This window comes from the organism of the source record quoted next, unplaced genomic scaffold (assembly GCF_019419815.1).
Source record: "Pyrus x bretschneideri cultivar Hongxiangsu unplaced genomic scaffold, Pyrus_bretschneideri_v1 Contig8, whole genome shotgun sequence".
NCBI lineage: Eukaryota > Viridiplantae > Streptophyta > Magnoliopsida > Rosales > Rosaceae > Pyrus > Pyrus x bretschneideri.
In genome coordinates, this window is record NW_025999820.1 from 4785117 (window position 1) to 4856067 (window position 70951).

General features: G+C 37.1%; 5 protein-coding genes across 7 annotated transcripts; 3 read left to right on the plus strand and 2 right to left on the minus strand.

The window, feature by feature from the left end:
- The first annotated feature begins 23048 nt into the window (after positions 1–23048).
- Positions 23049–26419, plus strand: LOC103956929 (transcription factor SPATULA-like). Its single transcript, XM_018649806.2, has 8 exons — positions 23049–23712; positions 24054–24149; positions 24279–24344; positions 24441–24506; positions 25166–25480; positions 25561–25630; positions 25758–25887; positions 25977–26419. The coding sequence occupies exons 1-8, from the start codon at positions 23371–23373 to the stop codon at positions 26008–26010; spliced, it is 1119 nt and encodes a 372-aa protein (XP_018505322.2). The 5' UTR covers positions 23049–23370; the 3' UTR covers positions 26011–26419.
- Positions 26420–27753: 1334 nt separating this feature from the next.
- Positions 27754–33274, plus strand: LOC103935248 (nicotinate phosphoribosyltransferase 2). Its single transcript, XM_009345014.3, has 15 exons — positions 27754–28065; positions 28201–28348; positions 28460–28579; positions 28704–28838; positions 28951–29012; positions 29254–29329; positions 29830–29931; positions 30177–30293; positions 30406–30464; positions 31136–31310; positions 31543–31677; positions 31752–31850; positions 32547–32655; positions 32794–32906; positions 33008–33274. The coding sequence occupies exons 1-15, from the start codon at positions 27917–27919 to the stop codon at positions 33083–33085; spliced, it is 1677 nt and encodes a 558-aa protein (XP_009343289.2). The 5' UTR covers positions 27754–27916; the 3' UTR covers positions 33086–33274.
- Positions 33275–33569: 295 nt separating this feature from the next.
- LOC103956910 (DNA polymerase alpha catalytic subunit-like) lies at positions 33570–43238 on the minus strand. 2 transcript variants are annotated; one of them, XM_048575486.1, is made up of 31 exons: positions 41979–43236; positions 41682–41852; positions 41486–41569; positions 41267–41341; positions 40982–41046; positions 40712–40802; positions 40427–40600; positions 40007–40170; positions 39763–39877; positions 38983–39162; positions 38778–38891; positions 38364–38483; positions 37956–38261; positions 37734–37826; positions 37427–37545; positions 37256–37328; positions 37066–37122; positions 36859–36951; positions 36325–36447; positions 36149–36246; positions 36016–36061; positions 35729–35842; positions 35525–35608; positions 35308–35421; positions 35115–35204; positions 34959–35029; positions 34605–34824; positions 34382–34435; positions 34157–34276; positions 33982–34056; positions 33570–33881 (listed from the first exon to the last, which is right to left on the minus strand). In XM_048575486.1, the coding sequence occupies exons 1-31, from the start codon at positions 43122–43124 to the stop codon at positions 33735–33737; spliced, it is 4596 nt and encodes a 1531-aa protein (XP_048431443.1). In that variant the 5' UTR covers positions 43125–43236; the 3' UTR covers positions 33570–33734. The 2 variants fall into 2 exon arrangements, 1 of the variants encoding a protein (XP_048431443.1); XR_007255023.1 differs by having other exon boundaries at positions 33814–33881; positions 34428–34435; positions 41979–43238.
- A 5564-nt stretch (positions 43239–48802) lies between these two features.
- Positions 48803–51788, plus strand: LOC103956896 (probable serine/threonine-protein kinase At1g01540). The gene is made up of 7 exons (XM_009368952.3): positions 48803–49636; positions 49972–50076; positions 50213–50335; positions 50442–50612; positions 50705–50834; positions 50932–51141; positions 51336–51788. Exons 1-7 carry the CDS (start codon positions 49014–49016, stop codon positions 51492–51494), a joined length of 1521 nt encoding a protein of 506 aa, XP_009367227.2. The 5' UTR covers positions 48803–49013; the 3' UTR covers positions 51495–51788.
- Positions 51789–63700: 11912 nt separating this feature from the next.
- LOC103956887 (PI-PLC X domain-containing protein At5g67130) lies at positions 63701–68080 on the minus strand. 2 transcript variants are annotated; one of them, XM_018649800.2, is made up of 9 exons: positions 67920–68080; positions 67711–67812; positions 67476–67598; positions 67229–67366; positions 65485–65583; positions 64796–65099; positions 64407–64630; positions 64066–64152; positions 63701–63974 (listed from the first exon to the last, which is right to left on the minus strand). In XM_018649800.2, the coding sequence occupies exons 2-9, from the start codon at positions 67789–67791 to the stop codon at positions 63789–63791; spliced, it is 1242 nt and encodes a 413-aa protein (XP_018505316.2). In that variant the 5' UTR covers positions 67792–67812; positions 67920–68080; the 3' UTR covers positions 63701–63788. The 2 variants fall into 2 exon arrangements, with proteins under 2 accessions (XP_018505316.2, XP_018505315.2); XM_018649799.2 differs by having other exon boundaries at positions 67900–68063.
- Between the last annotated feature and the right edge of the window lie 2871 nt (positions 68081–70951).

Consider the following 70951-nt stretch of genomic DNA (forward strand, 5'->3'; position numbering starts at 1 on the left):
GCCTTTTGGGAGCTCACTAGCTTTGGGTTCCATCGAAACTCCGAAGTTAAGCGAGTAGCGCGCGAGAGCAATCCTATGATGGGTGACCCATTGGGAAGTTCTCGTGTGAATTCTCATAAACAAAACCGTGAAGGTGTGGTCGGGGCCTAAAGCGGACAATATCGTGCTATGGTGGAGTTAAGCCTCGGATGTGATGGGGTCAAGCCAGGATGTGACATACCAGCCCAGCAAAATGGAATTGCTGAGAGGAAACACATACATATAATTGAAACTTCAATTACATTATTCACTAATGTTGATTTACCATTAGAGTTTTGGTATTTTGCTTGTGCACACTCCATATTTCTTATCAATCGAATGCCATGCAAGTCTTTATCTATGATATCTCCTTATACTCTGCCGTACAAGAAACTTCCTGACTTAAAATCCTTGAAGACATTTGGAACTGCTGTGTTTCCTTGGCTTAGGCCTTACAATTCTAATAAACTTCAAACAAGGTCAGTTTTATGTACTTTTCTTGGATACTCTCCAGGCTACAAAGGTGTTATATGTTATGATTTAGTGTCCAAGAAATGCATTATTTCTAGACATGTCATACATGATGAGATGATGTTCCTTAGTAAACAAAGTTCACATAAACAAGTGAATGGACCAGATACTAATCAATATGTTGCACATTCCCCAATTTTGGTTTCTATACCTGCTACTCAGACTTTAGCACTCATGAAGTTACATAGATACACAGTGTTAAGATACTGGAAGATTAAGTCTTCAAATTATCTTGCAAAATAAAAGACATTGTCTAACTACATGCAGGTTGTGACTAGGCAGAATTTTCAACCTCATAGAAAGTGTACACACACTTGCATGCCGGCCATAGGAAGTGCATTCAAATTTGTCAACCAATGAGTTTGTTATATCATGGTTGGTCATGGCAAGAAAGATTTTGTGACAAGAAAAAAAATACTTAGACCGTTGAGCTTGAAATCATTATGGATGAGTTGCTTTCATCTTAGAAAAATGACAGTTACATTGATAAGTAGAGGAGACTGAGGTCTAAAGAGGTGATTATCTTAAAAGACTAATGAGGCTTTAAGGCCTAAGAAGATAGAATAGCTTCCTATGTTTCTACTAATCTCATGCATTTCAACAATCACAATTATTAGAGAATTGTGGGGGTGACTTAAATACCATTATATCTTAATGATATTTAACAAGAAGTATTTGCTACCAAAACGTGATAATATGTAATTTTAAGGTATGGAAAGCTTTAGAGACCTTTCTTTAAACACCTTAAATGTGGGGGAAGTCTACTTCTTAGCAAATTATTGAATAAGTCCTAACTATGTTTCGAGGACTTAACTTTGGAAACCAACTACTCTCATATAAAATATAGTTTCATAAGATGGATTGTGCACCCCATTAATTAAAAATTGTCAACCTAGTAGTGAATCCAATTATTAAAGGTTAAACCAGAGAGTAAATAGATCATCGAGGGGAATGAGGCTAAAACCAACATAACTAATAAATCAGCCAGACGGAAACCTAACTTAGTTGATTGGAGATCTCATGGTCTAAGTTTAATAGGCAAACTGGTTGGGCATGATTCAAAGAAGTTAACACACTATATACCTCATTTATATGGTGGAAGAAGTGTGTTGTCTGTGGATGTTTTAGGGTGTATATTTATACTTAATGACACTAATACCTTATAAATAAGAAGAATGGAGCAGACTATTCTTAATCAGTGGTCACCTATGTGAGAGTAGAAGTAGGTCGCTTTTATGAGTATGAGATGGCTGAGTTCTCTAAAGCTCTTATGAATCCGGGAATTGTTCAAGACCAAAATGGAAACTCTAAAGCTCTCATGAATCCAGGAATTATTCAAGACCAAACTGGACACAACCGTATAAACTGTAATATATTAGGATTAGTGATGTGTGTTTCTTATTGTTTCAGTTTACTGTTGTGGTGAATAGTTCATGATTCCATATCCACTGCGTCACCAAGTAAATCCGATAAGTATTCACTAGGGTAGGTTCAAGTTCAAAAGACACATCTCCCAATTCATCTCTTGTTCGCCTATACTCTCAAATTCTTCATATTTTTTCATTCATGTGGGGAATTGTAGAAAATTATATTATTATACAATATTATAATTTCTAATATTGAATGAAAAGTTGTTGTTATTAGATGTCAATTAGTGAAAATGATTTGGTTGTTTTGCTTAGGTGCCAGATGTCATATGTTTTAAGGCCAATAGACACATAAGTTCCGAGAAGGGACATTGAGTTTTATATAAACTGAAGCACTCCGGTTGTAGAAAAACAACTAAAAATACAATTAGGGAGTCAGAATCTTACTCTTGAGAGATAAGGTTTCTCCATTTTATTTATCTCATTCTTTGTTTGTCAAATTCCAAGTCGTATCTTGAGAGTACAAAATATTAATATCATACATAATTAATATTATGAATCTCTTTATAATAATAATAATAATAATAATAATTATTATTATTATTATTATTTATATTTTCTAATATTGCTCCAACAGCTTATAATTAGGCAGGAGTCGTTAGGCCCTTGAGAAGCCTGATTTAGAATTTTTGTATGTAAGGCTTCCAGTATTTTTCAAAAATGAAAAATAGAGGATATGTCTATTAATTGAGCTACGCAGAGTGAAGATATAGGACGCAAAGTGTCTGCTCTCAAACCCCAAAAGTGAAGAGTCATACACTCACGAGGATCCCACCGCCCATCCATTTCAAATTTTATTGAATAAAATAAAAATACAACTAGTCAATGACATAAACCTTACTCTTCGTAAACATTAGTATATAACATTTTCATGGGACTCTTAAACTCAAAGTTTGCTTAAAACCCCGTTTGAGCGTGTCTATGTCAGGAACACTTATATTTGAAGCATTTTTAGCAGAAACACAACACCATAGGTAATACAAGTGTTCTCGGGCCAAAGAAGCAATGTCACTCGATCATTATCAAACTGACTGCAATCTTTTTCTGTCCGTGAGGATCCCACCGGAGCGCCTTCTGCTTCTAATAGGCCATGAACTAGATCAGAATCATTCTCAAAGAGTCCATAAGAAGTGATCCCATTTTTTTCATTGGGTCGGGGTAGAGACCAAAGGTCTTGAGTGACCGATCCGGCAGAACAACTCAAAAGATAAAGAAGTATCGTTAATTTCTTCATGCTCGTTCCAAGTTCGAAGTACCATTTGTACAAATAAGAATCCCCTTCGTTACATAATTTCTTCTTCATATAGATAGATATAGGATCTATGGAGCAATTACTTAGAAGTACATTTTGTGCAACAGCTCTTCCTATCTGATAGAAAAGGATCCCATGATCCTAAACCGATCTTACTTGGGATTGCAAATCCCATTGAAGCATTTTTAGCAGAAACACAACACCATAGGTAATACAAGCAAATGCCAAAACGGCTTTTAGCTAGCCATTCTAAAGAGTCAAAAATGCACGCCCTTATGTCCTTATCCTAACATCTAAAACTTGAGTAGTTCGACTCCCATAACCCCTCCCTTATTATGCATTCAAGAAATCATTATTTGAATTACACAGTAGCCACTGCAGTTCAGGTTTTCCCTATTTAGTGAGAGGCATGCACTTAGACTTAGGTTTGGCATTCAGATGATGCGGCGGCATAGCGTAAGACCATCACCTACAGGAAGCTGGCAAATTTTGATCCTTGGATCAACAACTAGGGACTTATTCAGCTCCAATACGAAGTCCTTGAACAACTTGATCGTCGGTTCCAATGGTGCATCAGGTGGGCCGGTCACAGACCTTTTCCAGAGGGTGTTGTCGTAAGCGATTAGTTCATTAACCTTCACAAGTTCAATGGTCCTCTTGTTGTAGTTCAATTAGCTAGTTATCCTTGTCAGCATCCACAAAAACAAAATCCAATGTTCCATGATATTTTACCTGCCATTAGTAAGGTGGGTTAACTTTGATGAGTTCACTTTACTCAGCAGCTAATTAAGCGCGTGGTAGTACTACATAAAAAATTGAAGTTTTCTTCATATATATGAGCAATTATATAAATAGAAAACTAGATTTTAATCCCTAAATAAGATGAAGTTTAGAAAAATGTCTTATACAAGATTAAAAATTAATTTTAGTCCCTAGACTCTATTTAATGCCAACAAATGTATTCAATGTTTCTTTTTTTTATTTATAATTTTATGAATTCAAATTTTATGAAAATATTATAAATTTTAATTCTCATTATGGTAGGCATCTTATATAAGAAAATATTTTCATAGAGATTTTTCAGTACATTTATGTTTTTGCATATTTTCTTATCTGCCACTAATTTATAAAAATATATTTCGGTACAAACATTTCGGTACAATGAGTTAGTATAATATGTTTAGGTACGGACATTTCGGTACACTAGTTTAATATAATATATTTAGTTACCGACATTTCGGTACACTAGTTTAGTATCATGTAGTTAGGTATGGAATTTTGGTACACTTATGTTTTTTCATATTTTCTTATCTGTTACTAATTCACTATAATATATTTAGATATGGGTATTTCGGTACACTAATTTAGTAAAATATATTATGATATGGATGTTTAGGTACACTAATTGGAGAAAGTTAAATAAAATTGTATAATAATAAATTTAAAATTTAATGTAATAACATTAAATAAGTTATGTATTAAATATAAAAACTTTGACAAAAAAAATTCTATTAAATATAAGAACAAAAATATAATATGAATTTGAATTACACATTAAGGGTCTAAAATCAATAATCAATCTAACACCAGGTTTTTTTTTAATTTTAATCTTCTTGAAGGATTAAAATTAAAAAACCCCTGATATAAAATATATAATGGACTTGCGTTTTTAATCATATGATATCAACAACAGGCAGGGCTGGACCTTCTCTGAGGTTAATCTTGTGGGCAACTCTCGTCTTTTGAACAATAGACCCTTTTATAAAGTTGTTCAGGACATCTCAAGCTTTAAAACAAGACCTCTTGGGCCAGTTTTGGAGTTGTTTGGCCCATGAATGTGGCAAATTTGTAAACTAGCAGATTCTTCATGTTTGATTGGGAGTTTGTTCCCTAAGTTATCTTAATTTAATTTAGTTTACTAGTTTTATTTAAAGATCTTTTCTAGGAAGGATTTTGGTTGTAGTAGTATAAATTGGCTTTGCCGAGCTTTACGGTTTTCTACACACTACTTTGGAGACTCAGCTAGGCTTTTGAAGATTGCTACTTTGCTACAAGGTGTTTTCATAACTTAAAAAAATAAATAAAAACTGTTTTTGCCAATTTCTTTTATAACTTTCAATTAAATTTTGTCTTTGTTTTCTTTGCTTTAAAATTTCGTGATTCAATTCTTTTCCAAAAATTTGTGTTGAAAAGTTAATTAAGAATTGATTTTAAACATTAATTATATTAATATTTTAATATTTCTTTTATAACTTTCAATTAGATTACTTGAGCTGTTTATAGTACAATTACCTTGTTCTCTTAATAGAATTTTAATAAATTTATATGTATTGAGAGTTACTTATATGTTTTTGTGTCAAATTGGCGGAGCTCCTTCAAGGGATGCGGCTCTCTTGGACAATGGCCGAGCCACCCACATGGCTTAGGTGGTCTATAGCTCATAGAGATTTTTGTAAATTCATACTTTAATTGCTTATGTTAATGTATGTAGTCTATATAGCCCATCAATATTAATACATGTTAATATTTAACGTATACTTAGTGGATGATATGTAACAAATAATACTTTTTATGGTAAAAATAAAATGAGTTCTCTCTTTATTCCACATCCTTTTACAATGGTGGAAAGGAGTGTCGTCATTGCATCATGGCGTGAGTTCGAACCCCGTCGGCTCCCTAATTTAACAAATCTATCGTTTGACCATAAAAAAAATTTAAAAAAAAAAAGACTTTTTACTCTATGCAATCCAACCATTGTGCTTCTTACTCAAGAAAAGAAAAAGATTTTTTTAATCAACCATTAAATCCCTAGCTCCGCAATTTCCTTACTTTCCGTTGAGATTTTCGAATAAATGTCACATTTGGTATGTTCCTAATCTCTTTATTTACTATTTTTATTTAATTAGTAGGTTAATTATTTAATTTGTATTATGGTCTAATGGTATTTCTCTTCACTTGTAAGTGAGTGATTTTAAGTTTGATTCTCGCCAAAAGCAAATTTGAACCACATTCACATTATTATGACTAGCTCAGTGTGATGCTTCGTCCACTCCTTTATCCCTTAGTGTAAATAATATCATTTGTTAAATATATATATATATATATATATTTGTATGGTCCTTAAATTTGTCGATTAGATTACGATTTTGACAAAAGTTTATATTTCATCGTTGTTATTTCATGTTAATTATTATATAATTTTATATAGGCAAAAAAAATTGAACATGTATAATTTTGTGGTACTAATTTTAACTAGCCCACTGAATAAAAAATTCTAACTCTGCCCTTGCTCTTGGATATATATACATTTGTTTTATGTATCTACTGCTTGCATACCAATCAAAAGCAGATTTATTAGTACAAATTAACTATAACATATTGAAATTACAAAACGAAGGACAAGAATCAAACTAAACCTGGTAAAGAACATCGCTAACCAAGAGATGATTGTGGCTAAGTTCAAAATTAGAAGCCATGCATTCCGGTAACAGCACCTACTTTTGTAGTTTAACTATTTCTCGTTGAATCCCACATCAACTGTAGTAAAAGATAAGTAATAGTTTAAATATCACAATTTCATTCTAACTAACATCGAAACATTTTGTGATAAAATCTTACACCTAATGGATTGTGCATGTGGTAATTACCAAGTTGGGAACAACATTGGTGTTGTTGGAAGTAGAGCCACTAGCCCGTCTCTCTAATAATTCTATATGGTATCACCGTATCAGAGTCAGTGAGTGGGCCCATATTGCCACGTGATGTGTGGGTTCCCTTGGCCGAGCCCAATGATTGTGGGTCTCATGCCCCCTGCGTGTAGGATGAGTCCCTTTGACTCCATATGGTTGCTGACGTGTGGATATCGCACATGTGACCAACTAATTGGGTCCCACGCGAGGGGCATGTTGAATCCCACGTCAACTGTAGTAAAAAATAAATAATATATTTTGTGATAAAACCCCACAGTTAACAGATTGTGTATATAGTAATTACCAAATTAAGAACATCATTAGTTTTGTTGAAAATAGTGCCCCTAGCCAATCTCTCTGATATTTCGATATTTCTGAAGAGGTAAGTTTAACAGTTTAGGTTGCTTGAATTGAGATTGAGAGATGCCCTTGGCTGATTTATACATATATATGAACATTATGCTTCGTAGCAGGCCTCATTCCATGGACCATCCTCTCCACTTTATAACTTTGAAATAACATTCGTTGACTTTTTTATGGAGAGTGTGTTACGAGAAGTTTTTTTTTTTAAGACAAGACGTGTTGCAAGCGCCTTAACTGACTTATACAGAAGCGATTCATCCATTCCATATTAGAAAAAGTAAGTCTAAGCTGTAAAAGTGAGGACAATATATAGCACACAAAGTGAAATAGAGGATGTTTATAGGCGCCCATCTGAATCAGTGAAGGAGGGCTTTTATTTCTTTGAAACTACTAGAGGTGGTATGAGTGCTAAAAGTTATTGTGTTCGTTAAGTTTGAGGGAGGAATTTTCGTCGGATTCCTTTTACGAGGATTTCAAAAATCTTCTAATCATATTCGTTTATCGTACATCGTACGATTAATTTTCGTCAGGTACTGTTTATATTCAATTTTAAATAAAAAAATTACAATGACTTCTAATCATATGATATACGATGAACGGATGTGATTTGAAAATCTTCAAAATCCTCACAAAGAATATCCGATGAAGATCCTCACTCATTAAGTTTTACCCTGGACTCTAGCTAGGCTAGAGTACTCTTAAAAGTCCACCGCCCACAGCATTTGACCTTTTCATCCTTCTGTCCCATATTACCAAGGCAATGAGTGAACATTTGTTCAGATCATATTTGAAACCCAACACAGATGTATTCTCCTCGGTCGACTTGCTTTTTACTGGTTTGAGAAAGTTCTGAAAAAACAAACCAAAAAGAAAGGAATACAACAATATAATTGGGCTTTGCAAAAGTGTAAAGATGAAGAAGTTCCAAAGTCTAATCAATCAGATCGGTGAACAGAATTCTTTGTGAGAGAATATTTAATCATACATCAACATGTCTAGCATGCATGAAAGACATATTCAATAAACTGACCAACATGGAAGATTACCCAAATCACAAACATTTACGCAACCCGTTTACCAAAAAAAAAACTTTCACGCAACCCCAAATTAAGCTAACAAGCACATAAACTCCACACTATCCAAAACCCTAGTGTAATTCATGACCCTAAATCTTGACTGTCGTTGCTATGAATCAAAGCCGCGCCGCCATCTTGTGGTACGATAGACAAATTTGTGGATTCAATATGGTCTCCAACAATCTTGTTGTGCGTAAAAAGCGAGCATAAGTCTTGATTAGACTTAGAAAAACATATGAGCATACCACAATAAGTCCTGTAAATCGTTGATGGATCAAAATTTAGAGATAATAAGTGATATTGGAGACAAGATATTAGTAGTTAACTTGGCACAAAGGAAGAGCCAAAAATCAGTGATGGGGAACTTAGATTTGAGTATGGCTCAAATCAAATCACCGCGAGGAAAAATTATCCACTTCAATCAAGAAATGAAAAGACGAGAGACAAGGGAGACAAAGGGTTCTTTTTACCGGAGACAGAGAGATGAGAATTTGGTTCTTTTATAGTTTAGATGAATGAAAATTTTGGAAATATCATATGAGCTCACTTTTTTTTAATTTGTTATACGAACTAAAAATTTTAAGCGATTTTTTATATCAATTGTTCGAAAACTTTTGGTTGGTAAAAAGAACATGCTAGGTTCGTTCAAAAACTTATAGTCAACTAAAAAAAAAGACATTAGGCTCACTAACATGAATTTTAACTAACTGCAAACTTTGAGAATTCAACGTGGTCATTCATATCAATAAAAGAGAGTAAAATGTCATAAAAAACTTTGAAATTTCTAAAATTATTTTGAAAGAGAGTGGAGATTTGAAATGTCCAAAATAACCTTGAAAAAAAGTCATGTGCAAGCCACATGGCTTATTTTGAATGAAAAACTTAACGAAGTTAATGAGATGACAAGTTAATGACTTTGAAAAATTGATATGACAAATTGCTTAAAATTTTAGTTCATATGGAAAATTGAAAAAAGTGTATAAAATCTTGTTTTTGTTGTAACCTTATGGTTCACATAGGGGTGGAGGTTTTATGCTATATTTTGTCCTAATTTTATTAAACCTCTTGATCAAAGAAAAGCATTTTGGAGTATTCTACTGAATGGGTCAAAGCTAATGTTAGCATCTTTAGTAAACACAATCTTGTGCAGGTTCTCTTGGCTTGGGTTCCTCCTCCGTCTAGGAAATTACAATTAAATGTGGATGGTGCTAAGCTTAGTTCTAATCGGGTGATTGAAAGTGGAAGATTTATTAGAGATTGGCATGGTAATTTGATCATTGGTTTTATTGCTAAAAAATGAGTTGGGGAAGTTCTCCATGTTGAGCTTTGGGCTTTCTTTTATGGGTTGAAGATAGTTATAACTACAAATTTCTCTCATCTTATTGTAGAGATTGATTCTACTTTGGTAGTCTCTCTCATTCATGGTTCGCCTAGCATTAATTATCATCTCTATGCTCTTGTCTAGGAGTGCAAAAGTTTGATCATAGAGAATTGAAGTTGTAATTTGCAGCATGTTATTATTGCCTTAATGAGTAGTCTCCATCCCGTAAAATGAATTGCTCGACCAATTAGTATTAAAATATTATTTTAGGGAATTGTTATTGACACTCCAAATTCCTCATTCTACACTCTAAACTTTCTATATTTAGAAAGAAAATACACTTGTGAGGAGTGTAGAATGAGATTTTTGGAGGGTCAATAACACTTCCCCCTTATATTAAAACAATTAATATAAAATAGAAATATTTATTATTATCATTATTATGGGAAGTGTTATTGGCACTCCAAAAATCTCATTCTACACTCCTCACAAGTGTATTTTTCTTTCCCAATATAGAAAGTTTGGAGTGTAAAATGAGATTTTTGGAGTGCTAATAACAATTCTCATTATTATTACTAGCATTTGGCTACATACTGTAGGAACACAATTTTTTAGAAAACGAGAGAGAGAGAGCAAGAAAGAAAGAGAGTGTGGGGGTAGTGGAAGGTTTTTGTTTTTTCTTTTAATTTTAAATATTAGAGATATTTTAACATCACCTGTAAATGAGGCTTAAAAAAGAAACTGTAAAATTTGGACCTATGAAATTACATTATTGCCCATCATTTTTTTGTGTGATAGAAGACTAAGTTGTTTTTTCACCCTCTTTTAGTTGACAAAGATGGTTTCATTAATTAATAGAGATTATTACATTTTTTTTTCTAGAAACCTCTTTCTTCTCCCCTTTCCTTTTTCTCCGTTCTCTCTCCCTCTCCTCCTCTCTATCTCCTCTTTTCCTCTGTGCCCTCTCCCTCTCCCTCTTCCTCGAAACCTCCCACTCACTCCCTCTTTTTCTCTATCCCTATTTTTCTTTGTCCTATTTTTCTCTCTCAGCGTAGAAAGCAGAGGCAGTAGCATAGACAATGCCGAGGTCGAGGCTGTTTATAAGGAACACAATTGAGCAGAAGGCGATGACGTGGAAGAATTGAAGGGTTTTCTTCACATCAAACTCGACGATTTAGGGTTTCAATTTGTCATTAACTTACTCTCTCTCTCCGTTTGTGATTTGTGATACTATCGTACTATTGCTGGCTCATCTCTTTCTTTGTGATTTTTTATGGTCGCTAACGTCAAATGGCACGGGCGCGAGGATGGATTTTTCAGTGTGACCAGCACACAAGATGGTACATCACGTGTCACTATACAAATGGTGGGATAAGTGCATTAAAAAGTTAATAACTTAAAAAATAAAATTTTTCACCATTTACATAAAAACACATGATATACCACTCGTGTTCCGATCACAATAAAAAATTTCTCGGGCGTAAGGTAAAGCCAGAATTGCTTGATTGGGTAGTACGGCAATGTAGGGCCTACAGATTGGATGACTCCTTTTATTGGGCTATAGCAACTTTTTCATTTTTTGGGCAATAATTGCCCAAGTGACCGTCCGATGGTAATACAAATCTCAAGGGGGTCAATCATATCTTATCCTCTTGACACGTCTAGATCAAAGACCCCGGGCCCACCTGAGGATAGAAAGAGCCAATTACTTGGCGTGTTTGGCCGATGATCGTACGTGTATGACGTCTGTTGATGGTGACACGGATGCTCTGGTAGACCCGCCCGTAGGTGGCGGAAGAGGGAAGGGCATGATATCATTTTATCCAATCTGAGGGCGCCACATATGTCACGAAAATAAGGCAACGGGAAAGAATGAAAGATATTGATATATATTTTTGCTACATAATTTTGTGTGTGGTTAAGGTGACGTTGGCTCGGACATGACAGCGACAAGGATGTGAGTGGTCTGTTCCTAAAAACTACAAAACAATACCAACAAAGGTTAATGTTATGCTAGTTACTATAAAATTACAGCTATAATTAAGTTAAAACAAATCATCATTTTCCCTTGTGTTGTCATTTTTATGCCGCCTGATTCTTATTGACTGCGAATTTACAATGTCAGTATGCAGAATCTTGTGCTTGTTTTTAAGTAGCAAGGGATTGGTGAATGGGGATTTGAATCTATGTGTTAGTGTGTTTGTATATATTTGCAGGGATTGGTGAATGAGATTTGGATTCAGTGATTATCCATCATTTTTACATTTTCAGTGATGAAATTTGGATTTGGTATGTTTTCGGTTGCGGATTTGTTACTTTTGTGCTACAAAGTGTTGGTCGAATTGACCATCCAGTCGTTTTCTTCAGTGTTGCTGCCTTAATGGTTACTGGCAAGACTTTCATGGCGATTATGACGGCGAGCTCTGCTTTCTACAGTTGGAGATTAGGGATTAGAGTTTTTGTTTTTGTTTATTTGATTAGGCTAGGCTTTTTGTGTATTTTTCCTCCCCCAACATATTTTGGGTTATTTTGCTTCCTTTGGATTGGGCTGTAATTGTTTTTACTTAATGAATGTTACTTTTCAACAAAAAAAGAAAAAGTTTATTTTTGTAAATAACTAGTTTGAAATTTAATTACAGCTTGCTCAATGGGTGGTGCTATTGCATGAATATTTCACATTTTGTGCCTATATTGTGGAGCCTAAAATAATCACAAAAATTATAGAGACGACATGTGGACTTTTATTTAAGAAAAACAATATTGTCCTCAATAAATAGGCAGGCTTCTCATATGCTCCCATGTGCAGCTCAATCCCTGAAGGTCCCAGCAACTGAATACAATTGCTCACGGCTTACCTGCCCTTGGCAAGGAATTAAAGATAAGGATTAATTACCCAAATCCTATCTTTAATACATTCCCATTTGAAGATTGACTCCAATCAAGTAAGTAATTCTAATTTAAATAAATTAGGGATAATTACACCATTATCTCAAGATATTATTTCATATTTAATATCTTAAGAATATTTAGAGAATATCTCTCAATAAACACCATGGCCGACCCTATCCCTATAAATACCTCATATTCTACCAAATTTTCAGAGCTTTTGCAACCCTAAAAAAGCCCTAAACAACTTTACTCTCTCAGAGAAACTAACTTAGGCATCGGAGATCCGTTGACCTAACCCCCCCCCCCCCCCCACACCTCGTGGGCGCGTGAGACTTAGGTCTTTGATCAAAGGTGTTGATTGTTTTCTAGGTGCATTTTCGTTAATACTGAAAACAGAAGAAATTTGCATCGACAAATTGGTGTTTTCATTGAGAGCTTATTCAAGATACTTGAATAAGCCTTTCACATTTGTTTCTTGAATTTTCTATTACATTGAATTTCTCACATGTCGTATCAATTAATTTTTCCGAGAAAAGTTTCTTGATCAATCCCTGGAGAAAGGATACAATGGTAGGAAATTCAGAAACTAAGACGAATGGAACGTCGTACATGCAAGGATTTAGACCAGAGAGTGGAGACGATGACATAGCCCCACGACGAAGATCTTCAAGGCTCAATCCAACAGCGGGAGGAGCCCCACCGTCGTGGAGCCGTGACACCACCAACACCACCGTGACCCAGCAACCACGGTAAGGCCACCAGGCCACGGCATCACTTCCATCACCGCTGCCCTTGCAACGCCGCACCCAACCAAACCCTATACAGGAGGCCTAGGTTCATATCCAAGCTTATAGGCAGGAGGCCCAAAACTTGGCAGTTGCCACAGCAGGCCCAGGCAGGAGGCCCAGCCCACTGCGACAGCAGGCCCAAACTCGAGCCCATAACACGACAGCTCAATGGGCCCAAGCCCAAGCTACCCAGCCAGCAGGCTATGATGTAGCAACCCAACGGCCAGGAGGGCCCACAGCCATACAGGCCCAATGCGAGCAGGCGTTAGTTCTATGGCCACCTTCAGCGATCCAGATTCCTACCACCGGACCTGCGATCGATTATGGATTATTTTCACCCCACTTTTCTATAAGAATGCCCGTTTTGGGCAAAAGTTTTATACCTGCAATCCACTATACTTCCACCACACATGGAGATGCCGATTTTCCAGGCTCTTCTAATCCCAATGGCGAGCACCACCTGCCTCAACAGGTCACTAATTTGACGAATGCCTTCGCGTAGTAGACCACCTTGGTGAACCAATTCCTTGGGCTCATCGAGATGTAGTGCGCCTTAAACGAGGTGTCTCGAAGCAAGACAATGACAAAAGAACGTGACTCATTCCAGCGACGTCCCAGCAAAGAGCCGCTCAGCCTGTCACGAACCAAGCGTTCGGGTAGTGTGCACTCTCGTTTGGGCCCTCAGGGAAACGTCTTCTCCAGCCTAGATGGGCAAAAAAGCGTTTATTCCCGACTCAGCTCACAAGTCAGTATGCATTCGAGGTTGTTTCCACACTCCAATGAGCACTTAGGACATTCCAGGAGAAATGTCCACATGAGGCTAAGCCCACAAAGAGATATTCCTACGAGGCAACGGAGTAGGCAGCTGCATGACGCTCAAATGAGAGCACGAGAACAGTCCAGTTCAAGTTCCACTAGCAGCCCCTACCAATAGTGACGTCGAGTAGCACAAGGTGAACCATGTGCACCGTAACCGTGGCATGGACGAGCAGGACATGCCAAATAGCAACATGGACAGGTAGGTTAACACCAGGGACAACTGGAGGCTTTGCTGCCCCACCAGGGGTAAATCCAAGAAGAAGTACAAAGGCTCGTAGCAGAGCAGCTGCACAAATTCCAGTTCATTGACACTACCGACGATGCCCTTCGGAGAGACGTGGCCAACTTGAGCATGTCACCTTTTACAGACGAGATCGAGCAGATAGAGCCACTATAGAAGTTCAGCTTGCCACATTTCACCTTGTTCAAATGAGATGAAGATTCGGATAGGCACCTGATGCACTATCGAAGTGTCATGACCCTCTATGCCAACAATGACACTCATATGCAAGATCTTTGCCACGACACTCCAAGGCGAGGCACAAGACTGGTTCCACACCTTGCCGTCACGTTCAAACTGAAACTTCAGCGAACTTTCATTGGTTTTCACTAAGGAATATTCGTCTTACCACTCAATCAAAAAAAAAGTCTAACCACCTCTTCAACATGAAGAAAGACCCGAATGAGTCACTTCGCACTTACGTCAAGAGATTCAAGGCAGAGAAGGCGATGATCGTCGAATGCGATGACAACATGGCATGCTTAGCTTTCCGAATGGAACTCCCAGCAAATCACCCACTTTCCGGAGAATTAATCATGGGCGAGAACTTAACCATGGCAAACTTTTATGCTTTGGCAAAAAAACACTACCTCTGTGATGAGGAAAAGTGCTCCCAGAAGCCGCCTAAGCAGCTGCGCAAAGACGCAGAACCGACTCAGAAAAAGGCAAGTGATAAACTGCTCAATAATAAAAGTAAGCTAAGAGACAGACGAAGGAACCGATCCCTAACAAAGAGAGGCACAACACCTAAAACGTACACCAAGTTCTCAGTCCTGATCAACCAGATCCTTCGCAACCTCAAGGATAAACCGTGGTTCAACCTGCCACCACCTATGAAGAGGGCTACCTCCAAGAAGGACCAGACAAAGTATTGTACATTTCATAAAGGCCCCGGGCTAACAACCAATGACTGAACCATGTGGAAAAGGTACATTGAGCAGCTCGTGAAGGAAGGCAAGTGTGATCAGTATATCGATAGACCAGCTGCCCGGCCAAAACGAGAAGCAAATGCTGATGTCGAGCCCCTAACCAAGACAATCCAAATTAACGGAATCTTTGCCGAATCCGAGCATCTGGGGACCACTAATAACTCCAAAAAGAGGAAGATCCAACAAGCAAGATCAGTCTATTAGGTTCAAGCCACAAATGTCGTACTTAAACTAATCGTCGGCTTCATCAAGCAGGACACTAAGGGAGTAGACTTTCCCCACAACGATGCCCTGGTGATTTCTATACAATTGGCCCACGCTATCCTTGACAAAATTATGGTGGACAACGGCAGCTCAGTCAACATTCTACAACTGTCAGTCATCTAGAAGATGGGCTTAGAAAGCATGATCTAACGCAGAGCAGAGGTCTTGACCGGATTCAATAGACTCACCTTAACAGCCATTGGCATTATCACACTCGACGTAACCAGCCCTCCGATTGTCTCATCGCAGACCTTCATGATCATCAGCGACCCATCTTCCTATAATGGGATATTGGGCTGACCGTGGCTATTGAAGATTGAAGCTATAACCTCGATCGAGTACCAGAAAATCTGATTTCGCATCTTGGGATGAGCAATTTGAGAGATCAAAGGCGACCAGGCCATGTTTCAGAGATGCACCGTACAAGTTCTTAAGGAGTTGAAGAAGAAGTCTTTCACCCAAGCAGTAGCAGCTGAAGTGCAGAAAAACGACTCCAGCTCCGCTAAATAACAATCACAGCAGACAAGTCAAGAATATGGCATTAAGGTCGATAATGCCCTAGAAGTTGAATCAGGATGGAAACTTGAGGAGGACGTCAACGACATCATTCTTAACCCCCACCATTCAGAAAAGACGACTAGAATTGGCTTACGTTTGAGCTCAATGGAGAAGCAAGAACTCACGGATTTCCTTAGGGAAAATCATGACGTTTTCACATGGTCACCCTTTAACATGCCTTGTATTAATCCAGCCATAGCTTGCCACAAGCTGCATGTTAATCCCACTACCAAACCTATGATCAAGAAAATGCAACATTTCGTACCCGAGCGAGTAGCGATTATTGAGGCAGAGATCAACAAATTACTGAAGACCAGATTCATTGAGGAAGTGGTGCACTCAACATGGCTGGCCAACGCTTCCGAAAGCTATGGACGACAACTGAAATGGTTACAAAGGTCGTTTACTTCTGTAAGTAAGACGACCGACGAGCCAACTGCTGGTGCCCCAAGGAAATCCGTAAGCTGAGACTTACATCTGCTATAACTACGTGAACTCGCTTACTTACTTAAAACCAACGTTTCCAACCGACGATCTACTATTTAAGTTTTGTTGAGACAAAGTCGAGGTACAACTATAGTAGCTACACGGACCTTCTATGTTTCCTACAAGAAGTATGAGTCCGGCCGGCAGCTCTATAAGTTAAATACTTCGCAACACACCCCGAGAAAGCCAAGGCCTAAGAAGCCACTCGAAAGCCGAAATACAACCATAGTGGTTACGCAGACTCCTCTGCTTTTTGCGAGTAGCACGTGTTCGGCCGCCAGCCCTATAGATTAAAAAATTTCGCAATACTCCCGAGGAGGGCTAAAGCTCATGAACTCGCCTGCTTCCTACAAAGGCAACGAGTTTGGCAGTTGACTTTATAAGTTAGAAATCTTGCACTTTTTCCTCTTGCAGGTAAAGCTCTAGAAACCCCAAAGACAAAGCTAAAACCGAAGTGACGACGTGGTATCAACTGCATTACTGAGGCAGCTCACCCAACTGACCGTTGTAGGGTAAAGTTTTGCAAAAAAAACAAGGCAAAACAGAAGGATGAAGCAAAACAAGGAAAGCTGTTTATTAAATTTCTAACAAATTGATAAACCAGCTCGAAGGCCAGTAAAGTTCAAATAAAGCAGAATGAAAAGGAAAAGAAGAAAATTCCTAAGTCTAAGCAAAAAGACTACTTCTTCACACCTTGCGTAACCACTGGTTCCTTGACTGCCACGCCTTCAGCAGCCTCACAACTTCTAGTAACCAAAGCTTCCATCAACTCATCCTCAATTGTCCCTGCCTGGATTGTCTGACCCTTTGCTGCTCCACCAAAGGTAGCCTTAAACGAGAAATCAAGCATATCAACTGGAGAAATGGAAAAAGTCTTGAAGTCCTTCTCGGAAAATTCATAATCCGACAGTCTGCCCTGAAGATGGTCTACATATCCAAGCTTGTAGAAATCAGCCTGACAAGAAGCAAGTGCCACTTCGTGACTAGTTTTCTCATTTTTTTTAGTTGCACATTCTCCTCAACAAGCCAGTGTGAGCACCCTACAACTTATCCAATTGCTTTTTCAAGTTCTCGCTAGTAGACAATGCACCTTGCAGATCCACTTTCTTGAACTCAAGCTTACTGGCAACCTCCTTGAGATGAGACACTTCAGCATGCATGAAGATAAACTATTGGTCTTTGGCAAAACAAGCATATTGTATCTCCGAATTGACACACTCAAGGTTCTCGACCACCGGAGAAACACGACTGACTTTTTCCTCTGTAGCTTCCAACATCGTTTGAGTCACACTAAGCCTAGCCTTCAAGTCAACGACCTCTTGATGAGCAATTTCCAGCTGCACAGAAGTGGGGCCAAAAACATCAGACCCTTTTAAAACGGCAAGTTCATATTCGAGCTTCTCGATTTTTTCAGCAGCCAAGCAAAGCTGAGCCACCAACGCCACTTTGGCCTCCTTAGCACACTTGACAGCATCCTGATTAACGCGCACAAACTCAACTGCTAGGATCAAAGTTTTATGCATTGTGGCAATCAAGAAGTACCGACCGAACGACAACTTTCCTAACACTGTTAACAAATTTAGCGCATGCATCGACGTCTTCAAGCATGTTAGCCATCAGCAAGGCACAAACTTCAGGAAACTCTCCAGCCTCAGACCCAGTGGATCTCTCATAACTGTCTATGCAAACATATTTTCCCTTCTCAGCAAACTAGTCAGTCACAGCAGAAGGAGGAACAGGCCTAGGCGCCGCCTTAGCAACAGAATCCACCTTCCCACTATTCATAGCGACGAGCTTTTCAGAAACCAAGCCAAACTTAGCTCTCGACGGACGTTTCGATACAAACTCGGACACTGGGGGTACCACCAAACCCTTCCGCTGGGCAAGCCTCTCAGCAATAGATGCGGTCATCTTCAAAGCAGCAGATTTTACAAGCTCAGGCTCAACGGTCTTCTTCGCCCCTTTGGAGGAAGTTAGATCAATGACAAGTTTCTCGGCAGTAGACGAGCTCCCACGAGCAGCAGAAGAAAACGTTTTTGGCTTCTTTTCGGTCAAATGCTCACAAGCAAGTGAGGAAAATCTTTTGTTTCCACCCTTATTGGCAACATGCTCTACAGCAATGATCTGACAAGCCAATGCCTCATCATTTATCTGTTTTATCTCTTCATTCGGAGGCAGCCCATCTTTCTCCCGATGAAGATGACTAAGCAACCAGTGCCACTCAGCAGGAATGCCAAAGGCAATGTGCACTTTCTTTATATTTACCAAAGTCTTTGGAGTTGAGCCAAACTCCGAATCTACACAAAGTGAGGATGACGATCAATAAATTGAAGTCATGAAGCAACTCGACAAAAATTCAAGCAGGACAAGAATAAAGCAGTTCACTTACCACTGATAAAGGTAGTCGGGACATGCAGCTCAGGAGAATAGTCAAACTCCCACTCCTCGTTCACCTCCAAGGTGTCTCACGCCTACTCATGATCACCTTTGCAAGAAGCATCAAGTAGCCTATGGGGAGACCTCAATTATCCCACACCTTCCTTGTGGCCAATCTCGAAAAAGTACCAAAACTCATTTATGGTCAAGCCAAGATCAAAGAACCTACTCAAGTTCGAGATACCCACCATCGCACGAACTGCATTTGGGGAGCACTAAGTAGGCGTGCATTTCATGGAGCAGATCGCCTCCTGGAAAAGACGCGGCATGGGAAAAGTAAATCCCAACACAAAGTATTATGGATTTGATAACTTTTTTCCTAGCAATGGCGCCATTGCCGCATGGTTCATGATCGCTATCATCTTTCACCTGCTTAACGTAAACCCCCGACGGAATCGCATGCTTGTACACCTCAAGGAAATCCCGAAATAACTCATTGGAATTGATATTGACATAGGCAGCCTTGAAGTAGCCCACATTGCTGAAAGAACCACCTTGACGATACAAAGGTGGATGATATTTGTCACGTTTGTTGTTGAAGCAAGACATCTCAAAATCTCTACAAGTACGAGGAAAAATATTTAGAAGGCAGCTCGCGAGGAAAGAATAAAAAAAATTAAAAAAAAAAAAAAAAAGACCACGAGCCCACCACCCCTACGCCAGGCCTCACGGTCCTCACATTTCCTTGCAAGCAGCTAAGCCCAACTTGGGAGAAGGCCCACGCCTCTTCTCCCTTTTTTTCCTCCTCACGCCAGGTGCTCCAAACCAACATAGAGGGGGCTAGTGCCTCGTGCCTCTCTCCCTCTCCTCTACACTTCGGCAAGGCCCAAGGCCCTCAGCCTACCATGCCAGTGAGAAGCCCGACCTGAGCCGACCTCTTTTTCTCTCCCTCACTCTTCTCGCCTGCACGGGCTCATGCCCAGCGGCTTTGAAGACCCTGCCCAAGCCCGCCTGCCTGCGCCCAAGTCCCCTTGGCCCAAGCCAACCCAAGTCCCTAGCCTAAGCTAACCGACTCTCTAGCCGCACCACCAGTAGCCCCGTGGCATCCTTGCCACACCACTTACACCTCCTCGGCCCCTACCGAGCCAATTTCTCAAGTCCCAAGACTCCCAGAAAATTCAAGAAGAAGAAAATTCAAATTTTTCTTACCTTGGTGCGGCACAGAGAAGAAGAACAACAACGAGAGACGACTCTTTGCAAAGGCAAGAAACGAAGAACGCTAAGGGAGGGGGATAAAAATTTCCTCTGGCTTCTCTTCCTTGTTGGAATAATGATTGTTCTCCAAATTTATTTAATCCCCTGCTTAAGACAGAATTAAAGAGGTATTAGGGGCAATTGGTTTCTTTTTCCTAGAAGAAGTCTATCTCCAAATCAAGAAAGAAGATCAAGTTCAAATTGGAAAACAATTCTACAAACCCAAGCAGCTTGGGATTTCTACACCTACTGCCCTTTTCACGCATGCAGCACAGTAGGTGTAGGGGCATTGTGGAGCCTAAAATAATCCCAAAATTTCTAGAGGTGACACGTGGACTTTTATTCAAGAAAGACAAGATTGCCATTAATAAATGGGCAGGCTTCTCAGATGCTCTCATGCTCAGCTCACACCCCTTAAAGTCCCAGCAGCTAAATATGACTGCCCACGGCTCACCTACCCTTAGCAAGGAATTAAAGATAATGATTAATTACCCAAATCCAATCTTTAATACATTCCCATTTGAAGATTGATCATAATTTAAATAAATTAGGTATAATTACACCATTATCTCAAGATTTTATTTCCTATTTAATATCTTGAGAATCTTTAGATAATATCTCTCCATAAACACAATGGTCAGCCCTATCCCTATAAATACCTCATATTTGACCAAATTTTCAGAACTTTTGCAACCTAAAAAAGCCCTAAACACTTTACTCTCTCAGAGAAACTAACTTAGGCATTGGAGATCCGTTGACCTAACCACCCCCCACCTCGTGGGCACATGAGGCTTATGACTTTGATCGAAGGTATTGATTGTTTTGCATGTGCATTTTCATCAACACTGAAGACGGCAAAAATTTGTATGGACATATATCACATAAATTTCATATTAACATTGCAAATTTTCTTCATGGTATATATCAATGAGTGGTTAGAAAATCAAACGGTTAAATTTTGCATAAAATTCAAATTATTGAGTGAGATGTACTATTATAGCAGATCCGTAACTTACATATACTTTTAGAAGTTTTTTTATAATTTTTTTTAGTAAGTTAAAGAGCATACTTGCTTTAGTTCTAATTCCACAAGTCCTAATATAGATTTTTTATTTGAAAAATAATAAATGATGATATAAAATGTAGTGGATTTTGTGAGTAGCTGGTAGCTGCATATGTAGGGAGGGTAGAAAGTACTTAGATTGGCTGTCTTTCCCATTTCATATCATTTTTATCCCTTTCTATATTTTATTATCATAATTAAATTGCGTTAATATTTTATATTCTCATTACTTTTTGTTTTATTATTTTTATAAAAAAAATTAATATAAAATATTAATATGACCTAACCGTGATCATAAAAATAAGAATAAATAGAAAAGATCTTGGATAGAAAGGGGCAGACAATCCAAGTCCGGATACAAAAGAACTCAAGAAATTCGCAGCGTTCTTCTTCGGTCGAAATCCAATTCAGACTTGTCAATGTACTAGCTGTCCTTTTACCTCCAAAGATCATGATAGCCTTTGATAGGTGGCGATTGCTCGACAGAACACGACACCACTGACATGGAGTATTGTGTCCTTCGGATTGTACTTCCATTTTTGCCTGACATACTTTGACATTTAACAACGAGCTCGTCCTTCCTTCTCCCTTTCTTAAAAGGCCTTTTGGGAACTTTGTCAAACCGCAAATACATTATAACATTGAGGCTTGAATCCTACGACAATTAAATTTATAAGGTTACTGTTTTGTGTGTTGGGGTTCAAGAAAATTACTGAGTATGAGGTCATAGAATGGAAATGTATGTGACAATAATGAGGCCCGAGTATTTTTTGGCTATGACATATTTTGTGACGCAAAACTCGTAAATGATAAAAGAATATGAAGAAAAAGAAAAAACAACACAACAATGCTGAGTAAAAATTGATATGATTGTAAATTTCAAGTTTTAGCTTGATTTACATTGTCTTCAAGTGAATTGTTTTTGCAAGAAAAATTTACAGTTCAAAAGTTCTTATATACTTTAGTTTAACTTATGCACCAAAATTTTTAGCCATTAAATTTTGATGTTTTAATTCTAGATTGAGAATTGAATGGCCAGTAGTCTGGGTCAATAAAATACACTTGGCTCCCATGTTTGCAGTTAGATTTACAAAGTTTTCGAAATATGTAGTGTCTCAATTACTGTTCTAAAAATTCCAGCCAAACGCTACCTAGATGCTAGGTGGCTAGCCACCACCCTAATCAATTTGTAGATGTTTAAAAATTAAGAAAATGTGTTTGGACCTAGCTTGGCGCCGACCTAGGCACCCACCTAGGTAGCGACTCTCATTTAAACAAAAAATAAATAACTTTCATTTTGCATTTTATTTTTCAGTCAATATAAAAAACTTGTTGAATACTTTGATGAACACTCATTATATAAGTGTTCTTTATATTTTCAATATATTCTAACATTTTATAATTTATATAAGTGTTTTTATTTTTGTAATTTATGTATCCAATACAATCATGTATTCATTCTAATTAAAACTAAACAACCATCTAACCCCACGTATACACGTAGGTGCTAGACTTTTACCTACTACTCGATTAGCGTCTTGTGCCTTTTGAACATTTTCTCCCAATATAAAACTTAGTTCCATTTTTCTAGTTTCCTACAAATGAAAAGAAGAATAGGAAAGCTCAATCCGGTTACCAAAACAAAACTAAAACCCCATTCAAATTAGACAAAAATCCTTCTCCGTACGAATTCCACAAAAGACTATCAAAATAACTTTTACTTACAAAAAAACCCTCGAGTCTACACGGATTACGGAGGGAAAGAGTCAGAAGACTCAGAAATCTCTGAAATATTAGTACTCAGTGCCCCTCACCTGCAACCATGAGTGGGACTTCACTCCTTTTCTTCCTTAATTAAATTTTAATTTAATTAACTTTAATTTAATCTGCAGACAAATGTAAACCCGCCCACTCCGCCACGCTCCCAGACGCAACAAAAGCTTAAAAATCCGAAACAACACTAAAAAGCAGAGAAATATTTGCAGCAATGGGGGACACTTACGAATGCGATGGTTATTACAAAAACGCCACTTGTTCTTCTTCTTCTCCAGCTGCTCCGCCGCATTCGGCCGCCGACGACATGTCGCTTTTGCTGCAGCAGATTTTGGTGCGCTCGTCTAGTTCTTTGGCTTCCGGGAAGGCCCCGCAGTCTTTATTTTCGTCCTCGCCGTCCGTTGGTGCTCTTCTGCCTGGTAATCTCGACCGTCCGTGCCACTCTGGTTTCTTAGGCGACGGGATCCCGGCCGTTGATTCTTTTGCCGCGTTTGTGTCCGGTCATCCCAACGGGGCGAGTGAGAACGAGGCCGACGAGTATGACTGTGAAAGCGAGGTACTTTGTTCTTCTAAGAATTGGAATTTTAGAAAGTTCTATTTTTTTTTCAAAAAAAATCTTAGTTAAGGTGCGTTTGGTTGCTGAGAAAATGTAGGGAAAGTGCAAGAAAATTATAGTATCATGCCTTTACTTGGTTAGTTGACGTTTTGATCCGTTAAAGTTCATATATTTTTTTTTCATGGTCCGTTTGGTCAGTGAGAAAATGAAAGAAAAGAAAACATACTTGTTTTAACTGAATCAGTAAGCTGTAAGTTACAGGCTGTGACTAAGAAGTTCGAAAATAAATATAATTTTCCCATTTTTGTCTTTTGTTAATGTGAATCATTCAAGTTGAACAGGAGGGTCTTAAAGCGTTTGTGGAAGCAAGGCGAGGTGGCGGTCGGAGTTCTTCAAAGAGAAGCAGAGCTGCAGAAGTTCATAATTTGTCTGAAAAGGTTGGCCTATAATCTGAAAGCTTCTTAGTAGAATTATGTGATTTGAAAATTTCTGATTTTGTTTTTGCTTTTTGGTGACAAAATCGCGTTGTTCTGGGGGTTTTCTGATGTAATCGGTTTGTTGGGCAGAGGAGGAGGAGTAGGATCAATGAGAAAATGAAGGCATTGCAAAATCTCATCCCAAATTCTAACAAGGTAAGCCAGACACACCAACATGCCTTGATTTTTTATCTGTAGTGTATGATTCGTTTTTATTGGTGAGTTGACGGTTCATCTTGTTAACGTGGGCAGACGGACAAGGCTTCGATGCTTGATGAAGCCATTGAGTACCTCAAGCAGCTTCAGCTTCAAGTTCAGGTATTAGCTTTCGTTTTTGCATCTTAGTTTGCGATGAAGCTTCAAGTACTCTTCATAGTTCGTTGTCTCGGGTCTCATGTTAATTCGCGTATCCCTTATGTTGAGTGCATTCCCCATTCAATGAAATGTCACGGTGAGACCTTTGTTGCTGGTTTTATCATGAAATTGAGAAGAGATATGAAAACATAAATATGATTTGCGTGGTTCGCCCATGTGAATGCGCCGAGGGGGATAAATAGGATCCAATAACAGAGCAAAGAGCCAAAGAGAGTCAGGTTGTCACACAATTTCTTGCTGCTCTGCCTTTCAACCTCTTCAAGATAGCAATTGGTAGATGCGATTCAATGAGGTAGTCAGACTAAAATCAAAGTTTTTAGATGATGCAGTCTCACTCTCACACGATAAGTCTGTGCTCAGATAACATTTAAGGTCTTTTATTCTTGTATGGTTAGCTTTTGTCAGCCTTGAACCCGATGAGGAACCCTAATGTTGCATGAAATAGGTCAGCTTTTAGCTTTGCAACGTTGATGACTGCGGTTTGTAGAAAATCTTACGTTCTGATTGAAACTTGCCTATGAAATGCCAGCTGCATTGATGATCGTAGAAATAAAAATCGAGAATTTGGTTTTGATTGATTTACTTTGTGATTTGTATATCAGATGTTATCAATGAGGAATGGCATGAGTCTACATCCTTTGTGCCTACCTGGAACGCTGCAACCTGTACAGCTCTCCCAGATGAGAATGGAGCTTGGTGAGGAAAATAGGCCTCTGCATTTGGACATGACAGGCACACTGCATATGAACCAGGAATCCTCAACACAAAATTTGTTCAATTTATCCAACCAGTGCACTGCTGCAAAGGAGTCATACGTACCAGACATGTCAAATGTAGTTAATTCAGAAACATCGTTTGGGTTGGAACCGTCAATTCAGTCTCATTTGGGACCCTTTCAACTGCCAGCCTCATCTCAGGTAAAATTATCGCCCTGTGAACAATGCATACGGAACTAAGCAAACGATATTTAACCTTTTTACATTATTTCCATACGAAGGAAATCTGCAGGGACAACCTTTTGCAGCACCAAAAAATTGATGCAAAACATTCGGAGATGAATCTTTCAGGTGGGTCGATGATCCTACAGTTGTCCTTTCAAATAACTCTTAACAGTATGTGCACAGGATCCTAGTGTTGATCTAACATGTATTTCACTATTTTGTTTGTTGGAAAATTTTGAATTGGGAATCACAGCTACTGTTTCACTTCCCTTTATCGCACAAGTATCAGATCGGAAGAGTATTTTTGATTCATGCATCATAGGAAGGGACGGGCAGGGAGGCGGGCTCCTAAAGTCTATAGAACAAAACTTTCACATTGATAAGTAAGTACATTTGATCAATAAGATGTTTTATCCTTTCTTCGCATGGTTGCCTATGTTCGCTGTGTAATTTACATTTACTATGTGCACAGGAAAAAGGGTCTCGAACGATACCATCAAGACTGAAAGAAGGAACAAATGATGCATGCATGTTAAGCCCGGCTACTCTAGCACATTTTGGATTTGGTGTAGCCACTTGTAACAGCTTTTGTAATTCTCCAAACTTTCCTAGACCCTCAGTTGCGCGCTCGAATTATACATATACCTCATAGCAGACCTGCAATTCGTAAGAGTTTTCTCTTCAATGCTTTTGGCAAGGCTTTTCGTAACTGGTAGAAATAGTAAGGTTGGGGGATGAGACACATGTAAACTCCATCTATCCCTTTTTTCTATGGTTCCTTTTATTTGGAATTAAGCTCCTCGTCACATTATAAATCATCTGTCATGTCTGTGAGAACACACGCCCGCTGTTCGTTATGTATAAACTATATGAAAATCTTGTTCATGACATCAAGCTTTGTATTGTATTGTTTCATTGCTCTGGTATTACTTTATAATTCTGATTTAGCTTCGTCGAAGCTGCATTTAGACTGTAATACTTGATTTCTGCAGAAGTCTCAGGATCTTCGAGCTTTCGTAAAACGTATTGATCACTGAAACTTAAAAGGTTGAGCTTGAAATGAGCAATTCTTTCCATATTTCTTATGTTTTCTTTCGTGGTCTGTTCATCGAACAATTGGGATAAACGTTGAACAAGAAAACTGGAATTTCCAACGGTTGAAATTTGACTTGGATTTCTCCACAGGTGACTTAGAAATTCATACAACCCGAGGGTCAAGAAAGTTTTAAGAGATGGGTTTCGGGTAAAATACGTTAACAAGACTATTTACGTTAACAAGACTCAAAGTCAACACGAACGACTAAACTGTCCACATGATATTAGACTAACAAATTGATAGCTTTTGTCCTCTTTTTTATGATGCATAAGTTATCTTGTTATCATGTTGTTCTTTTGTACCAACTTGTGAGTCACGGATGAAAAATTGACACAAACACAATAAAGAAAGTTCAATATTGTGTTTGTCATCAACTTTGAAGGAAAGTTCAATGCAGAAAGGGAAGTCAAAGCGTATTACTTCCACCAAATTCATCTTCTTTTTCTTTCTCTTTTTATTTTTTCTGGTTTAAAGATTCAACACTACTGGACTAGGGGAATTATTCCCTAGAGTTGGAAAAGAAAAAGGAAGAAAGAAAACTATTTAAGGGTTGTGAACTACGTTCTTATCTTGACTTGTTCATTTGGAGCACATTCATTGAACCAACCAATCTACTATATGGGTAAATTATATTTTAAGACTTCAATTTTGGATCATAACATTATTTTTTAACAATGTAAATTCATGAATTAATTCGATAATTTGACTGTTAAATAATGATGTGTTAATTGTGAGTTTCACATTTGTACTCACGTAATGTTAATTTGTGCCATGTAAACAAACAACCAGTTAAAATTATATGATTATAGAGTAAAGTAGAGCAAATTTTGAGTTTTTGAAAAAACAAATGACGACTTTAAGTTCATGTTTAAAGTAAAATTAAAATCAAATTTGTAGGTATAGATAAGCCTTGTTTAAAAACAAAATGGACTTGGATCTTTTGACACATGACAAACATATAAAGACATGAATTACAACAGAAAACAAATGTAAAAAATGATAAATATAGAAAATAAACCGGAATATATTCAAATATATATGGTTGGTATACGAAGCTGCCTGCGTAACACCATCAGCGACACGTCAGCCGCACACCCATTCTCTCTCTCCTGCGCTTGGATTCTTCCTTCTTCCTCGTTTCTGACGGTCTCTCTCTCTCTCTCTCTCCTCTCTTTCTCTCTCTACCCTTTCGGTCATCGTAACTGTTTTTCTATCTCTTTCTATACACACACACACACACACACAAACACACACACACAGACACACACATATCAACCAGAAGCAGAAGAAGCAAAAGAAAACTAAGCAATACAAAAATGGCAGCGAAATCGAACGGCCCGATTGATACGGGGCGCGTCATTCCGGGCCCCACCAATCCAATGGTCACGCCCCTGCTCACGGATCTCTATCAGTTCACCATGGCCTACGCTTACTGGAAAGCCGGCAAGCACAACGAACGAGCCGTGTCAGTCTTCTCTCTCTGCTTTCTCACTGCGTTTGTTTCCCGGGAAAATTCTACACTTTCCCGGCAACCAAACGAAGCTTTACATTCTATGGTTGCATAATAATCTAAATATGTTTGTATATGAATTTGTTACAGGTTTGATTTGTATTTCCGGAAGAACCCCTTCGGCGGCGAATACACAATCTTTGCCGGTTTGGAAGAATGCATCAGATTCATTGCCAATTTCAAATTGACTGAGGATGAAATTGCTTTCGTCCGCGAATCGTTGTCTTCTTCGTGCGAGGTAAATCAATTCTGAAACTTTCACTATAAATTTTACTGCTTTCTGTAGTTTCAAATTGTGATTTTGCATGTGTATCGAAAGCTCGAATAATCAAATTGCAATGAACTGTAGGATGGATTCTATGACTATCTTAGAGGAGTTGATTGTTTAGGAGTTGAAGTGTATGCCATTGCTGAGGGTACAGTTGTTTTTCCAAAGGTTCCCCTGATTCGAGTCGAAGGGCCAATTGCGGTGAGAACCGTTAGTCTACTTTTGTTTTCGGGTTTTTGCAACTCTTGTGGTTAGTTGTTGTTGTTGTTGTTTGTCAATCCAGTTGTTATGCTGTGTGTTTTGATTTACAATTTTATTGTTGCAGGTGGTTCAATTGCTCGAAACTCCCTTTTTGAATCTTGTTAATTATGCATCTTTAGTTGCTACGAATGCTGCAAGGCATCGTTTTGTTGCTGGAGAATCAAAGAACCTGCTTGAGTTTGGGCTTCGACGGGCTCAGGTATCTGGAACATGCTTGGGCTGTGACAAGCTCAGGGTTTTCACTTTTTGAGTTCTCTTTTCTGAAGTTCTGAGGTCGGTCGTAACAAAGAAGTCTTTGTTTTGATATTTAGGGACCTGATGGGGGCATAGCGGCATCAAGGTACTGCTACCTGGGAGGATTTCATGCAACAAGGTAATGCTTATCGAAAACTCAGCTGTGGCATATGAGCATTATGATTTTTCCTTTTTCACAACTCTTTTGGATGATGTTTTTCCTTTTTCTAAAGCATATTACTTCTCTTTATAAATCATATTCACGCATTTCTGATATTGGAAAATGACAAATTTCATTTTACCTAAAATTAGCGGCCCTTTTGTTGTTGTCAGTAAAAACCTGGAATAACTTATCTTTATTTCTATGTTACATGTGACAGTAATGTTGCAGCTGGGAAGTTATTCGGGATACCACTTCGTGGAACCCATTCTCATGCTTTTGTCAGCTCATTTATGGTAGGTTACTCTTGCATTCTTATTGGGAATTCAGAAAGAACAACTTCAAATGCATATAGACTTGGGATCTATATTGCATAACATAATAGGTTACAAAAGAAACATTGTAGTTCATATCTACATTTATGTCATCAGTGGTAACTAGAAACGAGTAAGTCTGTTTTAACTATTAAAATACCATTGTATTTATATTATAAGGTAGGTTTATCAATGTTTGAGATTCATTTCTTGTACTAGTTGAGCGCTAAAGCCATATAGTTTATTCATTAAATCTGAGATAAAATTTTGCGATTTTAATGTTATTGTTTTCATCTGATAAGGAAATTACAAACATGATATATCATGAATCCTTAGTAGACTACTAGATTGTGTTTAGTGTCTAGTTCTTGTTGCATGACATTGGAACACTAATTGCTATGAGCATTATGTTGTTGTCATCATGATTTTTATGCCTTTGCATGTGAAGCTACTGTTTTTCTAATTTATCAAACCATTTGCAGAGCCCTGACGAGATAATTGATAAAACACTTCGTAGTAGTGATGGCCAGAGTACTTGTGAGGATTTTGTTAGCCTGGTTCAGACTTGGTTAAGCAAGATTAAGGTGTATGATTTTGTTCTTCACTTTAAAATTCATATGCTTTTCTTTATTTCCATGTTTCTCAATATGCGTTTTTTGCATTCTACTCCTGTTCTAATTTATTCACAAGATTTTGCATATTCATATACACGTCTGCCTTCTTCAGCTGTTTTACACTTTTAATCTCAAATTTTTGTTTTGCTATCATAATAGGATCTAAGATCAGTTCACTCAGACCTTGACATCATTAACTCATGTGTGCTTTGCAGTGGTCAAAATCATTAAATGGCACTTTTGGCGAGACCAATCAAAGTGAAGTAGCAGCATTCACATCATATGCATTGGCATTCCCTAATAACTTTCTAGCTCTTGTAGACACATATGATGTAAGTAAACATTATTCTTCGTAATGTTTAATGATGTGGTTTCGGCCCACTTATACTTTATTGTCTCTTTTAAAAAGTGAATTTTAAAAACATGCCTTTCATTGTTTACCAGGTTATGAGGAGTGGAATCCCTAACTATTGTGCCGTTGCTTTGGCACTCAATGATTTAGGGTATGTTCAAAAGATTTTCATGCAGCAGTTTTAACCGTTCAATAGTGTAATGTTATCCGTTGGATGATTTTAGTATTGTGCAATCTGGAGTGGAATTAAAAAACTAGGTAACCTCTATTGGTTTCAAATGGAAAACTATGGCAACACCAATAAGGTTGATAATGATGACTATGGTTTATAATGTAGGCTCAAAAGCAGTTTGTACGGTAACACATTTCTTTTTTAATGGTTAAAGCCAATATTAGTGCTCAAGCATTTAGGTTGTAGGCATTGACCTCTTAATTTTGAAGCCTACTTTTGGGGGGTGTTTTGGTTGCTTTATTGAGTAAAAGGTTCCCTTTTAGAAGTGAGCGAAAGACCATAGGCCGGTTTAAACCACTGTTGCAGGCTTATGTTGATGTTGCTTCATAAAAAAAATTGCTGTTTTGCAGGTTACTTTTTAAACAAAACATTGCACACTGAAAAATCTCTTCCAGAAAGTTGCCTCTACTCTAGGAACTACTACATTAACCTTGTCTTTCCAATTTTTTATTACTGTTGTGACATCCATATTAATTTGTGCAATGTGCATGCAGCTTGACGACCCTTGACTTAATTAGTTTGGAATCTTTAGGCAATCAACCAAGTATTATTGTAGCTCTCATTGATGAGTTAGATGATGTTATGTCCAGGTACAAAGCAAGCGGAATTAGGTTGGATTCAGGTGACCTAGCATATTTGTCTTGCGAGGCTCGGAAGATTTTCCGCATCATTGAGAAAGAATTTGGAGTACCTGAGTTTGGAAAGACCAATATTACAGCTAGTAATGATCTGAACGAGGAAACTTTGGATGCTTTAAACAAACAGGTAATGATTCTGAACTTGTGGGGCTCTAATAAAATATGTTGTGTCTTCTCAAAAAATAAAGTATGTTGTGGCTTGAGAACTGTACAAAGTTATCTGATTGCTGTTTTTTTATAGCATTGATATGACAACCTTCAAGTTGTTTATCTTTTAATCTAGGGATTTATTACCACACGACTAAATAACATTCTGTTTAACTCTAATCTCTCAACTAATTCAGCTGTTTCTTGTGTAGGGTCATGAGGTTGACTCATTTGGAATTGGAACCTACGTAGTTACTTGCTATGCTCAAGCTGCTTTAGGGTGTGTTTTCAAGCTTGTTGAGATAAATAATCAGCCCAGAATTAAACTTTCTGAAGATGTCACAAAGGTTTGATCATACTGCCAACAAGTTTCCAGTACTATTATCCTTTAGATTATGATATTTTTCTATCCATATTTTAGGTCTCCATTCCTTGTAAAAAGCGGAGTTACAGACTGTACGGGAAAGAAGGTTATCCCCTGGTAGATATAATGACGGGGGAAAATGAACCACCTCCAAAGGTACCTTGTCAACTTGGCCTCTGCATCCATTACACCACATGCTATCTCAGATTGTTTAGTAGATGTTATATTTCTCAGTCATATATCCGAGTGCATATTGACATATACATGCAAACAGAAACATCTTTCATAATTTGGGTTAGCTATTCCAAAGAGCTTGCAAATTAGTAAATATATTTTGATTATCACGTCAATTATGGGTTTTTCTTACGTCAGAAAGCAGAGTTATGTACTGGAAATCTGGTCTCTCTTTTATTGTTGGAATAATAGTGGAGTGCATTGAACTTGTCATGCTATATGCTAGTTGACAAGATGGGCAGGAAATTATTAATTTATTTTCCCAAGAGGGTTGGAAAAATACAAAAAATTAAAAGATGGAAGTTAATTCTGCACTTATTGTGAGTTCCACACCCATGAGTAGGGGCTCCAGTGGTTAACGTCTTCCCGAAGTAGGGTCGTTCGGGGGGATGGAAAGCAGTTCAGGGGACTTAATTCAAAGAGATAAATGGAAGAGAGTAATATTGCAGACCATCTAATAAGACGTTTATTTTAATTCTTCAAATCCCTAATAGCTTATAATTTCAGTGTACATCATTTGCTTGCTCCTTTGGATTCTATACAAGAGTTTACTCCATGTGATGATCGCTAGAATGATGAAGCATAAAAGTCCTGTTTTATTTACATTTCAACTTGCAGGTGGGAGAAAGAATCCTGTGTCGTCACCCTTTTAATGAATCAAAGAGAGCATACGTGGTGCCACAGCGCGTTGAAGAACTTATGAAATGTTTCTGGCCAGGGACTCCAGGTAGACTTTCAGGGTATTTAATAATCGTTGGAAATAGAACATCATCTGAACGTATAGCGTTGAGTAGACTCCCATCCCATTGTTGTGTTTGTGTTATTGGTCTCTATAACTCTGACCCCGGATTTTTGTTGATTGTAGGTGGAGTAAGAGAAGATCTGCCATCATTAAGGGACATTAGGGAGCGCTGCATTACACAACTCAAGAAAATGCGTCCCGACCACATGAGGAAACTAAATCCAACGCCGTACAAGGTACGAATGAACTGAATCAATTGATATTGATACGTCTGCTGAAATTATTCTCATTTCCGAGTGACTACATATTTAACTATAATTATTTCTATGCCAAGTAGGTTAGCGTGAGTGCGAGTTTGTACGAATTCATTCATTTCTTGTGGCTCAACGAAGCACCTGTTGGGGAGTTGCAGTGAGTGTAATAGCAAATGGTTTACATGAAGCAGTATACGCTTTCCAGTGCAATCGACGATTGAAGTTAAATTGTAGAGGGGGTAATTTATTGGCTTTCTCGTTAGTGGAATAATGTTGCTTACTTCCCTGCATGTTGTTCGACAATGCGATGCATCATTAATTTTAATAAGATTTAAGATCGAAAATTTGAAGAAAAATGTAGTTAACAGCATCGCATCCTCTGAGCCACTTGATTGGAATGGATGTGAACTACTTTCTGCCAACTCCATCTCTAGTGGCAGCAAAAGTTCTATGGTGTTCCGGAGTGTTATTTTTCCGACTTTGTAACCGTAAGATTTTAGTTTGTGTTTTTGACGAAAGATCAGACGGCTAAAAAGCTCAGAGTATTTCTATAGCACGCTAGAAAATCCTACTTCTCTTTTGTTAAGTGGGAAAATTCTTTCCTTTTGTTATATCAAATTTTCAAAATCAAATTTGCAAATCAAATAACTAACGTGAAGATTGATAAATGGATTAGAGTTTTGGATTATTACTTGAATTCCTTCTATAAACGTTGCTGATAAAGCAGCAACCAATCAATCAATATATATATACACGCACACACACGAATAATGACGCTTTACCCTGAGATCTGCAAAACTTCAAAACAATTTAAACTGCAACGCAAAGATCTAGCAGCTGTATCCATCCGTACGCACAACGGTCCCGTATCCTCTGAACTGTTGAGGCAGCCAAATTCACGACTGACCGAACTTTGGCCAACTCCATCTCTACCGGTAGTCTAGTGCTTGCCTCCGTCTGCAAATCCAATTGCACCAAAAGATTAAGACTTACCATTCCTAAAAATACAAGCTCCACACCAAGAACTAATGCCCCGGTGAAGACAAAAGTCGATTACCTTTTCTATGCAGCGCACCATATCCAAGACATGGCAGAAAAACGAGAGCTGCTTGTACAGATCTGCTTCCGTGTACTGGTAAAGGCGCGTTAACAGCATATTAGTTAGCTAGACGAAAAGAGAGAATAGAAGAAAGCGTTTTTATATTTCTCTTCAACAAGTTTTTGATGCATACCTTTCTTACAAGACGCCCATTGCAGCGAGGGTAGTCTGGACAAACTGTTCCCCTCTCAGCATTGCCAACAAGCCGGAGGTTGAGACTTCGTGTGTTGTATTGGCAAGATTCATCGTCACACTGAAAGTAAAATCAAGAGATTGATATTTAATTTGAATTTATCAACCAAAAACAATCACTACACCCGTGCGGTTCCCTAGTATAATCTGCAGGAGGAAGATTTACCGTCATAAAGCCCCTATAGTACATTGAAACAAAACCGTCTACTTGCCTTTTCACCTGAAAGACAAATACAGTATCCGAAGGAGTGTGTTCATTAGATGCCCGACGACAATTTGGTAATGAAAACCATAAGCACTTTTTCAGACCCCAAATCTCTAAAGATTAACAGTTTCATTGACAAATAATTATAGTGGCACTGTGCAAAGGGATGAGTTAGTCTATATACCTGGTTGGCTATCATAACAGGAGACAGTCTGCCCATGTCTCCTTCCCCGGGGCATTTTGAACAGCGTAATGTATGCCAAAAATCACTGGTAGATTCCTCCGCTTGTGAGTTTGTTTGCTTTTCGGTGATTGACTTAGAAATGGAATTCAAGATAGTTGGACAATTATAAGTATCGGAGCAGCTAGGACATGCCAAGATCAAAGGCTCACAACCGCGAAATCTGCAATTCATCACATGAATACATCTATCATTTCCAGATACAATTTTCATCGTGTTCATTCCAATTTTAAACAAATTATAGAGTTTAGGAACCAGTGGACAATATGAAAGACTTGAGAAACCAGATAAGGTTACCTCTCTTCATCATCAAGAAGGGACAAGCTGGAAGGATCATCTCTGACAGCTTCACTTGAGTTACCTTTGAACTAAAATTTTCCAATTTCAAAGTTACATTACAATGAAAAATCCTATCAATCACCTTCAGAGAATGCCTGGGGATGTTGATTTTACCTTAGAAGAGTCAAGTCCTAAGCAATCAGCCAAGCGTCCGGGGCTGGTACCCTGAATTGAAGCACAAAGACGTGATACCACAGGATGAATCTGCAGAACGGAATTAAGTCATCAACCAAACAGCAGAATGTACTACACAAATGACAACACTCCATGACAAGTTAGATTAGAGCAAATAAATTGGATAAAGAACCTGCTGGGACAAGTAGTAATCAATGTCAATCATCCATTTCCCATCTTCTCGTTTTAATTCATCGGGATGTCTAGCACGTTGAGCAATCGCCATTGAATTACCTAAACTAGTCCCCTGTCCAAGAAATGGGAAGGAAAGTGAGAGGCTAAACATGATTAACATCACCATTTTAATATTAGAACAGGGCTCAGAGAACACATTCTACTGCATCACAAACCTGCTCACAGCAAATAATATAGGGGACTGTATCGCCAGCAGAACAACCCGCAGAATAACCACCTTGCTTCAATCTTAATGCCACCTAGGATTGTTTGGAGAAGCATCAATGCAACAGAAACATGAAGAAAAAAAAAACACACACATCGAGTATATGGGACCAGACCAATTAATACTGAACATAAAATAAGCTTCTTGAACTCACCTGGACATGTGGTTGGTTTTTGGCATCTGGGTATGCTTCAGGTGGTTTAGTCAATGACTTAGTGATGACATATTTCTCAAGTGCTACTTGTCCGTTTCTCATCTCCTCTTGCACCTGTTCAAAATTGTAACACAACAACTCGGTCATTTAATCAAATGGCCACGTAATAGGAAAGGAATCTACGAAGAATTAGTGTATAATGGCTATGTTCTCTAAGGGAAAATCAACAAAGAATCAACCCACAAAGAGTTCAACACAGAAAACATGGAAAGGGACCACGACCTCACCTTCATCAGAGCATCATGAATTGATTCAACGACATCCTCACATGACCTGTGAGCCACAAAAGTGACTGATCAGTAACCTTTGCAAAAATCAAACTGACAATATCAAAATAAAAAGAGCTATAGCACAGCATACCCTCCTGATAAAATTTGACTTAGGCAGAAATCTCCCAGTTCCTTCGAAAGCAAGCTCCAATCCCGGCGAACCATATCAAGGCCCTTACGCTCAATAACCTGCACCAGAAAGTATTAACTTCTATCATCTCAAGAAATTGTTAAATGAAACTGGAAGTTTGATAATTTTTATATTACCTCATAGGGCATCTCATTCTTGAATTGCACCTTCACAGCTGCATATTTCTTTTTCTTGAGAAGCAGCATTCTCTTGTACAACCCGTCAAGATCAATTTCCAAACACCTATACTTCTTGTTAACCTAAAATGCAAAAAGATAGAGAAATCACCCCTCATACAGACATAAGCTTTGTATAAATAGATAGGAGATAACTCAAAGACATAGAATCTTGTGACAGATACTGATAAGGTGGTGCTGAAGTGTCAACTTTCCTGGAAGAAAAAAAAATGCTCTTTGCATTGTCTAAGAAATGGTTATGGAAACTATGATGTTATTTTCTGCAGAAACATTTCTCTTTTACTATATCTGTGGACTTTTCTAGAGATAGTTAAAGAATGGAACTTTCTTCACAAATCAAGACGCACCAATTGCATCCATTATGAAAATGGTTTTAGCGACAAGAACATTAAACAAACAGGAGAAGGGTTTCAAGTGGAAAGTTTACTGACCACATCATATTCAGATAGCACTTTATCATGGTTAGAACCTCACCTCTTGAATGACTTTACATGCGATTGCTTTTGCTTTTGCAATATCATCCAGTCCACTATAAATCATGATTGAATCGGTATCACCATAGATTACCTGCAAGATAAAACAATAGTGGCACGTCCTTCTTAATCAGTCAGTTGAGATAACTCAGATGTGGATATTGGAAAACTACATTAATCACTGCTAGTATGATATACAAGAAATGACCTCTAGGTTCAAATTGTTCTGAACAAGATCAACAGTACTTTGCAGAATCTCTCTCCCCTGCACAACAATTATGGGACTTGCTCAAACTGAATGGAAGCATTTGGTGTAAAAGTCAACATATTTGTTTATATTAGATGTGAACAATCCCCTGCAGTTACAGTGAAAACTAAGCAACACATATTTCTCTTACTTGCAGTGTTATAAGCTCTGCCAGTGGCTTTGCATAAAATCTCGAATTTGGAAACCCCAAGCATCCATACATACTGCAATACCAACCATATTCACATATATATATTTACATATATGAAATACAATTAAAGTGACAACAAAAAATAAAAAGGCCTATAAAGGCAAAACAAACCTATTTGCCGTCAGCTTTAGAGCTTGCTGTTGAATGTCAAGTTGCTGGATCTTGAGACCAGATGCAGTCTTCATCCATTTCTTTACATTTCTCCTCCTTTCAACTAGATCTTTTAACAACTGCAAAGTAGTGGAAAAAGCATATTATATACATGCACCTACTTTCTTGAGAATGAGAAAATGGAAACAAACTATGAGGCATACAATACATGTTATAACAGATTGTGACAGATATGAAGACAATCTGTTTGAGCTAAAAAGTGCAGGATGAGTAAACAAAGAATTCTGTACTGAGGATGATATTATACCTCAGGTAGGAGCCCAATTTTTTTACTAGATGGTAAACGAGGAGCCAATCCTTCTGAAGATCTTTCCACTGTTGTGAAACAGATATTGTATTCCTGTAAAATTAAATCAGTATGAATACTCTGTAAAACCATTTCCCTCTCTTTACATCAGGGAGAAGAAATAAATTGAAAGTAGGCATCTAGGCGATGGAGTAAGTAAAGTCCAGAAGTAATAATGCTTACCTGAATAATAGACGGGTAAAGACTATTGAAGTCGAGAAGTAATATATACTTGTCATATAACCCTCTTTTTGGCTCCAATACCAATCCACCTGCATAGGCAGGACCTTTCTTGCCTTTCCCATGATCCTTCTTTGCATCATTATCAAAATTTACATCCAACTCATCAACATTTTTACCATCAACACCATTATCTGTTTTACGCTTTGCCGAATTTGTTTCCTTCAGATGCATCTTGTCTGGAACAATATATTTTTTTGCATGGAATGCATGCAGTAAAAGATATTCTACTCTTTGAGCCCTAGCACCCTGACAAATGCATAGATTAGATTTAGACCACCTATACCTTTTAGACCACGTCCAGTATCAAAATTTGAATTCATCAAATAGAAAAAACATCATAGGACTCACTTGTAGGGTTTTTCCCCACAGATTACCGCTTATCTTTGTCAGCTGACGGGTGAGGGGAAGAACACTCAAATGAAACATGAGTTCCATAGACAGCCATGCATCTGTCTCACCATAGTCAATCTGAATACATGAATAAAATAACTATATGATTTTGTTTCAAAGAGAAGACAGGAAAGTTAAGCTTTTTAACAGAAGGCTAGTGTGAAGAAAGAAACGAGAGAGGTTTAAAAAAAATAGGTTTTGGATTAGAAAACCACAGCCTTTTCACCTAACTATGTATGTATATGATAAGAGGTACTATATAAGCTAGAGATTATAATGACAGCCGTAGTAGTCTAGCATAAAATAACAGAACAATATTAAAACGACTCTAAAAAGACAAATACAGTTTGTAATATAAGTATGAGAACGTACCAGTTCCGTTAGAAATTCTGATTTCTGGAACATTCTAGGAATTTCATGCGGCAAGATCTCCTTTCGGTCTTTATTCAGCTGAGTCTTTGCAAGTTGTGTCAAAGAATAGCTAACCTGGAAAGGCAAAACATTGCATACATGAAACGCTGATGACCTAAACCTAACCAGCAATACCAAGCATATAATCCAAAACACAAGTACTTACCTCCCTTAACAAGTCACGGGAACACAAGTATGTATCACACAAAAGGCGACCAGAAATGCAGGACATGATCCCTAGACTTGCTCCAGATCCAAAACTGGACCCTCCTTTTGCAAGGTCAGGCATCACAGCACGCTTGAGACGGCCTATTTTGGACCACATGGCATTTGGCACCTTACAAGCCTACAAATATTAAACATCTTTAAATATTCATGGGAAATGGTAGCTGATTAAGTGTACGAACTTACAAATAATGCATAAAAAATAATTTAGCTTTTATTTTTAAATTTTTAGGAAAGAGTGTTACCAATAATAATACATAGAATTTACAAATATGGCACAAATGAATTTGCATGTGGAAAAACCAGGATGAGCAGAAAGAGAAGAATTGCATAACAAGAAACAGGCATTTGAAACAGTGGAAGGTCAAGAAATTTGCAGTGGAACGACACGGTGACAGAAAGCTGCATTTGGAGAGTGATGTTTTTTGTTCATAGTTTGAAACTTTAAACCAAGTCTTTAAAAATAGTGTCAAGTTTTTTTGTTTGTTTTTTTTTATGCAAAATACAAGATATGTTGCACCGAAACATCATGTAACTGATGACGAACTGCATCTGGTCAGCAGTCTGTATTTCATCCAGTTTGCCTCTAGATGCATATATTTTAGCAAAAGGATGACCTTATCGATCACAAATGATAGAATGATTTCACCAAACTCATTGAAATAAACATAACAAGGATAGATGCAATCAATTTTTAACATAAAGGCAAAAGTATTCCCACCTTAGCTCTACGGAGAAGGACATCCAGGTCAAACCCAGATATATTGTGTCCAACAAGAACATCACTGTCCAACTTGTGTAATTCAATCATCAAACGGTTTAGTAAAGCCCTTTCGCTGCAAAACAAAGTTCAGCTTCAATGGACAGTGAACCTAAAATACAGTTTTTAATGGAATAGTTGTTATTTTTTTATTGAGAGCAAAGAAAAGGATTGATTGAGAATTAGATATGCTAGTTAACCCCACGTGCTTTCGATGCTTAAAACATTTGATCCAGCTTTAGAATTCTTTTCTGTAGCCACCTTGGTGAAGCCCATGGGAAATATGCCTCCATCAAGTTTACGGACAACAGTAAAATGGCTCAGCATGCCAGGTCTTGTCCACTCTGATGCCAACACGGGAGTGTCAATCTGAATTGCCAAAGAGCACAATATAAGTATATTGAAAACAATTTTGGTGAACCTTAGCAAAAAATTTCAGCAAGTATAGTATATGAATATATGGCTTCAAACTTCGTTGACTGTAGAAGTGAAACAAATGGATGAAAATTTCATTGCGTGTTAGTCTGTAGGCTTAGATAATTGTGCATCCCAAGAAGATGCATCAAAAGTCACAGAAAAAAACAAAACTAAAACAAGCAGTGCTAAAAATGATTCTAGAACAAACCTTGGCCTTGTGACAGCAGATAACAGATGCAGAGACAATTTCATCAAAATTAATAGTTTTCAAACTTATTGCGGTAACAACCACTGGGGGAGCCTCTGCAGTTTTCTTTGGACAATTTGAGACCTGTACGTCTTTTGCAGATTTAACGACCACCTCAAATTTGCACCAACTTACCTGTATGATAGAATAATCAAAGTTATCACAGATGAACCCAAAAACAAGTAAAATATTGAGCTCACAATCATGGCTAAAATGATAACAGATGTCCAGACTTGGAGATCTCACCCGTTGTGAAACTGTGCGAAACTCAGAACCTGAAACTGATAGCCAAGAAGGTCCTTTTATCTTCCTTTTAACAAGAAAAAGCTCCAACGCACTGTAAGTTATGATATGTTAGGTTTTCTCTAATGTATTAAAGAAAGAGCGCCAAAGAAACATAAGCTAGCTCCATTCTCTAAGGTCACCACTAGGAAAATCCAGGAATAAACACAAATGAAAGATTTGAGAGTTATAGATCAGACATCAAACTGAAGGACATGCTATAACTTCTTGTACCTGCTATGTGTTCCTAGAAGAGCATGGAATGTTTCTCCTTTGAGATCTGCTGGAAGTCGGGGATCCTGCGACAGTGCAATCAGTACTCATAAAAATGGAATCAAATGAACTTTGACACTAAATCATCAAGTCATTAACCATCACTGTCTCACAGCATGCAGCTGTAAAGAACAAAAACCTAGGAAACTCCAAATGTTTACTAGAAAGATGTAACATAGTTGATATGCAAATTGAAGGTGTACTTTATTTCTATTAACTGATTCAATTACAGGTTGAGTGTTATACCTTGAATGGATAATTGATCTTAAGTACATAATTCTCTCCTGCAGGTATGTCAGATCGCTCAAATGCATAGTTTCTCTGTTACATGTGTTCACATAACACTCAATGAGCAACAAAGTGGAACAAATAACAGGAAAGTTCTGCAAAGACTCAATAAACTTCACTGGTTATAATTTAATCAAATTCAAAGTTGGAAATATATCCATGATTATATCTGCAAACCTTAACCGGTGCCATGCTAAAAGCTGATACATTTTGATCCAACAACTTCTTTGCTATGTCACTCTTTAAACCCGAAGCCATGTCCTGATAACAGGAAAAAAAAAAAAGCATGATCAGCAGCAAAGAAAATTAAATGCTAGTCCAACAAGAACTACATGGTATGTGTGTTCCCGCTTGTTGAAAAACAAACACCTACGTGCAGCTTTGTACGGAATTCTCTGGATGATATCCTTGACTCTTCGGCATCCTTTTCAAGCTTCATGATTTCATCACTGTGAAATACAGAACTGTTTGGAATTGCATAGACACATCTCTGCATGTTCTCTACAACCACACAACAACTCTGGTATGTACTTCCTGCTTTGACCTAGAGTGCAACATGATCAAACATGCAAGATAAGAACTACACTTTAGAAATGAAACAGATTTACAAACTTTCATTCATAACGAACCAAACAGAATTTAAGTTACATCAAACTATTGTCATATTTACCTTCCCAAACAGATAAAGCTTGCCCATATTAGCACCATAGAACTCTTCATAAGCATCAATCATGTAAAAAGGCAGTGAACCATCTTCTTCCAGATCACATTGCAAAAGCTCTTCGTTATTTGAGCCACTATTGACCTCCACAACGCTGCCACCAACATTCCCATCCCCTCCAGTCCTCACCGCCTTCCATCCAGCCATAGCACTCAATGACGGGTCCTTATTATCTTCCTTAATCTTTGCATTCAAAGTGAAAACCTCTTCCTTTTTCTTCACATGTTCCACTTTCTCTTCAATGAAATTCACATTTTTCTCCTCAATTGCCCCTTCCCCCTCTGAAAAATCATGGATTTCCTCAATTGGGGGATCACCGACTTCGAAAACCACCTCCTTCTTGCCCTCATTTTCTTCAACCCCTTCATAAATCTGCACAGAACCCACCACAGAATCACTACCACTTGCCACAACTCTATCCAATTCAACCTTCATTGCTATATTGACACCCCTATCAGACCCAATTTCACTCTTAACACACGAATTCGACACAAAAATCTTGTTCGACTGTCCCCTCCTCCGCTTCTCCCGGTCATACTCATCCGGCGCAAACTCCGCAATCACATCATCGACAATACTATCACAATTCAACCCTTTCCCCCTTTCATTATCTCTATTTTTCCCGAAAACTGACGACGTGAACATCGACGAAAGCCTCTGCTTCCCCATCATCGCCGCCGCCGCCGTAAGCAACGAATTGGGCTTTTTGGGCCGAGGCTCTTTGTCCTTGTCTTTTTCCTTTTTCTCGACCTTCTTCCTCTTGGGCCTATCGCCGCCGTCCGATTCATCCGATGACGGACCGGCCCGGGTCCAGTCCTCTTCCTCGCCCTCATCGCAGTACCCTAGGCCGTTGTCGTCGACGATGAAGCCCCAGACCTCTTCCCGTCGTTTGGCGACAATTGCGTCGTACTCGTCGTCTCCGACGGTGTCGTAGATTCGGTCCTCCATCTTGATTTGGAACCCGCCAGTTTCAGATCGGCGGCCGCCATGGCGGAGAGCTTTGAGGCGTTCGAGGGCTCCGGCACGGGCCGACGCCTCTGGTCCTCGGCTCCGCCGCCTGGCGTTGGCAGCCGTTGCTTGCTCGTCGTCCGCCATTGACTGCGTGGTGGATCTCTGTGTGTGAGTGTCAGTGGTTCTGGGTGTAGTCACCTTAACATTTTGTGGTTTTGGCGGGAAGGGATATTTTATTAGGAGGGAAATGGCGGGATCGTATTTGGATGTTTGTCTTTTCTTTTTCCTTTTTGACTCCCTTGCTACGTGGCGCTAGTTTAGCATCTACCAATCGAGATATTGTTTAAGGACTGAGTATTCAGGTGGAATTCTAAATGCCATAATATAGAAAGGAAATTAATGAAAAAAAATTGAAAGTTTTGAGTTTTAACAATAACGACAAAATAAATAATGTTAGGATTAATTTTTTAATATAAAATAAATAACTTCGAATTTACTTGCCCTCACATTGCTGTTGATGAATTTAAATTTGGAAAGTGATTTTCACACCTTTTTAGTTTTTTTACACACCTTTTTTATATATGGTTGTTGAATTAAATAAATCAAACAAAATCAATGGCTAAGATTATATAGATGTATGTGATAAGCTAAAAATAGTGTGTGAAAATCACTCACGCAACTTGTCTACCATCGGCAACGTCATTGAAGACTAAGTTCTGGCTTCCTACGATCACTTAAGGAGTTTTGTACCCATATACGTCACCAAGCCAATACCGTGGCCCATGCATGGCTCGTTACAATTGGAACATCGGAGATCAATGTGTGGCTGGACTACCCTCCGTTCTTTATCACTGACCTCCTTGTTGAGGACCTGATGTAACTTGTTGTACGTTTTAAATAGCGTTTTGAACTATCCTTTGTAAAGCTCTTTTGAGTTTTGAAGTCAATTTGGCTTCTACCATTTAATAAAATACCTATTGTTCCACCTCAAAAAAAAAAAAATTAAAAAAAAAAAACCTCCATCTATTCAAGAGCACATAAAAAACAAAGTAATTAGGATAAGAGTATGATTTCTGTACATATTAGAGATAGCATGTGTTTAGGATTAGGAATGGTAACCAAAACTTTTTGTGAGATAAATTGTGTTACTTAATCCAAAAGTCTTAAACTCCTTTTTATCATTTTGGGTAATACTTGAAACGGATATCTTAGCCTTGAAACAATTTTTTGTAGGATTTGGTACTCACCCATACTTGTTATTATTGGGTCTTTTTCAGCCCACAAAATGATGCACACGAGGAAAGAAATTCTGAAAGTCTAATTGAAGTCAAAACCCATAGAAGATTGAGAAGCCCAAGGCCCAATGGAGTTAAAGGAAGACTTATTCAAGTACTAAAGTCGTCCCCTTGCCACCTTAGTCTAATTAAGGCTACATAAATTACTTTCCGACCGCTAGATGCAGGTGGACAAACTGACAATTTTATGGTACAAGGTTTGAAGAGCAGGCCTACTCAGACACTGACCAGGCCATGTGTCAACCAACAATCAAAAGCAAGAGCTTATGATGGGACATAAAGGTAGTCGAGCTGCTGCTCAGAATGACAATGTTAGTTAATCAAGGCCGAGAAGGTCACTCAGCACATATATCTCTAGAAGAGCGCGCAATCCCAACTGAGTAAATGTCACTTCACTGCCGAATGTCAAACTGATGGTTAAAAAGTTATAAGCACATTGGTCAAGAGGGATGGCGCATTAAATGCTAGAAATTTGAGATTAGGTTTGCCTAAGGCTTATGGGTTCATTGAGGACTTAGATAAAGGGGTGGGAAACTCTTGTAAAGAGGTCGACGACTAAAGTGAGAGAGAATTTTAGTCTTAGCCAAGTGTTATAGAGGATGTAGCCTACTTTTAAGAGGTGAGTCACATAAATCTTGAGTCTATTTCATTCTAATTTTTATACCAAGGCCACCAATGACTAATTATTTTAATTTTTTAACCATCATGTTTTGAGCATTGACAGTACTGCTAATGTCAGCGCTTAAGAACATGCATGTTTATTAAATATTTTCGAAAATAAGAATGATATGGAACAATGCCAGAATAGTTTGTCAGAAGAATTGAAAGTTTTAAACTCGTAATCTCTAACCATGGATTAAGTAATTAACTTGAGAAGAAAGCATCTCAGAAAAGCTCTCTGTTAAAGCTGCTAATTGATTTAATTAGTTAAATTAAATGTAATGAAAAAATGTATTAGCATAGTAATTTTTAGGGACCATAATGAAGGAATTCTTAATGTGGTATGTTCCAAAAAATTAGAATAAAATAAGGAAAATCAACGAAAATGACTTGAAAACTTTCAGTTTTAACGACAATGACAAAATAAAGGGTAAAGTGAATAGTACCAGGATTAACTTTTTAGTGTAAAAATGTGATTTTTCGTTAAAGTGCATAGTACCAAGAGTTTTTCGTTAAAGTTTCTAATAAAATATTGGGGCAGTTTGGAGTAGAGCGGATTCCAATACGTAAATAGGTGATCACTCATATCTGATGCATCATAGTTGTTGAAACATAAAATCATCCCACTATAAAACAAATCTAGTAGTTTTATCGATTTAAGTTAATAAAGTAGAAGTTGATCCATGCCGATATAAAAGAAAAATCCTACCACAAATTTAGATATTTTAGATATATCTTTAGGAAAAATATTATATTCAAAGTTGTGTTATCTATACACGTATTTTTACATTTTACACACTCTTAATTTTTCGCCGTCAACTCGAATAATAGATCAATGAACAAAAATTACTAGAGATGTGTAGAGGGTAAAATGAAATGTGTGAATAGCACTACTGTATATTTTGTTTATAGTCAGGTTATCTTCTAAATTGACAGTTTGCATGTATATATATGAAATGAAGGTCGTAGGTAGCTTTTAAAACTAAAATTATGAAATTAATGGATTAGTTGTATAAAGAGAAAGAGTTGCATGAGACATTGAGATTTGAGACCGTGACTTGAATATTGTATGACACTGAAATTGTCCCTGCACCTAAAAACGATGGAACGTAGGAAGATGCCATCTACAGATTACGTACGTATTAAGCGTTTTCCAATGTAAGCTGGTGAAAAAAAACAACAAATAGGTTCGTCACGAATCATTGCCTAATACACAATCAAGTGAGAAACCAAGGAAACGAAAAGAAATAATAAGTACATGGTCCGGGTGGTTAGAGTTTTTTTGTTTAAGTTGCTGCGTCTCAAGTACAAACTCTACCTCATTTTTCTTTTTAGTGTAAATTAGTGAAAAATATTATGTTTTAAAAGAAACAAAAAGAAAAAAAAATCGCTTAAATTCGACTCTATAGTGGGTGGATGGTAGAGAGTTATCAATATGCTAAAATGATGAAAAATTAAAAATTTTGATTGCCAAATTAATGGGACACCCCCTCTAGACCAATCTTATTACTCTTGTAAACAATGGCGAATTTAGGATTTGAACTTTGGAGGTCCTAATGTTAAAGGTCTAAGTTTTTCAGATAGAAATATGGCGCAAAGTGTGAAAACAAATTTAAGTTTATACACGGAGGCATTTCATTGAAAACTTGGTGGGCTTATTGTTATCACAAACAATGTTGTGCACATGTCAACATGTTTTTCACTTTTGTTGAAGCAATCTGATGAGTGCTATCGAGAGCATTTGTCGAGTGTTGTCGACACAACCTGCTGAGTGCTTCCGAGATATGCCTGATAGACATTACATCAAATGCTTAATGGGCAGTAAAGGAACTTGAACCATATTTTCGAAAAATCCCCGAAAAATCTTCGCATGCTTGTTTCTTGGCCTCGGGTGGTCCTTGGATCACATTGATCCCAATGTACATTTGCACTTGCTTGTAAACCCATCATTTTTTTTAAATCAGTTAATTCAACACTTGAATTGAATGTTGTAGAATTATACAACAACCAGTCCTTCCTAAAATTTCTCCTATTGAGCAAGATATGACATTTTACTTCATTTTGCTCCATCACATTGGCGATGCTTTGAACCTTGTGTAATTTTAGTTGCCAACTCACTTGATACTTTATCAAAGGAGAATTCATTTTCTACATTAGGAAAGTGCTTCATTACATATCTTTCATACAAATGAAAGCTACCAACTAATTATGAGACTTATAGTGAATAGTAGATTATATATCTTTAAACTTACAAGTCTTGTAATAGTCGAGTGGTTATCTTCAAACGAACTAAACTTCGATCCATGGTCTTTTATAGGTTCAACATGGTCCAGCAACATCATTACTGATAGTATTCTAACTTAACCACCTATATTTAGGTGTTGTGTTTTATCATAAAATATCTCGGTAATATTAAAGGTGCAAATTCTCATATATTAATTATATATTACCTTGTCATATGAACAATGTAAGATTTTATTCGCCAACAGCTCTCTCCTTTCTCTAACAAAAAAATATATCAATGTTTGTATATATTTTTTCCACAATGCACAAACCCCATTTACCAATTGTTTACATAACCCATTGTTAGTTGGAAGTGCGAAACTTTGAACCTCTTCAAATATTGGAAATATCACGAGATCAAGAGTCAAGAGATTCATAATTTAAGCTGTTTAAGAGTATCCGCACATACACTTAAGATCTAATGTAGTCTTTTCTCAATGTCACTTGTATGTAAAAATAAGGGTAAAATGCGGTTTAACCCCTCGAACTATTACCCCAGTTGAAAATGATCCCTTGAAATATTTATTTTTGGTAAATTAACCCCCTGAACTATTTAAAATCAGTCAATTAACCCCTTGCCGTTAGATTCCGTTCATCATTCCATCAAATTCAAGGGCGAATTAGTCATTTCATCATCAATTCTTACGTGTTAATGATAACAAACAATAAAATTATGACCTATGGACACAAAATAATGATTAAACATATAGCATAATAAGAAAACGTAAAAAAATCGAACGTTTACATAACAGACCATTTTCCATTGTCGTTACACATTATTTTGTGTCCATATGTCATAATTTTATTGGCGGTTATGGTTGATAAGAAGAATTAATGACGGAAAGACTAATTTGCCCTTCAATTTAACGAAATAGTGGATGAAATCTACTGACAACGGGTTAATTGGCTAATTTCAAGTAGTTCAGAGGGCTAATTTATCATAAAAATAGTTTAGGGAATCAATTTTTACTCGGATAATAGTTCAAGAAGTCAAATAGCAATTTACCCTAAAAATAAATTAATAAAATATATAATGAAAAGGTTGACAACTAGCTAACTTAGAGCATTAGCTAACATATATGACACGTTTATGTTATTTTAAAAGTTTGTCACTCTACTTGATCACAAGTAGGCTAACCCTAATATCTTTGAAAATAGCATGTAAGTTTCTTTTAGAAACTGTTTTAATAAAAAGCAGAGTTGAGCTATTAGAATATTTTTAATTCCTGTAATAAGCTTATTAATTTTAAACAATAACATTATTTATCATTTTTGTACATTGCTTTTGGTACTTCCAATACTTTTAAAAATAAAGTTTATCAAACGCTCAACTGTTTTATTTTGTAGCTAATCATTTTTAAAGCACAGCAAAATCAAATCCCAAACTGACCCTAAGTGGCAAAATTAGATTTTTAACTAAAGAAAGAATGTTTAGAACAAATCATCGATTTCCTTTACTTTATATTACATCACAACACTATTAAGCAATTCCTCTTATTCTCCTTAAATTGGTGCTCAAACAATGAATTCCATACTGAAGTTACTATTTTTGCACATTGAATGCGTTTGAGGAAGCTCCCCAACGAACTACCGAATCCAACCGCGCGCGTAGTTACCTTTTCACTCGAAAGCAGCAGCAGCAATTCCACTCTCACTCTCTACTTGCAGACAGACACGCACATCTTTTTCCGATTCCAAATAGTCCCATCACGCCAGCTGCCATAACTATTCCCCCTCCCTCTCCTCTCACAGCTTCTTCACACAAGCACTTATGAAAAAAGCACCAGAATTCTAAATGTCGGATGTAACACAAGAGCCCATGAGCGACCAGCTTTCCGAGCAGACCTCAATCTTCGGCCTCCGTCTCTGGATTGTCGTCGGAGTCTGCGTCGGCGCCGCCTTCGTGCTCCTCCTCGTCCTCATTTCTCTCTGGTTCGCCGCCAAGCGATCCAAGAACAAAACTTTAGCAAAACCCACAACACCAATCGTCTTCAAAGAGATCCAGGAGATCCGGGTCGACCATGGCCGGACCCAAACCAAAGCTTACTCGTACCCGGAGCCCGACCCAGTTCCCAGAATCGAGAGGCAACAATTGCTGAAGCCGACGGAGGAAGAGAGCCCAATTGGGTACCAGAAAGTGCACATTGAGATTGGGAAGGACCACCGGATTACTTACCCAATTGGGTCTTCTTCTTCGCATGGAAGCGGGGAGGCTCGTGCGGTTGAGCAGGCGGGTATGGTGGGACCCGAAGTTTCTCACTTGGGGTGGGGACATTGGTACACTCTGAGAGAGCTTGAGGTTGCGACCAATGGGTTTGTGGATGACAACGTTATTGGGGAAGGAGGGTATGGGATTGTTTACCATGGTGTTTTGGAGGATAAAACTCAGGTTGCTGTCAAGAACTTGCTGAACAACAGGTGCTTTCTTTGAATTCAATTTAAATGCGTCTTCAGGAAGCACTTCACTTTAAGCACTTCCAAGTGTTTTTCCGGGTAGCACTTGGATTGTAATAAAATTTTGATTGTGTTCGTAATAAAAGAACTTCTGGCATAAATGCTTACGAGAAAAAGTGTTTTCCAGAGAAGCAATCCCAAACCCGCCCTAAGTTCTTTTATAATGAGGTTTATTTTGTGTTTGGTTTATTTGACTATGTTAGAATTTGTGTCGTACTAATTGAGTAATTGATTGATGACTGTGATAAAGTGAGCTTTTGTAATTAAATTAATGGATTAGAAGTTGGGTTATTTTAAAGGGGGCAAGCTGAGAGGGAGTTCAAGGTTGAAGTGGAGGCAATTGGACGAGTTCGGCATAAGAATTTAGTGAGATTGCTTGGCTTCTGTGCTGAAGGAGCTCATAGGTACTCTGTTTTTTGCCTAATTACACCCTATCTTCATTGTCTCAAGTGTAGCTTTTGATCTCGTAATTATAGTTTATTAAGTCTACAGCAATCAGAATATCGACTCAAAATCTTTTAACCACGTTTATGTTGATAGGATGCTTGTGTATGAGTATGTCAACAATGGGAACCTTGAACGGTGGCTTCATGGGGATGTAGGGCCTTGCAGTCCGCTTACTTGGGAGATCCGAATGAATATCATACTGGGAACCGCAAAAGGGTAACAATGCAGATCAATTTAGAATTCACATGCTTTTGTTCCTTGATTTTTTCTTCTTTCCCCGCCTTCATCGGTGGCATTCATCATAACTGATTTCATTTTGTAGGTTAACATACCTTCATGAAGGACTGGAACCCAAGGTTATTCACCGTGATATAAAATCGAGCAACATTTTACTTGACAAGCATTGGAATGCCAAGGTGTCAGATTTTGGCCTTGCTAAGCTCATTGGTTCTGAGAGGAGCTACATCACGACGCGTGTCATGGGAACATTTGGGTATGGTGGACCCTCCATGTGCATATATGTATGTTTGTGCGCTTACATTTTCTTGTGTTGACGCAATAATAATCTGTTTCTGCCTGTTGAAGCTATGTTGCTCCCGAGTATGCGAGTACGGGCATGTTGAATGAGAGAAGTGATGTGTATAGTTTTGGGATTCTTATCATGGAGATACTATCGGGAAGGAATCCAGTTGATTATAGCCGGCCTCCAGAAGAGGTCTGAATCCTTAAGATAACCTCTCTAATGGTTTCCCGTTTTCTTTCTTTCCCGAGTTTCCTTTGATGTTCCTTTTAATTAAATGCGAGATTTTCAGGTGAACTTAGTGGATTGGCTTAAGAAAATGGTTGCTGACAGAAATGCAGAAGCAGTATTGGATCCCAAGTTACCTGAGAAGCCTTCTTCCAGGGCATTGAAGCGGGTTCTTCTTGTAGCTTTACGTTGTGTGGATCCAAATTCACAGAAGCGGCCAAAATTGGGACATATTGTACATATGCTAGAAGCTGAAGAGTCCCCATTCAAAGATGTATGCATTTCTGATTGAAAATCAATTTATGTTCTCTCTGTCTCTCTCTCATTTGATTTCATTTGGCACTGGTTATACTTTTATGTTCGATGCAGTAAAGTGACTTATCATATCTATCCCCTTTGATGCTATTATTTCTCTCATCTAGATTTCAGTTTCGTTATTGATCAAGTTTCGTGAAACACTTATTTTAGGATCGTAGATCCAAAAGGGACGCAGAGCACTTGGATGGTGACAATGTGAAAAATGGGCTGAAAGAGAAGCAGGTAACTGAACCAGGTGATAGCAGTGGGTACGAAAGAGGCATTGCAGGGTTTGGGAATAAAAACAGTGACAATTTCACCAAAGTTTGACGCGGGTGACGGTTCTTGCAGTCATTCAGTAGCCGGCCATTGCAAACGGTGACGAAGTTATCCAATTACATACACAGGGCATTACTCTACATTGTTTTCTGATTCTATAGCTTGTGTTTTGCTCCATATAGTTTCACAAGAAGAGCTGATTCAAAGTGTTTAGGCAAATGCCATTTTTCAGAAAAGCTTTTTGAGCAATGAGTGTATAATGTAATTTATTAGTTACACCATTGCTCACTTTTTGAGCAATGAGTATATATTATATAGGGTAAATCTTAGTTTACTACCCTCAAATTTCGTGGTTTTCAATATTTAGAACATCAAGTTTTTTTCGTCACAGAGTTATACATAAAATGTTAATTTTGGAACAGTCTCATACATCCGTTAGTCAAACTGTTAAGTCTGCTATTAACCGATGATGTGGCGCCCATATGGATAATTGGTGTGAAAATTATGTTGACGCACAAATTAAACCCTATTTGTGACAATTGTAGTATATATGCAAGTAGGGATCGTTCTAACCGGGGATTAACTAGGAATGATAATCTACTCTAAACTGACTTAGAAACACAAAATTTAACTTTAAAACACTTACCTAGACCTATATGACTCAAAACAACTTAAAAAGACTCAAAACAGCCCAAAACACTCAAATAGACTCAAACTAGACTCTAAAGGATGATTTGGACGAAATTTAACTAACTTAGACTCAAAACACTAATTTGGACAGATTCAAGGACTTTTCTAACTAATCTAACATACATAATAAAATGGGGAATTGATTTGGACGAAATTAATTAAAATGGACAGATTGTAAACTAGACAGATTAGGCACTAAACTAGGTGAATTGAATGGGAAAAAGGCTAGTTAGGGGGTTCTTCTCCACACATGCACATATGTAACATAAATTGATTTCCAGATTTTATTCCTTTTAAACCATGAATGACAATGCCCCAAATTAATTGTGAAAAGCACAAATTAACTCTCAGATTTTCCTAGTTTCATTGAATTGGATGGAATACGCATCGACAATCAAATTATTCTTATCAAATTCCCTACATGAACTGCATAATAGAGATAAAATCAAAGATCATTAAGCTTTTTGAAAACCATAAGCATTGACTAGGCATTCGTAACTATGAATTGCATGATACTCTTGTCTAGAATTTACTTAATACAATCATGACTAGTGATTTCCACTACTTATGAATATAAGGTCATAACGATTAGGTGAAATTTCCTTATATCCTAGCATCAAATTCATGTATGAAAACTAAGTATGCATTCTTAATCAACACACAAGAACAAGTTCTCAATAAATCAATTAAGTAAATCACATCCACAATTCAAGAAACAAAATCTGGAGGAAATCAATTCATATAAAACATATGCCCATGGCTTTGAATTCACCCCTAACTAAGAAAAACTTAGTTACACATGTTCATAACAATTGAAAAGCAAATTAAAATAAACATGGAAACGAAATGAGGGAAGAAAGAACTCCCAAGGTCTCCAATGGATGTAGGTTTCTTGCGGCACAAGGTCTCCTCCTCCTATGGAAGCCACGACACTCCTTCTTCTCCCTAGGACTTGCGGCACAAGTGTATTTCTGAATGAATGGTGGCTGCTGTTGATAGGAGCATATTCATGCGACTTAAATGGCTTGTTCTCGTGCATTTACGTTATGTTTCTCTAGTTATTTTAGTCCTTTATGCTTCTTTTGTGTGTTTTCAGGTTCTAAGGGCTTAAGGAAGAAAAAAGATGCATTTTGGAGCAAAATTGGGCTTGGAATGGATGGCATATGATTGGAGCCAAAATGTTGGACGAATTTGAAGGCCTTGTATTCACTTTGGACATAAAACAAAGGGCCTAGCCCATTCTCTCTTAAACCAAGCCCTTTGCCATGCATTTCCTTCCAATTCCAAAGCCCACAATCAATTCAAATGCCATGCAAATCCATATTCAACACCCTAAACTACAAGCATGCATCATCTCACCAAGCAATCAAACAAGCCACATGCATGTCCCTTTAATCATTCAACCACATTCCCACTTTCCTAGCTAACCCTACATGCATTCTTTATTCACTCTTCATCATTGCACCACAAATCATTCACCCACATGCACTCATATTCCCATTTCCTTTCCAACATCTCACATGCATTTCCACCTTCCTACTTCATCATTTCACCACATTCTCCCTCTTTAATTCCACATGCATTCACTTCATCATTACACCACCACTCATTCTTTAATTCCACATGCAATTCTTCATCATTCCTTCACACAAATGCTTAAACAAACATCCATATGTTCCCTCCACTCCTCCTATAAATACCCTTGCATTCCCATTCATTGATATCATCTCATTCACAACACAACAACACACCACAAACACATTCCTTTCTCCCTTAGAATCCATAAACCATCTTCCATTTCCACCAATCCTCATCCATTTCCATAATTCCCCAACACTTCCATCCCCCCAACCAACCTATCCTTAAACCTTGTGCTACAACAACGAGGAAGAGAAGAGTGCCTAAACGTTCATACAATTCAAGTTTTGAGTTGTTGGAATGTTTAGGTGTTTCTTTGATTTCAAAGTTTCATTTTAATTCTCTTTGTTTTGTACGTATGAGAAATGGAAGAAAAGAGTGCTTAAACGTTCATACAATTCAAAGTTTTGAGTTGTTGGAATGTTTAGGTGTTTCTTTGATTTCAAAGTTATGAGGAACTAAACCCCCTTTAGCTAGGGGGTAATTCGAAACTATGTTTATGTTTGTAATATGATTTGATTACTTTTAATTACGTTTCATAAGTTGTGAATTCAATTTGTTTAACTGTTTGATTGATAACCTATTTATGTATGTTTATTAAGAATGAACGCTTAATTTTCATGCATGAATTTGACGCTAGAATATAAGTGAGTTTCACGTAATAGTTATGAACTTATATTCACAAGTAGTGGAGGTTGCTTATAAACAATCGTGTTAAACATATTCTTGGCATAAGTTTCATGCAATCATAGTAACGAATGCCTCGTCAACACTTATAGTTTTCATGATGCTTAATGATTCTTGCTTGTATCTCTATTATGCAATTCATGTAGGGAACTTGTGAGGAATGCTTTGGATTGTCGTATGCAATCATCCAATTCATTAACTTAAGGAAAACTTGACGGTTAATTTAAGCGGACCTAATTAACCCGGGGCATTGAGAATTCATGGTTTATTGAAATGCAATTAGAAATCTTTTTATTATGCAAGTGTAACATGTGTGGAGATAAACCCCTTGGCTAGCATCCATTCATTCCATTTCATTAATTTCATATTTACATTATGTTTTAATTGCAATTTGTTCATTTAGTTTAATTCCGTCCAAAACTCAATCCCCCTTTACTTTATTGTTCAATTTAGTTAGAAATCATTTTAGTTTGTGTTTTTAAAGCATTTTGAGTCTTTTGTTTTGTCTTAGTGTTTTAACGTTTAGTTTCACATTCTTTGAGTCTAGTTTAGTGTTTTATCTTGTTTTTACGTTTTTGAAGTCAAATCCAAGTGGTTAACAATCCCTCCTAATCCCCGGTCCAGAACGATCCCTACTTACATCCATACTACAATTGTCAAAAAGAGGGTTTAATTTGTGCGCGTATAATTCTCGCATCAGCTGTGAATGGATCAATGAATTGAAGGAAGGATGGCTGCCTAGGGTGTTTCCCAGGGTGCGGCAACTTTAGGTTTTATATATATATAGCATGGCAAAACCCTAGCAATCAGATTTAGGGTTAAACCTAGCCAATATAAGTGTTTAGGGCCCCTAAGTTGCGGCATGGGTTTGGGGAATTAAGTCCTAGCCCAATCAATCTCAGATATGGACTTATACAATCCAAATCCAAGAGAAAAAAGGCCAAATAAAATCAGAATCCAATCAGAAATAGGTTTAAGAATTTTGGTCCAAAATTGGACCTTCTAGAAACTAAGTGTCTTATGGTTGATTTTGGGTGTTCTAGAAGGCATAAAAGGAGGGGAAGGTGTGACACCCTTTTAGGGTCAGATAGGGCTTCTAGAAATTAGGTTTTTAGGTCCACTTGCAGCTAGGATTAAGGTGGAACAAGATTAGGTTAGGATAAGATAGGATAAGGTTTGGATAAGATAAGGTTGAATAAGGTTTTGGATAATGTTTCCTCTTTTCTTGCACTTTCCTTATCTTCTTTGTCATGAACTTTCCTTTTCTGATTCGTAGCATGTTTCTAACCTCTTTTGACTCCAAATTCGTCCATCCATGTTGCTCCATGTACAAGCTATCCAAAATAAGCCCAAAAATGCTCTAAAAGACTCAAAATTGCCTTTTCTTGCCAAGTTTGTCATTAGGACCTACAAACAAACGAAAATAGCTCAAAACACTATAATAAGTATTAATTAGCTCACTAAATGTAAGGAAATAACATAACTAAGTAGCATAAATATGCTCCTATCAATAATGACTAGGTGCCACGTGTCATCCACGTGGAAATTAAAAATAAAATATTTATAAAATAAAATAAATTAATTAATTAATTTAAATAATTAAAAAAATAAAACCCTTCTTCCCCAATCCCACCTGTGCCCACCCTCCCACCTTCCCATCACCCACCCCTTCGTCTTCCCCAAATCCCACCTGTGCCCACCCTTCCACCCTCCCATCACCCACCCTTTCTCCCACCCCCCAACACTCTTTCTCTTGCACCATTCCTACCTCAACCCCCGATCCCCTCCCTTCCTTTCTCTCTTCTGCACACCCACCTTCAATTCCCTCTCCTTGTACATTCCACCAAAACCTTCAACACCTCCAACCTATGATGTTTCACACACAAGTACAACCCACCTTCACCTCCCTGAGTCAAAATCCAAGTCGCCGCCGGTCTGACTCGGCCACAACCACAGCTCGTTCCTTGATCACACCCAGATACAGGGGAGTGAACCCATTGCGATCCAACTCCAAACCCAGATATGGGTTGACCCGCACCAGATTTTTCACCATCGGTTTTCAATTTTTGAATTTGATGATGTTGAATTCCGTGGGTTTCTAATTTTTGATGGTTTGGGATGTGGTTTTTTGTTTTTATAGTTTTGTGATGGTGAGAAGAAAGTGGAAGTGCAAGAGTTGAAGAGGGAAAGGAAGCACTGGGTGTAGAGGAGGGAGGAGGAATATGGTGGATGTGCAGAGTCGAAGAGAGAGGGGGAGCACTGGGTGTGGAGGAAGAGAGACGATGCGTAGGCTCTCTTCCTAACTGATCCACAAGCAGAACAGGGCGGCGCCGTAGAGTCGATGTTGTGGCAGATAAATTGGATCTTAAGAAGATGATTGAGGAGCTGGAGTCCATTGAGATTCCCTCAGTGTTCATCTGCTCGATTTTGTTGGAGCCAATGCAGAATCCCTCAACGTTGTCGTATTGTTCGGTGCTGTGGGACTAGCAGGCCTACCACGTCGTGACGACCTCCTTATTCGAGCTCGCAATTGCCATCCACGACTCTGAGAGAGAGAGAGAGAGAGAGAAACTTATGAGATAGAGAGACAAGAAAGGAAAGAGGAAAGAGGAAAGGAGATGGGAGAAAAGGGAGCGAGGGGTGGAGATGGAAGCTGGTGTGGGCGAGGGAGGCAAGGGTGCTTACTATCGCACCAATCAAGGGCGAGGAATCTGGCCCCTTTTCCAAGTGAGGAAGACGAAGGGGGAAGGAAAAAAAGGGTTCTGGTTTTTTTTATGTTTTTTTTTAGTACTTCTATTTAATTAATTATTTAATTTTTTTTAATGACACATGGCACCCAGTCATTATCCACATGGCTGCCATATCATCAGTTAACAATAGATTTAATAGTTTGACTAACGGATGTCTGAAACTGTCCCAAAATTAAAATTTTAGGTATGACTCTGGGATAAAAAAACTTGATGTACTAAATGTTGAAAACCACGAAACTTGAGGGTAGTAAATTGATATTTACCTTATTATATATATCTATATATAATATGTGTGTATTTATATATCAAGTTCAAATCCAAATGATGGTTTCCTGAATCATCTGGTGGCATTTAGTTTACATCTATGAAAAGGCAAACATTTTTAGTTCTTAAAATGTTTTTGTGAAAGATTATAGAATTATTATACTAAATTCATTTAAACTATGAACAGGTGAGTTTCAAAATTAAATGCAGAGAATAAAATATACTGCTTTAATCGACTTGATTAAATAATTTTGCATGCAAATGTGATTTATTTTCAATCATTGTTATTTGATTTTATTCAAATTGAAAGTAAGTTGGTAAAGCAAAATTCCCCCAAAGGTGCATGATTGAATGACATGATTAAATGGTCTTTTACCGATGAAAATCATGGTAAAAGAAGTTTGGAGGCTGTGGCCCCGCCAGTAACATGGTTTTTGTTATGAGTGGGGATCCTGTAGTTGTAAACCGAGACAGCTTGAGAGCCTGCAAGTAAATGGCTCCGCACCTCGTGAAGAGTTTAGATGACAAACTTTTAAGTTTCACAGTTTCACTATCTAGTGGTATTATTAATTCAAGTAACATTAATAGTATTTAGAAACCAAGTATTACTGATAATTCACGAGCTACTCAACTGGTAACATTATGAAACGGTGTAATATGTAGGTTTTAGAAAATTTTATTGTACATTATTTGAGTAGATAATATATTGACTACATATCCCCAGTAGTATATAGATAATGCATCATCATTATATTATCATTAGCCTCCATACACGCGTGTGAATTCACAAGCTACTCAACTAGTAACATCATGAAGCGGTGTAATATGTCGGTTTTAGAAAACTTCATTGTACATTATTTGAGTAGATAATATATTGACTACATATCCCCAGTAGTATATAGATAACGCATCGTCATTATATTATCACTACCCTCCATGCACGCGCTCAAGCGCATGCAAAAGACATTTTTTGAATCACAACGTGCTATGCGTGACTTACACGTTTTAAATGTGTGTATATATATATATATATATATATATATATATATGTAAATTGACAAAAGGAAAGTCAAATATTTGAAGTAAATGAATAATATTAGATCATGCTAGAAGAAACATCTCATAAACCAATTAAAGCAGCTGAATTCACATAATAAAATCGTCTCTATAAAATTTACATTAAGAATAGAGAAAATAATATTTAATAAACAATTGATTGAATCATATTATTGCTAGTCCATTGTAAGGCCAAGCCCACCTCCTCCACCTTAGTGTAGATAATATTGTTTGTTTAAAAAAAAAAAACAATAATTTAACAACTAATTTAATCACATTATTATCCGCGTACGAAAGACTTTTTTTTATAACCGGCATTACACGTCTCTTAAGATGTTTTGAACATGTTTAAAATAGAAAAAATAATATTTAATAAATAACTGATTGAATCACATTATTGCTAGCTTATTGTGAGGCTAAACCCACATCCCTCCCCTTTAGTATAGATAATATCGTTTGTTACAAAAAAAAAAAAATCATTTGACAACTAATTTAATCATATTATTATCCACGTGTGAATGATTTTTTTTATTACCAGCATTATAAGTCTCTTAAGATGTTTTGAACGTGTTTAGAAATAGATAAATTGAATCAAATTATTATTAGCTTATTGTGAGGTACTAATTTAAAAAAAAAAACACAAAATAATTTAATTATTAAAAAATACTATTGAAATGACGAAAATGCCCCTACCTTATTTGATGCATTATTTTGGAACACCTTTGAAGTTTTTTGTTTTGGGGGCATTTTTGTCCAATTATTTTTGTTGAAGCTTGATGACACCAAAACACTATTCACCTTTTCTTCTCTCTTTATATATAATATAATAGATAAATATAGTCGGTATACTTTGCTGTGATATTGAGAGACTATCAGGTGTCTTTTTTTCTTTTTTTAATTTTGTTATTATTAAGGGGAACTAAGAGGATTCAAATAATACAATAATGATAAATTTTATTTGAATCCATGTAACTTCTCTCTACACCCAACTTAAACTATTAACGTAAAATTACTTTATTACTTTATTGCATACTTACTATAAAGTACAAAATGAAACTAATAATACAAATAAGATTATAAACACACACCCAATAATCAGACCTAACCATCACCATCACATATCATTCTTTTACGTTCTATTATAACAAAAATCATAAGACACTCTCATAGTGAAAAACAAACCCTTTTGTATGGATAGAGAGTAATTTTGAACTATCAACAATCTATACTAAGTCGCTGAAATGGAAACCCATGGAGTGGACGGGATAAAGGAAGGAGTTTTCTCTTCCTTTTTTGTACAAAGGAAGAGTGGAGGGGTGTGGCGTGCATGCAGACCCATCATATTCAACCCCTTAAAAGGTGGACATATTTGGGGGAAGAAACAAATAAAAATCTTAATAAAGTTTAATACAAGCTCAAATTGTAAATATGGGAACATAAACTTGTATGCAACACATATGATGCACGTGAGCCTAATTTCAAAAACATCTTTAACAACTTAAGTCTTTAAATTCTACCCAGGATATGTCAAATAAGAACATGCATTGTGCTGCAATTATATTAGAAATTGGCTCTTGTAGTGAAACGAATGATTAAGCAGCAATTCAAGGACTCCCTTCAACAAATCTAATGAGAAAATTGACTAATACTATCAAGTCTCGACAAATACAAACTAAGTTGAGAGAGCAAGGCTGTAAAGGATGATGGAGACTCTACTAAAAGCAATTGTTGGAAGAAGAGAACGCATAGAAGAGATTGCTTTGATTTTTTGGTTTTTAATTTTTCATATGGGTGTAAAAGATAAATTTACATATTGAATTGAGTTTGTGAGGGTAGTTTAGATAATAAATTTGGGTTAAAAGAGATATTAGGGTTTTTATTACAAGTAGTCCCTAAAATTGACCCATATCATCAAGATGGTTCCTGAAAATGAAAATCAATCAATGTAGTGCCTGAATATGGGTGTCATGAATTAATGTAGTTTTTCCGTTAAAATTTCTGTTAGTATGCTTATGTGGCACGTATGTGATCCCACATAGATAAATCAGTAAAACCTATACAAAAAAAAACTAAAAGTTGTTCAACAAAAAGAAGACACCTTCTCGGCTTCTTCTTCTTCTTCGAACCACGTCGCCAAACAACAATTCTCGTCTTCTTCAAACACCACGACTACCCTTCTCCGCTCGCACCACCATCCAGAGTAACTCTGTTGCCGACCGCATATGATATGCGACACCAACAACCAAAACTCCAGTTGCTCATTAGCCAATAAAAGCATCGAAGCCATAATAAGAAGAAGCAAAATTAGGGGCTCCACGGCTCGAGAAGCAGGAGTTGGATGATAGTTGCAGCAACGGATGCGTCCGGTGCATGTGAAATGTGTATTACGACAATGATAATAATCAGAACCTAGGCTTCTTAATTTGCCAATTCCCCTGCCATCTCTCCCACCCCAGCCACCATCTTCCCACCTGCACCCCACCCCTGGCATCATTGTTCTCAGGACCTGCGCTTCTTATTTTGTTGAACAACTTTTGATTTTTCTATTTAATCATTTTGAATCTAGTTTTAAATGTTTTTAGATTAGACTTTTATAAAGTTTTCAATAATTTATCCATGTGGTTATATTTAATAGGCTTGTGGGTCCACCTATGTGCCACATAAACATATTAACAAAAATTTTAACGGAATTCTAATGAAAGGACTACATTGATTTGCAACACTCATATTCAGGAACTACATTGATTGATTTTCATTTTCAGAGACCATCTTGATGGTATGTGTCAATTTCAAGGATTACTTGTGATAAAGACCCTTAAAAATAATATGGGTGTAAAGAGTAAATTTGATGTAAAGAGAAGTAAATGGATTTAAATAAAATTTCCCTATAATAATTTAAGGAGGGCGAGTTTCGAACTCGGGACGTATGAAGAAAAACCCAACATCCTATCCACTTGGATATTGGACCACATGCCACTATCGAGGGTCTTTACTTGAAGATGAATTTTTTCACTGATCTCGTACAACTCTTGAGCAGGTGGAGGCGGAAGCTGTCTTGGTGAAAGTTAAGTTGGGAAAAAGACTCAGCCTCCTTGATGTTGTGATCGACAGTGATTGTAAGAAAGTGGTATGTCCTTAATTTTGAAAAGAAAATGTGTGCGTAGTAGCTTAACTATATGCGTGCCACACTTCTAGGCAATTGGAATTTAATTTTAAGAGTAAATTACATAAAATTACCTTAACTATGAGTTGCACTACAATTTCATACCTCATCTTTTAAACATTGCAATATCATACTTCAATTTGCCAATTCGTTGCAATGTCAATCATCCGTTAATTTTTCTATAAATACTGATGTGGTAAACATGGGACCCACTTCTTTGCCAACTAGATTAAAACATTAATTAAATATTATAGTATTAAGAAATATTCATATTTAAAAATGTCAAAAATCAAAAAATTCAATTAAAAATGTAGTTGGTGCAGATTCATTGTCTCTTTCTTCTTTAGCATCTTCATCTCTTTGTCTGGTACATGAAATATTAAAAGGATTGGCTTATGGCTCAAAATCAACAGAGAAAATCGTCACTTTCTTCCCATCCACCATCATCCTCCGAGCAAACAGTTGTGGATCATCGTTGTGGATGTAAATTTTCGTCTTCTTCTTCTTGGACAAAATTGCACCTACAAAACAATTAACACCTTAGGGTCAAGGCCAGGAGCCTCACGCGCCCACGATGAATGGGGGGGCTTTGGCCGAAGAACCTTCAATGCCAAAGTTAGAGTTTAGAGAAAAAAGTGTTTGGAGAGTTTTTGGAAGTTTTGTAAGAGTGTGGAACCGGCTTTTTAGAGAAAATAGGGTTATATATATATAGGAAATGGAGGTGGCTGACCCTTAAAGGTTTTTTGTGTGAAAATGGGTGATTTAATTGGTGATTAATGGATTAATTAGGAATTAATCCATTAATTAGCCAATTAATCTCCATTTATATGGAATAATTTATATACACCCAAACCCTTCAAGTTTAAGGTCCAAGGTCTATGGTTTTGGCACAATTCATTTCAAACTATAAGTGAGTGAACTCACTTATAAAGATTTAGTCTGAAAGGTGTTTGGGCGATGTGGAACTGACAGTCCCACATAACACAAGTTTCCAACACATATATATATATATATATATCATACACACACACACCATGTTCTTCAATTACACGTTGAGACTTGACGAAGTTAATCAAACATAAGCTTTTATTGAGTTGATTTTTTTGCAAAATTGATCTTTATAGGATAAATTAAAAAGTAAATAATTTCAATTATCGTGAAACATTGTATATGAGGAGGAGATTCGATATGGTCTGACCGAGAATAGTGGCAGTATATCCCTTGGACTATGTGCAACCCATGATTTAAAGCTTAACGCCACCCAAGCCTTTTGCAACAAATGGGTAAAATTAACTCATGGGAAAAAGGGGTCATATTCCACCTAAGTGATAAGCCAGGCCTATCTCTCTCGGGCCCATGGTGCATGCGGACGTGCCACATAAAGATATTTCCAACTGAAAATGTTAAATATAGTCTTAATTGGGTTATAGTTCTTAAAAAAATATATTTTTAAATGAATAATATCAGGTCATACTCATATATACCGAAAGAGCTAAATATAGCATTCAATAATTTTTTTAGTTTTAAGTTTATACTTTAAATTTATTAGTTAATTTAATTAAACTATTGTTGATTGTTTCCAAATCTAGCTATTGAATTTGAACCAATCATTGCAAAAAATGCTAAGAGGGGGCTACATTGGCCAGCTTGGTGCTCTTTGGTAAATAATAGTTTGATGGGTTCCATAGAATTATATCTAGTTGGAGATGAGTTTTTAAACAAATCAGACAATTTTTTAGCTTTTGAACCTTTACCCTCTCCATTGAACAACTATGATCAAATATGAGCATATCTAACGGTAAAATTTTGTGACCCAAATTAGTCTCGTAGTTCACATGACATGTCTTGGGTTCGATTCTCGACGCTGATAAATCACACAGTAGTGGCCAGGAGGAGGCTAAAATACCTCTGTGAGTCTTTCTAGCTCTTGAAATGATGGACTGTCGCGGTGAAGTAGTTGGTCCCTTTAATTAAAAAAAAAAAAAAAAAGAGGGTTGCACATGGTCTCATAATAGAGGAATCAAATTTTTCTCCAAAAAAATGTCTCGTGTGGTTTAAAAATTACAAGGGAGGTAGCAAGCAAAAGTAGAGAACAAATTATATCTGAATTGAGAGAGTTGTAGCCAAAATTGTTCCACACAACCACAACAACCGGACTGATTTGCCCCGAGAAGCAAAGTTGCCGGAACCTGGTTGAGAGGATGTGGTGGTGGCGGCAGCAGGTGGCGGCGGAGCAAGTTTTGGGACGTCGCATGAACCAAATGTAACGTTACCACCATTTACCTGCTCATACAAGATAGATTGGAAAACTTAGATGAATTTCATATTGCCCTTGTTTGACAAGTTATAAAGTCTAATTGTAAATTTTGCAAACCTTGCAGTAAGTGATTCTGTCACAGCCACATGTCAGATGGCCACTGGCTTCATCCACTGCTTCTGGAGCACCACCACCATCACTTTTCTGCAGCAAAGAAACCAGAATTGGTTAGGCAAATGCATGCAAATATGTCTTTTTTTTGGATAGTAATTTTCGCACTCTTATTTTCTCTCCCGCACTCCTTCATTTTTCTCGTCTTTTAATTGAATAAATCACGGGAGAACTTAGGGATAAAGAGGAGTGCATAAGGAGAAAACGGGAGTGTGTCACTACCCCTGTCCTTTTATATACTTGACACTGTTTCCAAGAGTTTCCAGTGGAAATGTCTCAATCAATACCTGATAATAATCAACAGCAATGAAGTTTGGCCACCGTTTCCCGGCTGCTTCATAGCAAGTTTTCAACTCGCTCAGTAAGGGAGCTGAATTGTCCATGCAAGATGCTGATGCATTTGGAAGATCGCGAAAATAGTTCACAAGAACTAGTGATTTAGACGTTGTGTCCATTGGAGATGATTCAGCACGACTCGGACATGAACCAGGTACCATCCCTCCATTTCCATCTGAGAATATAGTACACGAAACAAAATTGAGGAAAATCTTCAGCTAGGAATTAATCTTTACACGCGCATTAAAACAAAGTTGAGGAAAATTTTAGGAACAAATATTGAACAAACAATCTGGTGAAGTGCTTGACACCTTGAAAAGTAATAAAATATAGGACTTACATTGATTTTCGACAACATAGTTCCACTCATAAGCAATTCCCTCTGAAGCCTCCTTAGCTTTCTTAGAGGTGAAGACCACCAACCGCTGATTATTCTGGACCATATCATCAACAGTTGGCCAATCACTCCCGTTCTTTGGCATCTGAGCAACTGGGAACCAAAATTTTTTGAGGTCAGCTGCCTCAAAGACCTTTGTCAGGCCCGATGGAGATTCCACATAATCTTCGATAAAAATGGTGACAATCTCTGAGGGGTTGGATTCCAAAAAGGTTTTAATATCTCTCAGCACGTTAATAGCAGGTTGCTGCAGAGAAAATTGGCATTTCAGTTTTCAACCTTTAAAACTTTAAATAACAGTAAAGCGAGTAAAAGCTCATTTGGGATTGTTTCTGCAGGAAAGTTCAGCTCATAGGCGCTTATGCTAAAAGTGCTTTCATTAGAAACATCTAAATTTTTTATTTAAAATCTTTCTGATTAAGCATCTGACAGTTGCTCCTCTAGAAGCTCTTCTAAGACCCAGAAGCACTTCTATCTGTTTCTATAAAACGCAGTAAGAAGTGCTTTGGGTTGTTAGAAAACCTTATAGCCTTTCCACAAGCAAAATCCCAAACGGACTCTAAATATTTAAGCACGATGTTTTTCTTGTAATAACAATTCAATTTGGCAAAAGCATAATTTGAAGCACTTACAAATGCAGTGAAGTTGTAACATTTGCCACCATACGAGTGACATAACCAGACGTCGTTGTTGAAGTCATACATATCCAGCATCAACCCTCGGACACCATTCTAGCAATCGACAAAATAAAACATAGGAAATATCGGTCTTTAGCATAGCAGTTGAAACAAGTTTAAATCGACCAAATTATAATTTTTAACACAAAATGGTAAAAGTAACTGAAAAACAAATTCCAAAATAAATAATTCATTTTTATTAGCATAATTCAGGTGCACCAAAGAAAAGCAAGAGTTATAAGGTGAAACGGCCATATCAGCCTAAACATGTGCAACTGATCTAAGCATTTCTCGGAGAGTAAAAAGGGTATGAATCAGCCTACACGCGTGTGCAACTTATATTAGCATTTCGTAAACTAGCAAAACATGTGGTAGGTAGTGGTCTCTCATGACATCACATGGAAAGTGAAGTGTTTCAGGTGGATTAGGTGGATGCTTCTCTTTTAATCAACATAAATACCCAAATGATTCCATTTCTTAATTTTTAAAAGGGACATGTAATTTAGCAAAAAGAGAAAAAAAAATGGCATCTACGCATGCGCTTCAATAATCACTCAGACACCCACATGCTTAACCTGATATCTTTTTCATTTTTTTTTAAACATTTTTATTTATGCCCTGAATTAAATTTTTAACGATTTGGCTACTGTATATGTATTTACTTAATACATTTGTCATATATGCAAAATTACAAAATATAGGTGGGATTCTCTTAGTTTAAAATACTTTACTGTAAAGTCTGCATGCAAAACAACACAACACACACCACCAAGGGTTCAACATGAGCTAGCTTGACCTAGAGGTGTCAGACGGGCGAGCCGGCACGATCACGGAACGGGCACGACCCACTTATATAAGGCATGTCACGGTCTAAGCCCATTTAAATAAGGCACAACACGACACGATTTGTAAGAAGTGGTCGGACCGGGCCTAAGATTTTGTCCAATGAGCCGACTGGGCCTTGACCAGTTGCGCCCATCATGGGCCAAGCACGGCCGCAGCCCATTAAAGAAAATCTTATTTATTCATTATTTTCCAATTAAAACATGCATTTCTTTTATTTTTTTTTTCTTTCAAAAATTAAAACATACATTTTAATGTTAGTAAAACTTAATATTAGCGGCATTTATCTTAATAAAATGTTCAAATAAGTTTTTGTAAAATTTTAAAATAACTAAAGTTTATTTTGCCTAAGTCGGCCCGTTTAGTGACCCTACGCAGCATAACCTAGGTCTTAATCGACTAGGTATGCGGGCCGAACTGAGCTTAGTGTTTTATTAAGCGGGTCGGCCCAAGCGCGATTCATTTGACACATCTAGCTTGACGACATCAATGGAGTGACAAACTGCCACGTCATAAAAAATATATTGATTTTGTCAAAACCATGAAATAAGAGAATATAAAAAGGATAAACGTGGAAAATCAAACATTTGTGTGGTCAACATTTCCATCATTTGACTACCGTTTGATTACACACAAGCCATCTTTGCAGCTTGTCATCCAAGAACACAATTTCTCGGGGTTTGTCAAATTAGCTATAGCAGCGTGAATTTTTTAATTTTTTATACGTAATTCAGACAAATATAGTGTGACAACAAAATTGCATTCTCTAAAAAGAAAAAAAAGTCCAAAAATAAATAGAAAAAGGGTAAAAAAAAAAAAAAAATGCAGGGTAGAGATTATTTGAAGAGAAACTTACTTTGAGTTGGTTGGCAACGGTGTCGTTCTGGTTCATGGGAGCAACAATTAAGGAACCCGTGGCGGACCTAACTCCAGCTTGAGCGTATGAGTTGTGGGTGGTTAGCCATGAATACCGATTGAATGGCAGACCTTTCACCTATAATTAATCACCATTTGCAAATTAATTGACAATATTAAAACCAAACCCATCTGCACAAACCAAACCAATATTAAATTACGTAATTAATTAAGGAAAAAATGATTACCTTTGATGTGGGACTGGTGGGTTGAATCCGGGTGCATCTGGGTCGGGTGTTGCCATTTGCAGCGCAGGTTTGGCAGCTCAGACCGGCGTCGCAGTCGCTGTCTTTCGAGCACGTCTCTCCGATCTGTTTGGCATTTGGGAAAAACCCAGAAAAGGTAAGAAAAAGTGATTCCCAGAAAATTAATTATATTGAGAATTTGAGATAACACGAGCTAATTAGATGTGATCTATAAAACCTGGAGACAGAAGGAGGAAGACAATAGGCAAATTGCAATGAAGAGAGCTTGAAGCTGGAGATCAGTTAATAAAGTTGCCATCTTTTGATATTCTTTGAGACCCTGCAATTGTGAGGTAACAAAAGAAGAAATGGGTAAAAGGGGTTTATGGGTTTGCAAGAAAGGAAAGAGAGATTTTAAGAATGTTACCTAAAGAGGGAAGCTTTTACCTCAAATCCCCAGGTTTCTCTCTGTTTTTTGAGACAATTTCAGTGTATTTGTTTATCTTGAGAGAGATGGAGATGAGAGAGAGAGAGAGAGACAGACAGAGAGGAGGAGATATAGAGAGGGTGGGAGGGTGAGATGAGATTTAAAAAAATAAAAAAAATAAAACAATAACAAAAAAATATATATATAAGAGGAAAGAAGTGATTGAAAGCGAGAGAGTGGGAGTTGGGTTTGGGTTTAATCTCAGTTTCCTGAGGAAGGTGCGGGGTTGGGATGCTGGAATGTGGGGATGTTTTTATTTCGGACAGACTTCTCCTGAGGCAGTAATATTACAGTTTTTATCCGTACACTCTATTTTACTTCTCACATACTTCTTAATAATTTTTATTTATTGATTTTCTTCAATTTATCTGATTCGAAAGTTAAAAATTAAAAATATATATGAAAAATAAAATAGGATGTGTAATATCTTACCCCTTTTTAAATTTTTACAACAGATGGGATTTATGGGAAAGGGAACGAGGAGAATCGGAATGGGAATTGGGGATGTGAGAGAGAGAGAGAGAGAGGGAGACAGGGACAGAGAGAGAGAAGCAGCATGGAAGGTGGCAATTAGTGATTGGTTGTTTTGGGGTACAGGTCAGGAGGAAGGAAATGCGTCGGCATCCGTTTGGGTGCGGTGTTCTTTTGTCTCTTTGGCATCTGCCATTTCTTTGTTTTTCTTTATCTTTGCAGACAAAAAACAAAAAAAAAAAAATCAAGTGGCTCATTCTTTAGATCATCGCAAGGGATAACTTTTGGGTTAAAATTTAAAATTTTTAACTTAAAAAATTTAGATTTTGTTGTAGAAGTATTTTTTCTGGGACAATTGTTTGAGTTGAATTTTTAACCTCAGATCATTAAAGAAGGAATTTAAAGAAAATAATTTCTCAAAGTAACTTAAAAAAAATTAGATACACTATCCTAATTTAATTTTATAAACATTTTAATCTAAAAATATTTAAATAAATATTGAAAAATCACTAAATCAATACCATGAAACTCGTGGAACATTATAAAAGAATATGAAACACATGAAAGAATTTTTTTTTAAAATTATTTTAGCTATTTGATTTAAATTTGGACCTTTAGATCTTTTTTTTTTTTTTGGATTTGATCATAATAAATCTTAGCAGTTAGATTAAATGAATTTATAAATATAAAATTAAAAAAATACAGATATATGGTTGGTCAGCCCACTAACTTAGGGAAAATTCTTGCCCCAAAAAGAGTTTTTGATCAAAACTCATATTTGGCCTAAAGGTTGGAGCAAGTTAGAGTATATTTAAAACCTAAAATTTGAGTTTTACTCCAACAGTTGGAGTAGGTCTAAATATTAAGTTTAAAGAATTCTGTTATTTTTGCAATATTTTTATATAATTTTCTTTTAATTCAAAATGCTGTCATTTTACAATTTTATCTCTATTAATTTCAGTATCTTTTTTATATATAAGTAATATCGTTTTGTTCGAAAAATTAGAAAAGTGCATTTTTAGTATATTGAAAACTACACTATTAAATGCTGGTTTTATATAAAAAGATTATTAGTATTTTTTTAATTTGCTAGACAACTCAAACCCCCTACACCTGAAACTCGTGGAATGGAACAAAAGAAGAATATTTACTCGAAAAAGAGCATAGAAAGTTGAAAAAACCCTAAACCAAAAGTGTGGCAACAAAGAATTGGCATCTGAATCAATATTATTCAATTCCACGGCTTCCACACGCATTAAGAATGAGTAATAAAGCATTATTATTGATTAGTTTTATTTAGACTTTTGCTTTTAGCTCGCATTTTCAACAAAAGAAGAGCATAATAATCTCCAAACAAAAGCAATAATTTAATTGATAAAACGATCAACAAGTTAAAATTAAGATGACGATCATCGGGCGCCAGTTACTGGTACAAAATAATTTCAACAACAAAAAAAGAAAAGAAAAAAAAATATTTCCTTACCGTTGAATTACATATCTCAAAAAATAATTTGATCTCAAGATATATGTCTTGTTTTACTCGAGCCAATTTGTAGTTTTACTTTTCTTTTTGGCTAAATGTGAAATTTCATGGCTTAATTGTACTGTTAATTGGTTTTGTAAAACACCAAACAAAAGAATAAATACTCTCTATTACTAATTGTTTGTGCAAAATGACAAATATTTATTTGAGAAAATACAAGTTTTATGAATGCTAATATGTCATACTCAGTTGTTGGGTTTGCTCAGTTGGTAAGGTCCCTATTTTATGTGCCGTTTTACTAAGGTTCGAGTCTCGCTGCCAGCAGTTTTTGTTAGTGTGCGATATGTAAATTCCTACGTAAGTCCATAAATGTGGTAGCTGGCAGTTTGGATGTCACATGTAGGTCATTTCGACTTGAGGTTGTGAGTATGCCCTGTTGTTGCTAGTGGAGAGAGTAACCAATCTCCCTCTAAGTTTTTTTTTTAACCAGAAAAAAAAAAAAAACAAAATACGGCATCCTTAGTTACATTGCACCGGATGAGAAATAAAGCTTGATAGTCGTCTTTAACTTTTATTTACTTACTTTTAAATGGAAAACTTGGTACAATGGAAGGGGCAAAGAGGAGGAAGAAAAGCAACACGTTTTAAGTTCTAGAAACATGTAATTTTCAGCCCTCCCATGTCGAGGTAACGGGTCCATATTAATTAATTAGCAAATCCTTAAACAAAATCAACATGTAAATCAATGCTTTGTATTTGCCGATCCTTGTACGACTGAATTTGTCCAAGTATATATGAACTATGAAGCATTGCCGACCTCATTCATCTATCGTTGGTTTCAATTTCTTTAATTATATTCCAATATATTGCATTCTAGAACTCTTGACTTTTAAAAGCAATATATATATATACATATATATATATATATATATATATATATATATATATATACACATACCGAGCCCTTGTTCAAATGAATCTTCATTTTTGTTTTAAAATAGGGACTACTTGTGAGAATTATTGTACATCAAACTTCAA

Excerpts from the sequence above, each read along its gene's own strand:
- LOC103956929 (XM_018649806.2), top strand. The coding sequence starts at position 23,371 with ATGGGGGACACTTACGAATGCGATGGTTATTACAAAAACGCCACTTGT. Across the intron at positions 23,713-24,053 it reads AGTATGACTGTGAAAGCGAG|GAGGGTCTTAAAGCGTTTGT; the intron begins GTACTTTGTTCT and ends CAAGTTGAACAG. Across the intron at positions 25,631-25,757 it reads TTCGGAGATGAATCTTTCAG|CTACTGTTTCACTTCCCTTT; the intron begins GTGGGTCGATGA and ends TGGGAATCACAG.
- LOC103935248 (XM_009345014.3), top strand. The coding sequence starts at position 27,917 with ATGGCAGCGAAATCGAACGGCCCGATTGATACGGGGCGCGTCATTCCG. Across the intron at positions 31,851-32,546 it reads AAAATGAACCACCTCCAAAG|GTGGGAGAAAGAATCCTGTG; the intron begins GTACCTTGTCAA and ends TTCAACTTGCAG. Across the intron at positions 32,656-32,793 it reads TTTCTGGCCAGGGACTCCAG|GTGGAGTAAGAGAAGATCTG; the intron begins GTAGACTTTCAG and ends TGTTGATTGTAG.
- LOC103956910 (XM_048575486.1), bottom strand. The coding sequence starts at position 43,124 with ATGGCGGACGACGAGCAAGCAACGGCTGCCAACGCCAGGCGGCGGAGC. Across the intron at positions 41,047-41,266 it reads AGATCAATTATCCATTCAAG|GATCCCCGACTTCCAGCAGA; the intron begins GTATAACACTCA and ends GCACTGTCGCAG. Across the intron at positions 38,484-38,777 it reads CAGAATTTCTAACGGAACTG|ATTGACTATGGTGAGACAGA; the intron begins GTACGTTCTCAT and ends TCATGTATTCAG.
- LOC103956896 (XM_009368952.3), top strand. The coding sequence starts at position 49,014 with ATGTCGGATGTAACACAAGAGCCCATGAGCGACCAGCTTTCCGAGCAG. Across the intron at positions 50,077-50,212 it reads TGTGCTGAAGGAGCTCATAG|GATGCTTGTGTATGAGTATG; the intron begins GTACTCTGTTTT and ends TTATGTTGATAG. Across the intron at positions 50,336-50,441 it reads ATACTGGGAACCGCAAAAGG|GTTAACATACCTTCATGAAG; the intron begins GTAACAATGCAG and ends TTCATTTTGTAG.
- LOC103956887 (XM_018649800.2), bottom strand. The coding sequence starts at position 67,791 with ATGGCAACTTTATTAACTGATCTCCAGCTTCAAGCTCTCTTCATTGCA. Across the intron at positions 65,584-67,228 it reads CCGTTGCCAACCAACTCAAA|AATGGTGTCCGAGGGTTGAT; the intron begins GTAAGTTTCTCT and ends GTCGATTGCTAG. Across the intron at positions 64,153-64,406 it reads TTGCTGTTGATTATTATCAG|AAAAGTGATGGTGGTGGTGC; the intron begins GTATTGATTGAG and ends TCTTTGCTGCAG.